Source organism: Strongylocentrotus purpuratus, unplaced genomic scaffold (assembly GCF_000002235.5).
Source record: "Strongylocentrotus purpuratus isolate Spur 01 unplaced genomic scaffold, Spur_5.0 spur5_scaffold_13, whole genome shotgun sequence".
In the NCBI taxonomy this organism is placed as follows: domain Eukaryota; kingdom Metazoa; phylum Echinodermata; class Echinoidea; order Camarodonta; family Strongylocentrotidae; genus Strongylocentrotus; species Strongylocentrotus purpuratus.
In genome coordinates, this window is record NW_022145598.1 from 11,265,911 (window position 1) to 11,337,999 (window position 72,089).

General features: G+C 37.6%; 2 protein-coding genes across 2 annotated transcripts; one reads left to right on the top strand and one right to left on the bottom strand.

Moving 5' to 3' along the window:
* The first annotated feature begins 5,398 nt into the window (after positions 1 to 5,398).
* On the top strand, positions 5,399 to 12,909 carry LOC590297 (actin CyI, cytoplasmic). Its single transcript, XM_030982903.1, has 5 exons — positions 5,399 to 5,667; positions 8,311 to 8,494; positions 9,713 to 9,952; positions 10,391 to 10,637; positions 11,156 to 12,909. The coding sequence occupies exons 2-5, from the start codon at positions 8,363 to 8,365 to the stop codon at positions 11,671 to 11,673; spliced, it is 1,137 nt and encodes a 378-aa protein (XP_030838763.1). The 5' UTR covers positions 5,399 to 5,667; positions 8,311 to 8,362; the 3' UTR covers positions 11,674 to 12,909.
* Positions 12,910 to 18,658: 5,749 nt separating this feature from the next.
* On the bottom strand, positions 18,659 to 53,558 carry LOC584046 (sodium-coupled monocarboxylate transporter 1). Its single transcript, XM_030982904.1, has 14 exons — positions 52,467 to 53,558; positions 40,722 to 40,787; positions 36,228 to 36,279; positions 35,706 to 35,773; positions 33,846 to 34,000; positions 26,173 to 26,313; positions 25,410 to 25,628; positions 24,593 to 24,705; positions 22,538 to 22,605; positions 22,050 to 22,136; positions 21,367 to 21,593; positions 20,623 to 20,723; positions 19,848 to 19,975; positions 18,659 to 19,210 (listed from the first exon to the last, which is right to left on the bottom strand). Exons 1-14 carry the CDS (start codon positions 52,815 to 52,817, stop codon positions 19,070 to 19,072), a joined length of 1,917 nt encoding a protein of 638 aa, XP_030838764.1. The 5' UTR covers positions 52,818 to 53,558; the 3' UTR covers positions 18,659 to 19,069.
* Between the last annotated feature and the right edge of the window lie 18,531 nt (positions 53,559 to 72,089).

The following is a 72,089-nucleotide window of genomic DNA, read 5'->3' on the forward strand; positions in this document are numbered from 1 at the left end:
TCACAAGCTTGTTATTTATTGAACTGTACATAAAAAAGAAATATTATTGACCATTTTTTAAACATAATTTACCAATAAGACATATTTTAGTGATCGTTTATGATTTGTCAAGTGTTGGCCGCCTGGAATAGTCGAAATAGGCGACTATGTGGTGTTTGGTTTGCAGTAGAATTTTGTTAGTTTGTGTATACGGTGATTTCGTCCGTCAACAGATGCTGCATAATGAACATTTTAGAACGATTTTGTGCTTGGTTGTCTCGAAGTAAATCGTTATTATCACAACTCAATTTAGACTACGATGTTTTATCCTGGTAATGAGCGTTTGAAGTTGGTATACTAGTACAACCCTTACATGGATGTATATAATTTAGTATAATTTATATTTGTCACTTTCTACTCCCCCCCCCCCCCCCGCGCCTGCCTTCGATTGGTTTCATTTATCTTCATCTATCTCAGCCCCCCTCCATCTCTCTCTCTCTTTCTTTCTCTCTCTCTATCTTTCTCTCTCTCCCTTCTCCCTCTCTTTCTCTCTCTCTCTCTCTCTCTCTCTCGCTCTCTCTTTCTCTCTCTCGTGCGTGTTTACACTCTCCGTCCTGCTTCCTCACTTTCTCCCATGATGCTCACTCTCTCTATTATGTCTTTCATTTTGCTTTAATTCATTTTTAATGCCATTAAAGGTAGTGTATCCCTTTTGCAGCCAACATCAAAGTATGTAGAACTTAGCAGGAGTCATGATTATTTCGCGTAAAAAGGCTATGTCCTTTCTGTCAAAAGTAAACGTTGGCAGTGTCCATTTACTTTCTAGGCTTAAATGTCAGACACTATTGAGTGACTGACTGAATTCTTTTGTTTTCTTTGGTAATAAAATACATGTACATAAAATGAGAAGTTAAGGTTACATGGGCATTTGTCTATATCAATAACTTAATTCTTGACATGGCCAGATTCAACTGATTGAATCTTTGCGCGGCACAAAACGTGCGACCATTCGGTACAAGGGTCTGAAAATCAGACTATTTGATTAAACGATCGCGCTCGCTAAATTCAATTGAACAACTAACGGTCGTTATTTTCCCACAAAAAGACATTTTCAAGCCCTTTTCTTTTGATGGAAGTTCTAAATTAGTATTATTTTTCATATGCCGTTGGAAATTAACCTTTTCATTTGTAGGGCCTGCAAATGGGACATAGTATACCCCCAATAATATCCTACACAAGAAAAGATATACAAATAATAACTATTAATACAGAAGAAGATCAACAAGAATTGATGCGACATATTATATTCACCCAGGTGGAAATTAAGTAACAATTTTAAAGAAAATAAAATATAAACGAAAAGTTTGAAAATATGAGTTGAAGGAATATATTATGAAAACATCATAGAATCGATGAATTCGACCTAAGGCAGACATGCCAGAGGAATAGACCAACTGGGAATATTGCGAGTCACAAAAGTAAGCCAAAGTTGAGTTGGTATAAGAAAAAAGCCGGAAGCTTTGTTCTTTATTATTTTGATAAGAAATTCATTTCCGGCTGATAACTCTACCTTACCCCAAAATAAATAAATAAATGAATGTATAAACAAATTCACTAATAGTTTTAAAAGATTCGTTCTAGATGACAATCGATGTATCATTTACTTTAATCTAATCATTTTGTTTGTTAAAAGATTTATTTGCTTAATAGGGTAAGTCATTCTGTATCTCGTAAGTTTATATTTAAAAAAAAAAATTGTTCAATAGCCGTATTGTACTTTTCGGTTTGACCTAGACTATTGTTGAAAAAACAAAGTTTAAATGACTCACTAAACGTGATTAAGAGAAGTCTACCAAAAGTCAAACCTCGAACCTCATTAGCATATGGTAAACCCCCTTTTATGATGATTAACTGTCTTACAAACCCTTGTCATGCGCGTTGTGGGCCTACTAAGTGTTAGGCAGTACGCGTATTATGAGTCATCATGAAAACGGGGAATACCCCTATACCAGTATGGAGCGCGTTACGTAAAAATAGGAAGAGTGAAGAGATAGTTCTAATTTACAGACCCCTTGTACTTACGACGTAACCCCTTTTTCCTGCTAAAGATTCCGATAAAGATAATTCGGGAGTGTTTTCCGGTAAACCTTGTACTAAACAGTAAACATAGATATATTAATATTGAAATGAAAGATCTCTGAACATTAGAATCAATATTTTCATCAGTTTTCAAGAATTTTTTATAAAAATGGTCAGAAGCTTTATAACACATCCGATTTATTCCAAAAATGAATGAAGTTGATAGATGCTTTGATCAGTACTTCCGTATTGTTACATTATAAATACACCAAATTAATTGTATATTATAACAAGAAAATGTTTAGTTTCATGTCTTTTTGATGGGAACAATTTATTTCCCCACATTTATTGCAAATACCATTGATTTCTAAAGACTATTTATATAACGATTATTGAAACAGATAACTTTAGCAAAAACATCGGACTTTTAATGTTATACATGTACCTCCGAGACCAAATTGAATATAACAACAGCATTTTGCGATAACAATTAAAATAACACTAATAAGCTTCACTATTTTAGGGTATGATAAACGCAGACTTCAATAATAAATTTATGCAGGCTTTGGCTAAGACTATTCTCTGTCTAGTGTTTACATTGGGGTTGTACATTGTCATCGTTGTGTACATTGTTCGCTGTGCAATGGGGCGATCAACATATTCATCAATTTTGCTTATTTTGCCAGTCGTTTCTACATGTAGGGCTTCTTATCTATTATCTATATCTGATTCAGCGTTTGTCAACCTTTTTGTAGTCTTAGTGCCGGTACTTTGAGATATAAAAAGTTTCACCTCACAAATCCTAAGTTCATCGCAGAATAGTAAGTTCGCATTACACTGGCCCTCTACGTGGTGGCCGACTGGAACAGTCGATAAACACAAAACGATTTGCATAATAAACAGTGTATATTGCACTGGTCAGTGGTATATTGCCCTACTACCCTCCGCTATTGTAATATCCCCCGCAACGAACAAGAATAAGTAGTCTTAGAAACAGACTTTAAATAGCAAATGAGTTTATTTTATGCGCTCACACATTTCATCTAAGACTCTAAGTCGCATTAGTTTCAACGATTTCATACAGTGAGACGAGAGAGAGAGAGAGAGAGAGAGAGAGAGAGAGAGCGAGAGAGTATGTATGTTTTTTATTTGGTGATGTCGTTAATTATAATGACGAAAAAATAATGCTACGTGTCATCATGCTACTGTCGTTGTTTGTTATGCCTTCAGATTGGGAGGAGATTTAATAAAGCCCTACGATATTTCGCTTACGTTTACTATTTCAAGTGTTTCACGTTGATTCAAGTTGATTCATTCAAGATAAGTTGTCCCCAATAATATATCCGAAAATAAATCTACCTTTGAATTTACATTTGCACTGTTAATTTAATTTAAAAATCAGTATCTTCAAAATATTGTGGAGATATTGATGGATAATTTTGGGACTTTCATAAGTGCAAATAGGTCTGTAAATTGAGACTAAATTCTTCAACGGGTAATGCACTGCATTTGCTGGTTTAGGGTATTCCCCCGATTCTAAAGATGACTAATTACGCATACAGCACTCGCGTGAGCACAGGACGGGTCTATTATATAAGACAGCAACTGTTGACCATCAACAAGGGGAATACCCATATGGTAATGAGGTGCAAGTGTTTACTTTTGGTGGACCTTATTTTGTTAACTCTTAATGACTCATTTAAACTTTTTTGTTCAACAGTAGCCTAGGTAAAACTTGACAGTATGGTACGCTTTTTGAACAAGATATAATCTATATATATTTTTGCGATTTCTTTGAACTTACAAAATGACTACCCTACCATACAATTAAATCTGTTATCAAACAAACTGACGCATCGTGTGCCATGTAAAACAAAAACATCAACAAATCTTCAAACCATGGCCTTTTTTTTAAGGATAGGGTTCAGATATTAGCTGAAATAGCATTTGTTATCGATAGAGTAAAGAACAAAACTTCCGGCCTTTTTTTTTCTTACTTTAACGTTTAAACTTTTGCCTACTTTTGTGAGTCGTACTATTCACAGTTTTCTATTCCTCTGGAGTATGTCTAAATCATCCTTGCCATGATTTAAAAAAAAAAAATCTGTTCCCCATCATTTTCAAACTCTCAATACTTTTCTTTCCAATATTTCATTTTACCCATTCTAAATTTAATTTGTGCCGTATTTACCTTCGTTATCTTCTGCTTTCATTTTTTTTTAATTTTTCATCTTCGAGATCTTTTGGAGTCAAAAGAAAAAGAGTCAGAGAGGAAAATGAGAAAAGCGAAAGAGTGGGGCGAATAGCGTGGAGAGAACCAGAAAATAGGGAAAAGAAGAGAGATGAGAGGATAAAGAAAGAGAGAAGGGGAGACGGATGAAAGAGAGAAGGGGAGAAGGGAAAGAAATTGAGAGACAAAGAGATAGAGATATAGATAAAGATTAAAAAAAAAAGAGAGGGAGAAGGAGAGAGAAAGGGAGGGGGTAATTGGAGAGAGAGAGAGAGAGAGAGAGAGAGAGAGAGAGAGAGAGAGGAGAAAAGTGAGAGAGAGAGAGAGGGAGAAAGTGAGAGAGAGAGAGAGAGAGAGAGAGAGGAAGGGAGAGAAGAAAGAAAGGGCGATATAGAGAAATATTGGGGAGAGGGATAAGGAGAGGCACGCAACTTTGATAAGGGGAGGGAGCGGGTAATTAGAGAGAAAGAGAGAGGGAGAGAGAGTGAGAGAGAGAGAGAAAATAAAACATAAAAATAAACAAGTAAATAATAAGTTATCCATATAGGCGATTTATGAATGCGAGGTCTAAACATGGGATTCTCACTCCCATTCGCTACAACAATACTCTCCTAGTGTTATTATTCCCACATATAGAAGTCAAGTTCTCCGAAAATTTGCACAATATAATACACTGATAACCACCCGACTAATTATATTTGTCCAATCGTCATTGCCAATTTTCGCCGTAAATAGCTTCTAACGTTTAACTATTCGACTTGCTGCGTGCGAATATGCGCATTTTTAATATGGACATATTATAAGAGTGTGCTGATATTTGAAACCCATAATTCATGAGAATTACATAATAAATATCACTGAATTTGCATACACGAAGAGACGTGCTTCATGCAAGTATTGTCTATACCCCTTTTTATCTTTGGACTTTGTACAATCGCGATGTGTCATACAAATTTAGTTCGCAGTCCGAACTTTATGCATGCGCGCGCATCACCTCATGTTTATTTAACAGCCCGTGCTGTTATTTATATACTATACAAAGTGACCGCCCAGTGAGTAATACATTATCCCTTTTTCGGACTATTAGCTAATATCTCAGAGGGGAGTGGGATTGTTCCTAAATGTATAAAAGGGCTCAGCAAGTCTCCCATTTTCATCAGAACTCGACGGTTCAACCCCTCACAGAAACTTACAGGTGCATCTGCATTCTTCTAACAATCTTGACAAGCCGAGAAGAATTATTACCAACAAACTCACAAAATTTGCTATCTACTTCGGTTTGCAAGAAACCTACATGTACATCATATTTCGCATATCAATATTCGTCTTGAATTTTTGATAACCCTAAAGGTATTAAATATACTACGAGCTACTGGCAGGTAAGATCATTAATTTTCTCTAAAGATAAAGACCAGTTCTGGTCATGCGATTTCATTGTGAAAGAAACGTTGTGGAATCAATTAGTTAAGAACAGGTTGATCATCTAGCATATAAGTATTGGTGTGTACTGCAAGGTTCTGGAATCATCAAAATAAGAAGAAATTTGGCCCAGTCTTGGTAAAGTTACAAGCACTGTACACAGAAAGATGTATATAGGAATACGCGACACGTGCACGAAACGGGCGCGATATCTATCAGGTCCAAATAGATATAATAATTTACCAAATATATCAATTAGTAGGCGGTTTCTCGGCAAATCTTGTATTATCACGTATTAGTCAAAACATATTCTTTCACATGATTGGTAATAAGAGCTTTCATTTTATTTTTTGAGAGGGGGGCGTTTCCAAAACTGTTTTTTACCTTTAATCCCATTTATAATTCTCCTTAATTGATTGTTTCATATTTAATTGGTTCTTTATAATTCTAAAACTATTCAAGCAAGTTTGTGTTATCAGTTATTCAAAATTACTTTCTATTGCATGAGTCGGAAACTATGAATCACTTTGTTGTTTTGTAATCCTATTTAAACACCCTGATTGGGCTGAGCGCACGAGCATTTACATGTACATGCTTATGCTGCTCCCCAGGAAGGAGCTCTTAGTTACTTGATTTTGCTGTATTTGATCTTTTGTACTATTACTATAATATGATTGTGTTACATGGCATCAGCTGGTCAAATTGTAAGTTTTAGGCCAAATTAAAAAAAAAATGTTTAGCGTCCTGTTTTTTCGAAAAATAGGAAGGAGGAGGTCCTTTTTTTTCTTTTTTTTCTCTCTCAAAATGGCCGCCCAAAATGGCCGCTCGGTACATTTTCCCTGACAGTCGGGCTATTTTTCAAGATGGCCGCCGACATTATTTAAATTTTGTTTTAAAAATCAGAAATAGATCCATTTTAGCAGTGTTTTTCATGTTTTTTTTTCTTTAAAAAAAAAAAAAAAAAAAAATCAACAAATTTCAACAAATTTCAAAAAAAGAAAAAGAAAAATAGGAGGCGGCCCCAAAAAAGGAAGCGGGCGGGGACGCTAAACATGTATATTTCTTTTTTACATGGCCTTATATGTGATGATTTCATATGTTTTTAAATGTTACTTTTTTTTTATTGCTGTCGGTAACTAGTACAATTTATAAGAATCCATGCATGTTCCCTGTACACATCTGTGCATTACTGTACATGTATGCATGGAGATATAAGAAGAGATCTCCATGATGTATGTACCTCACTGTGTAGCTTTTGTGTACTGTTTGCCTCAATGAACATTTGGGTCAACAGGATTACTCCAACTCAAAGTCCAGTCCCATAGTCGTAGTCTGCGCAGTTCCATAGACAATAAGGCCAAAAAAAAAACAATAATTTGGTTGTCCTCGACTGCTTTTTTAGACTAGGAGCGGGCGGGCGAATTTTCTTTAACCTATTTTTGTGTGTCTTTTTTTGAATTCCCCCCCCCCCATTTTAATTTTTTTTTGTAATAATTTTTTTTTCCATGAAAAAAAAAACATTGGGATGTCAAGCAATTAAACAAACAAAGTCTATAAAACACTTTAATATGGTAAAAGAATAGTTTAATGTACAATGAATATCAAGACCAACACAGAAAGTATTTTTGGCTTTGAAATACAGCACCTTTTAAATCTCCATTGTACTACTTATAGCTACTTGCGCCCTCTAATCGGTGACCATTGCTCCCCCATGATCCTCTTTATCTTATGTTAACTGAGAGCTGATTATATGAGATAACCACCTGTTAAGTGACCTTGCAGGGTGGTCTAATCCCTCCTATAAACTAGTACAGATGGGCTTTAAAATGAGTTTAAGAATGCTCAGAACCTGATTTGAATTAACGGCATTTTGAAATAGAAAAATAAAAATGGCAAGTTTAATAAATAATACAGAATTGCGTACTGAAAAGACCAAACTGGCATCGGGACGCATTTTGATCCTTGCAAATGCATAAAATGGTATTTTAGGCATTTAAAATGTTGCTCCCCCCAACAACAAAAAATAGATTTAAAGAAAAAAAAAAAAAATACGAGCGGCCCGAAAATGACGAGCGGGCGGTCGAGGACAACCAAATGATTTTTTGTTTGGCCTTATTGTTCCAGATTCCCCATGGTAAACTAAAATAACTCTCGGGGATCGTGCTTTTGCTATTGCTGCCCCCACACTATGGAATAGCTTGCCCATAGACATACAAAGCAATCCATCTCTTAATGTCTTCAAATCCAAATTAAAAACATACTTGTTCAATTGAGAGATCCTATTTTGTAGAATTTACTAAAAAAAAAAGGAGCTCTTAACCAGCGCAGCTGAATGCATCTTGTATAAAAGCTGCGCTATATAAATTTATTATTATTATTATTTTATTTTTCTACATAATATGTAATACATGGTGAACATATATAGATATATATGACACTAGGGGCAAAAATCAAAACATTATATGTTCCATACGCAGATTTGCTGTACGACTCTCAAAGTTGAACCCAACAACAAATAACATTATCTGTTCCAAACGCAGATTTGACGTACGACTCTCAAAGTTGAACCCAACAACAAACAACATTATCTGTTCCAAACGCAGATTTTACGTACGACTCTCAAAGTTGAACCCAACAACAACACCAAAAACCAAGATGGCCACCTACGAAGATGACGTTGCAGCCCTGGTCGTTGACAACGGATCGGGTATGTGTAAGGCTGGCTTCGCAGGCGACGATGCACCACGAGCTGTCTTCTCATCTGTCGTCGGTAGACCTAAACATCAGGTAAGACTAGGAATGATAAAAATTGTTTTATTTCTTTGAATCACTTTTTTTAAAGGGTGAAATATTGCCTTTCCAATAAAGTGAAGAAAAAGAATTTGTCCTTCTTCTAACCATTTCAATAATTTTCAAGGAGAACTGTACTTTTCGCCAGGGGGTTGCAGATCTTGCCCGAATTGTCTTGTTTCTAAATGTTACGCACGAGCGAAGCGAGTAATCCAATATTCCTGTAAAAAAATACTGTTTTAATCCTTAAAATACACTAGAAAGGGTATGCATTTCTCAATGTTAACTACAAATTGTAGCACATTGGTGCCCAAATATAAGATACCGATTTCCCGAATATTTATATTTTCAACGTTTTCATGGGGTGGGGACGCGGGATGGTTGAAGCCTTAAAGGTAATACAAAGTTTTGGTATAAGGTCATGAATTTGGTTCAAATGAACATATTGGAAGCATATGCGATCCGACAATATTAAGTGATCGTTGTCGCCGTTGAAATCGAGTCTAAAGTTATACAATTGTAAATAATATACTCTTTAAGATGTATAGCTCCCTCTCAAGGTCGAGATATTAATTAAGCCATAAAACAATGTTTCTTGACTAAAATCGACCGATTGGCTATTCCCGTTGGAAATTATATATCACAACTACATATTCTGAGATTTTCATGGTCGCAGCTACCATTGTATGGCTGTAAGCGCTATTTCAAATTTATCAAAATTTACCGGGAGCACCGGTAAATTTTGATATTCAATTTGTCTCAAAAGCAGAAGTGTTTTAGAGGCTAAATTTTCTAGTGCTTATAATACATCCACAGGGGCATCAAAATATATCAAAATTGTAAAGAATCACTATTCAGCCAATTTTCAAAATTTCCCAAAACTTTGTATTACCTTTAAGCCCCATATCCTGGTTTTGAACGCATATGCCTGGTATATCCTTATGTTATACTTGTATCCTCTATTTTTTAATCACAATAAATAATTTACACTAGGGCCCCGTCTTACGAAGAGTTACGATTGATCCAAATCAATCGCAAGTCCCCCAATCAATCGCCAGTTTGCAGTCTCCTATCTCTTATGTACTTACATGGTTGCGATTGATATCAATTGTGTATAAGACGGGGCCCAGAGCTTAATAATGGAACTAAATGAAATTCAAATTAAAAAGTAAAAAAGAATGTGACAGTCATTTTTCTTTCTCATATTTCCCCCAGATGGTCATGGTTGGCATGGGTTCGAAAGACAGCTACGTCGGCGACGAGGCCCAAAGCAAGAGAGGAATTCTAAAGCTCAACTACCCGATCGAACACGGTATCGTCACAAACTGGGACGATATGGAGAAGATCTGGCATCACACCTTCTACAACGAGCTCCGTGTCGCCCCCGAAGAACACCCGATACTCTGCACTGAGGCTCCGATGAATCCCAAGGCAAACAGAGAAAAGATGACACAGGTAATGATCCATTTCCCCTCTCTCTCTCTCTCGGTCTCTGTTATGTCTTTTTTTCTCGGTCACATGCTGTAGCTGATTAATTTTTAATTAAGACGAACTCCTCTTTATCTATAAAGGAAAACTTTCCGAGGAATCTCTTTCTCTTGTTCACACTCGATTAAACTTTCAAATTGTATTATGATTATTTTCTATGACCGTTTACACCTCATCTTTATTGTTGTTGTTGTTGTTGTTGTACCTCATGCAGTTCCCACCCCCCCCTCTTTTCTCTCTCATTTTCTCTCTCGTTTTCTGTTATGACTTGCTTTCTCGGTCATATGATTAAAAAAAAAATATGTCATCACGAAAGCTGCTATATCTATCTGGAAAGATCTCATGTGGAAAAAAAATGAAATGAAAACTTTTTTTTCAATGAGCTTCATTTCTTTCCACCTACAGATAATGTTTGAGACCTTCAATACTCCAGCTTTCTACGTAGCTATCCAAGCTGTCATGTCCCTCTACGCCTCAGGTCGGACAACCGGAACCGTCTTTGATGCTGGTGATGGCGTCTCCCATGTAGTGCCGATCTATGAAGGATACGCCCTCCCGCATGCCATTCATCGTCTTGATCTTGCTGGGCGTGATCTTACGCATTCTTTGATGGGGGTTCTCGCTGAACGAGGAACTCGAATGGTCACTTCCGGTAAGTTACACAAAAATGTCTTTGTATTAGTTATTTGGAAGAGGTTTTAGCAATTGCAAAGCGTAGAGGAATGACGGGCAAAATACACCCCTCCCCTAAAAGGGATCTTACTTGCAATTACATTATTTAATGAACTGTAAATTTAAGACAATTCGATGAACTGATTAGTGGCACCGAACAACTGGCTACAACTGGCCACCCCCTTGAAAACCAATCGGATTTGCCCTTCCATTTTCTAAAATCTCGGAAATAGATTCGCCTATGAAATTCAGTATGATAATTCGTACTTGATTAGCTTATTAGCATCATTAATTTTTACGAATAATTTTGTCATAAAAAAAAAAATAAAAAAAATTATGCATCGTGTTTGTAGTATAGTTGTATGTTGTGTCATTTTGTATAGGCACTTGACAATCATTCACGAGCTATTCGAGTATGAAGATGACCATGATAACCTCATAATAACAATTTTGCCTCGGTTCTAAACGTGTTCGTCTTTTTCACCTCTCAACCAACAGCCGAACGAGAAATAGTCCGCGACATCAAAGAGAAGCTGTGCTACGTCGCTCTCGACTTCGACCAGGAGATGAAAACCGCTGCGTCGTCATCGTCACTCGAGAAGAGCTACGAGCTCCCCGACGGTCAGGTCATCACCGTCGGCAACGAGCGATTCCGTGCTCCAGAGTGTCTTTTCCAACCGTCTTTCCTAGGCCACGAGATGGCCGGAATTCATGAGACAGTCTACAACAGTGTCAATAAATGCGATATAGATATCCGCAAGGACCTTTACGCCAATACGGTGTTGTCTGGTGGCTCCACCATGTTTCCGGGATTCGCGGACAGGATGCACAAGGAGCTCTCCGCCCTGACTCCACCCTCCATGAAGATCAAGATTATAGCTCCTCCTGAAAGGAAGTACTCCGTGTGGATCGGGGGCTCCATCTTGGCTTCTCTCTCCACCTTTCAGGACATGTGGATCAGCAAGCAGGAGTACGACGAATGTGGACCAGGGATCGTTCATAGAAAATGCTTCTAAACAGATGATTAGGAAAATATTTTGAACAGGATTTCACTCCAAGATGCCCAATGTAGAAGTTTTTGGTCGAGTGGATACGTCGCCGGACTGTCGATCACAAGGTCCGTGGTTCAAGTCCCGCCGCGGCACTAATGTCCTTTGGCAAGACATTGATCTACCTTCGCCACACTCAACCCAGGTGAAGTAAATGGGTACCTAGCAGGGTTAATTCCTTGAAAGCTGGAGCGCTGTAATGGCAGCTATGCTAAAGCGGGGGTTATAATAGCCTCGGAATAGAATTTTTTAGATAGATGGCGCTATAGAAATGCCTATTATTATTATCATTATTAATGTGAGCCAGGGTCATTCACTGAAAATTATTTTAATACGATTTTCCGAACTTTGCCGAAATAATGATGCGATGTTTTGGGAGTTTTGGAATACAATATCTTGACAATTCTAAAAGTGCCCAGAACCTAGTAAGTGCTTTTATAATGTATTTCAGGAACTCAGCGAAACGATGGTTTATTCTGAAACTTCCGTAAAAATAAGCAATATACTCTTTTGATTTCGAAAAGGCTGTACATATAACATTGGTTTTTAACATTGTTAGCCGCACCCCCCCCCCCCATTCAGAGGGTTTTGTGAATGGCTAGTACCAGGCCATAAGGTACAGGAACATAAGAGTTACAAGCAGCGTACTTACAAAATATTCAGTCAATATGATGGCTGAATTTGCTTCACTTAACTGTGATAATTGTTTATTCCTCATACCCCGATGACTTTTTAATGTACAAACTAAATAGTTGTGCATTAAAAGTGTCAATACCGTGTAAAGTATTATTTTCATTTATTTTATTCTACTTTAAAAGTTAAATAATTTATGGTTGAAATATCTGATAGTACCAGCAGACAATATTATAAATTGTTTTGAATGTTTCATATATATTTCACTTATTTATAAATACTTTATAATCGTATTGGATTTGTCTGTTTATTTGATTAATTGTATCGAAAGGTTTTTAGGAATAATTAATATGTATTAATACCACTTTATCCTAATACACAACATATGCAACGGGTATATACCATTAACGGCATGAACGCGCTTGTTTGTCGATATACGTTTACTGTACATCATTACATGTATTTGTTTTTTAAAAGATTGCTGGCGGTCACGTTGACTTTTTGTAAATAAATAAATTATTTTCATTTTTTCACTATTGATTACCTCGAAAGCTATAGAATATTGTATATACATATGAAATAAATATATATATATATATAGATATATATATATATATATATATTTGAAATAAATATCTACAATTTTAATCCAAATTCTGCAAAGACTACATATTAATAATTGCAGAGAGAGAGAAAGAGGAAGGGAGAGAGAGAGAGAGAGAGAGAGAGAGAGAGGGGGGGGGGGGAAGAGAGAGATAGAGAGAAGTGAGAAAACAAAGGTTGTAGACGACTGGAATAAGTATGCAAGAGGTAAAGAAAGAGTGAGGGAGACTTGGGGGGGGGGGCTGAGATAGGGGAAATAAAAGAGCGATAGATAGATAGTTAGATAGACGGATAGAGAGAGAGAGAGAGAGAGAGAGAGAGAGAGAGAGAGAGAGAGAGAGAGAGAGAGAGAGAAAAAAAAAATAGAAAAAAGAGAGAGATACTTTATAAAAAGTCAATGTTTGTTTTCGTTATCTAATATCTATAGGAGTTCCTGAAACGAACCGTATTGTCCTCCCCTTTAAAAACAAAAATACTGACCCGCTAAGTGTTCATTGGTTGTATGGCCTGTATATATTTGTTTGTTTGTTTGTTTACGAATACATTGCTCTTCTATGCAATTAAGATATGTTTCGCTCTCAGTTTGGTTAATTTGAAACGAAATGAAGCAGACAAGGCAAGCTAAAACGTAGAAAATGAAGAAAGAGCACTCCTTTATTTGTCATTATCGTCATCATCGTTATTCATAAATCCAATATCAAATATGAAACATGCACATGTTTTAATTAAACCACAGATAAGAGTTTCTTGTTTATGTCTCACTGCAAAAGTAAACGATATGTTGAATTAATAAAAGAATAAAGTGACATAATGACATCATAAAATTATATACATTCTTTTTAAGGGTTGTACTATTACCAACTTCAAAGTAACGCTCATTATCAGGATAAAACTTTATAGTATAAATTGACTTGTGATAATAACAATGTACTTCGAAACAACCTAGCTCAAAATCGTTCTAAATTATTTTCATAATGAGGCATCGGTTGACGGACGAAATCACCGTATGCACAAACTAACAAAAACGTACTGCAAATCACAAACCACATTGTCTATATCAGTGTTTTTCAACCCTTTTTTTAGTCACGGCACCTTTCTAAGATATGAATAGTTTCGCGTCACCCCAATAAGCAATCCCAAACTTATACATTTTGCATCACTCTAGCTGGCTCTGGGCAATATACTTAACAGACTATTTTGTTTCTAGATTTTGCGAGCGAGCAAAAAGAAAACTTGAATATGGTAGAAATGTAATCAAAGCACACTACATGTAAGATGTAAAATTATGTATTTTGGCATCTTGCTGCCGAATACACCAATACAAATTCATATATTCAATCACCTTGATTCACGCATATGAAAATATTGAAACATGTCGTTGCCCGGAATTATCCTGTTTCTAAATGTTGCGAGAGAGTGAAACGAACGAGGGTGGTATAATTGTAATTTCTATAACTAAAGGTGTATATAATATAAGATATATTCGGACACCCCGAATATGACGATATTCGGGCACCTCACTGTCGAATAAAGGAATATTCGGGCACCTCCAAATATGAACGTATTCAGACATGTTGCTCCCTTAAACCATGCTGCTTCTAAATGTTTTGTGCTAGCGAAGCGAGCGAGGAAGAAAAACAATTTATTATCTTTAAAATGTTATCTCCTCATGAAAATCCATAAAGGTGTATAAAATGTCGCTTTCATGAAAATGACGCTATTCCAAAATATATATATTTGTAATATATAACTTATTTCTCTCGCGGCACCCTTACAAAGATTTTTTGCGGCACCCCGGTTGAAAAACGCTGGTCTATAGTGACACGCAGCTAGTTTGGAAGATTTGGAGTTAATTATGCATGGTTCGTAGGCAGTGATATTTCCTGAGTCATTCGGTTTCATACCCTGTCTGGCAAAAACATTGCAAGTGCTTAGTATAAGCTCGAATGCAGCACTTTAGAAACCAATACAATACATCAGTTGAACATCACTTGTATCTAAGAATATCGGCAGCCCCGGTCGGCAGCTCAGTAGGCCTGTAAAAGGGGCATCGATTTGCGGTTGATGTATTTGATCGTAAGTCATCCAATCAATCGCAAATGACAATCTCATATTTCCCCCCTTCATATTGGCGATTGATATCAAACTTAAATTGAGTTGTGACCAATACCGATCAATTGCAACTTCTTATACTTACATCATAGCGGGCCTGGAAGTGCCATTCAGTTTGTTCCATTATATGGATTGTATTGGCTAAGTGGTTACTTGAAATGATGAGGCCTTAACGAGTGGAGCAGTGTGAGTAGTATTTTTCATGCAACTGCAAGAAAATTTCGACACAATGAATATTCCATGGGTTGTATTAGATTAACTTGGTCACGAAGAAGAGTCAACTAAATGAATTAGGAGCGAGACGTACACTACCACCAACTAACTACCTTGTTGAAATGATATACAGCATCATGATACAATATTTACAGAATACAATACGATGACATGTCCAAACTTCAAATTAAATTCCATTTCTTATACATCATATCTACAAAGTAATATTTATTACCATTTTGCTGTAAAGTACCATCAATTGGTTTGTGCAATTCACAGTATATCATGAGTTTAATATTGTCCGTATTGTCTCCCGCACAATGAATCTCTAAACGAATACCAGAAAATATTCTAATATCACAAGGATTACATATCCATCGTCGCATTGTATTGCTTTATGAAATGGGAGGACAAACATAATCGAATTCATAAGGAAGAGTACATGATCATCGATACAGGCCTGGCACAGTCGCCCTGAGAGAGATTCGCCACTACCAGAAGAGCACTGAGCTTCTCAGAGCTTCTCAGTTGCAATGAATGTAATCTTATTCATATTCTACTTGCGATACATTTTCAATAACTTGTTATTTCATCAATCAATAAGATGAGAAGTCCAATGTGCGTTTTTCTTACTGTGATAATAACAAAAGAAAATAAAATGAAAAATATCTCCTTTCGATTTGTGATATGCAATGACCGCATAATTATGTCGTTATATTTTTGTTACTTATTGTTTGGTGTAATTGAAAGGGAGGGGGCGATTACCAATTTTTATATTCTGCATCAATATCACCTTCAAAATTCTTTCATCACCAGTTCAAAGGGATGTTTTCTTGCAAGTTTATGCGCTTTCCAAAGCGGCGAACACGTTTCAATCGTACGAAGAATGTATAACATGCACAACATTTACTTACTTCAAGAAGCTCATGATTTTTTTTTATATAAAATAAAGAACCCTTGATTTCGATAAACTGTACTTCTTATAAATTCGATAAAAATCTTCATAAAATCTCCATAAAACTGCACGATCACAAAAGTGAGGTAGTTTGTTTCTGGGCGGACACTCGAAACGACTACATAGGAGCAAAATAATAATGATAATAATAATTAATCAAAATCATAAATAGATTATTTACTTGTTAACATTTAAGGAGCTGTGCGTTTCATGTCCTTGATAAGAACGTATTGTATTGTGCGGTGCTAGAATATTTAGTACGCTGTACATCAAAAATATCAAAGGCAGGGGCGTACGCAGGATTTTTTGAAGGGGGGGGGGGGGGGGTTTAAAATCTGGCCCAAAATATTTTGCTCCCAAAAATTTAAAAATCGCGCCGGCCGGAAAGTCGCTCAGGGGGGGGGGGGGGGGGTAAGAGGACATTTTTTTTTTTTTTTTTTTTTTTGGTATCGAAATTTGCAAATTTGACATTTTGCTCCGTTGGGGGGGGGGGGTAAGGTCATCTATTTGAGGTCGGCCATGGGAATTTTTCTTTTCTTTTTTTTTTTATTTTTTATTTTTTTAATTTAAAAAAAACAACAAAAAAAAAAAAAAAAAAAAAAAAACAATCCAAAAGGGGGGGGGGGGGGGGGGTTAGGGAAATTTAGGGGGGGTTTACACACAAAAAATTACCAAAGGGGGGGTTTAACCCCCCCCCCCCCCCCCCCTGTGTACGCGCCTGATCAAAGGTATAACCCTCCTCTCAAGTTGTTCAAAACTGACCCTGTTTCATATAAGAAGTCCTATATACGATACTCATTTCATTTCTGTTAGAGAATACCCATACATGATTTTTTTTTAAAGCCATACTAATTTTTGTGCGACAGAAGTTTCCTGTAATATATTGACAAATCTATTGAAAATAAAGACATAAAAACAGAAGCTATTATACATTAATTTGGCAAAGGTTTGCTACAATATACATAAATATGTACTGCCATGAGGGGCTCTGGCCTGAATCCTAGGTATCAGAGGTGAAACGGATTATTTTCCTGAGGGGGGACAACCCGGAAGGCCAGAGTGAATTATATCTTGTCACATGACGTGTAATGAACCAATCAATAAAGTTCTTTATTGTGCAGTTGCTCTGTTCGACTGCCATGAGTAATAGGGTCACTATTCAAAGTATATATACTTGTGTCTGCTTTAAAGGTACTTTGTCCCATTTGCAGGCCAAACAGATGAAGAGGTTAAATTAGAACTTCCCTAACAACGAAAGGGCTTGAAAATGTCTTTTAATAAGATAGTAACAAGCATTAATTGTCAAATCGACTTTGATGATTGCAATCCATTTAGTAAAAGTCTGATTTTCAGACCCTCGTTCTACATAATTTGATGTTGGCAGCAATTGGGACAAAGTACCTTTAAGTTATAATAACATAATTATAACGCATACTTCTTTTTCCCTCTACTTTGAAAATATTTCTGCACACTGGGGAAGTGCCTGACACGTCCATACAACTGTACATATGGAATGTGAGTGGTGTGAAATAACTTATCGCCTACAGTCACACACGCAAACAATTGCAAAGATATCTTGCTTTCTTCTTAAATGACATTTCTCTTACATCCAATCCTCCTTTAAATGATCAATACACTGCAATTTTGTTCATGTTTCACTTCATTTCCAAACATAATAGGTACATGGTAGATAATAACACATCAATTATTACAACTAGGCGTAATAATGATAATTTTCTATATGATTTGTGCAAACATTTAATGTCTAATACTGGACTTTTAACGGAATATGTTAAAATTCTTCTGGTAGAATTGAACGAACATGATAAAAAGAGGGTCATCAAAACGCTAAAGTAGCAAAATATATTTACGAAAGAATTTATCAACTGCGGAAACTGAGACCAAATATCCTCTGAAATTTTAGTAGAATAGTTTTAAAAAATGTGCGCTAAAGGTCATGAAAAATAATGCCTACATTTCAGAATACTCCATTGACTAATATGCAATTTCATCATAAACACAATGTTACGATTGTAAAATCAGTTTTAATGACGGCTTAAAAACGAGTTGAAAAGAGCCGTAATTCAAACTCTTTTGAACAGCAACTAATATCTACTTTGCTCTTTCCCAAACAGTATTGTATACATTTGTTGTTACTCGAGGATTGCGAAAACTTTCGAGAAATTGACCTAAAGCAATTTCAATAACTTTGCCCATCACAATGTGTGTGTTAGGTAAACCAAACATGATTTTAAAATGGAATATACAATACGTTATACAAACATTTCCCTTGAGTTACCGTTACCTGACTGAAAATTGACAGTGAAGCAAAAATGAAACCTCTTGCTAGATAAACAGATCAATTATCAAAACTAGACATAATGATTATATTTCGCTATCATTTGTGCAATATAATACTGGACTTTTATCAATTTTGTTAAAATTCTTATCGTAGAATTGGAGGAACATTGTAAAGTGTCATGAAAACGCCAACGTAGTAATTATATTTACAACAGCATTTATCAACTTTGCAAACAGAGACCAAATATCCTAAAAAATATTAGTAAAATTGTTTTCAAAATTGTGCGACGAAGGTCATGATGAATAATTCGTTAGTTGATTTCTCAAAAGTTATGGGTTACAGTAAAATATTACACACCGTTACCTGACTGCAAAATGACATCGAAAAAAAATGAAACCTCTTGATATCTAACTCGTTTCTACATACGACCCTGAAAATGTTGTATATATACAAAGGCATTATACATTTTCAATCTCATTTTGTACGACCAACCAAATACACTGATGGCTCCGAATCATTATGCTAATGAGACGCGATGTCAAAGGTTAAAGTTTGGTGTCGTCATCATCACTGACAACAGGGGGTTTACCGTTGGCTGCGGGCTCTTCGTTCTCGACTTCGACGCCGTTATCTCCTTGGACTGGGGCATACTTTTGCTCGTCCTTCTCCTCGTCGCCCTCGATATCCTGCACGGTGAAGAGAAATGCAAACAAATCAGAATCACCATAGCAACTACTTAAACAAATCAACCTAACGCAATTTCAAGAGCCTTATGCCTCACCAGTTGAAACTTGAAACGTGTGCAGACGACAGTGGTGTATAACAAATATGATTTATTTGGGACATACAAAATAGAAGTGATATGATTGAAATTGCAAAGTTATTTTTTTTCGACTTGCGGTCGTGTTCAGGATGAATAAAATAAACAATCAATAAAATTTATATAATTCAATAAAATTATTATTTGTTAGAGATAAAGAGAAAGGGGAGAAAGAGACAGTGATTGGCTGAATCGCAACGACTCAGCCAGCCGGAAAGTCGGAAAGTGGGGGGGGGGGGGGGGGGGGGGGGGGGGGGGGTAGTGAGCACAATTTTTTTTTTGGTCCTCGAAAATTTTAAAATTTGCACCCCCCCTTGAGCGCCAGGGGGGGGGGGGGGCCCAACCCCCAAAAGAGGTAAAAATCGCGTGATTTTGCATGATTTTTTTCTCAAGGGGGGGGGGGGCCGGGCCCCCCTGGATCCGCCACTGTAGGGGGCTACAGAGCAAGAGAAAACAAACTAAAGGAGAGGGGAATGAATTGAACCTTGTTTAACTCTACATACCACTGGGGCTTGATAATGTTCCATCCCGCACCTGAAGAATTTCTTAACCCTCTCTGGTAGACAACAGTACATGGTATCTATGACGCTACAGAACAACATGGGGTCCAAGTCCTCGGCCTTTGTTGGACCTAAAAAATTACAACATCAGTCAATGTTTGTTGAAAATAGTCTAGTGCTCTAGTTATGTAAACGTAATAGCAAGCACAGATGTCCTCTGGTATTGCTAGCCGTCACTTTAATTATAGCATCATGAAACAGTTCTTCCTATATAAAGCATGTGTTGTGTTTGTAAGGTCTCTAGATGATCCATATTTTAATTAAATAAGTAAAGACAAATCTGTGATTTCAGAAAATTTGATTCAAAGTTTTGCTCAGCCTTTTTTCGTTGAATTCACGTCTGCGTCATACCTATCCCCGCATATAGCCGATGCGTTATGATTGCGAGTATTGTAACATGTTCAGGTGACATTTTTCGCTTCTCTTGGCTTAGTTAACATTTTCGAACGAACGTTTGGAAATTCAAACTAAAAGTTAATACTCAATCCATGCAAAATCTAAACATATTGTTTAACTAGTTAGGGCGACAAGGTTTCCATTGGTATAGAAGAAGGTATTCCTCAAGTTATGTTTTCATGCATTCTTTAATACGAAACCACAATTTGAACCAAACTTGAACTTTGATAATTTTTGGAAATTCACTTTTCATCTTTGCCCTATTCTCAACTTGTTGACAGATTTATTCTCTTCCCAATATCTGGGTCAATCGCAAAAGTACCTGTCATGAAGCTGACGATGAGGGCGACAGAAACTGTTACCAACCAAGCAACGGCGCTGTACCAAGAATACGAGAGGGCGTAGAAATCCGCAATGGCAGGTCTGAAAATAAAAATTAAAAGAAGGTGGTATAAGGTAGAATGATAGTCATGTCTTCAAACTTTCATTATTTCTTTCCGAATTGAAATGTGATCTCACCATATTTTGGTCCAAGACTTTGACCACTTAACAAGCTTACATTACAAACAAAGAAACAAAATTGTTATCACTAATCTCACACTAAGATTTTGAACATGATTCAAATGAAATGCTTCAAAATCAAAGACACCACTGACAGATTTAGAGGAGGGAAACAGCTGACCTACCGCCCCCTTTAAAACAAAATGTCAAGTAGGTCTCCCCAAATGTCAACTGTGCCATAACTGTGTCAACTGTGCACTATGTATTTTTCATGTTACACTGTAATGTAAAACAATATGATTATTCATTAAATTTTCTGCAGAGAAAAGTAATGCATATTTTGTAAATCATTGTGTTTTCTGACCAATAAAACTTATCAAGATGTGAACAGAACTGTGCCCTAAATCTTTGACCCAAAGGCACCTAAATAAATGTTTTCAAAATTTAATTTGCTTTCTGTTTTTTTTTTGTATTTGCAGTCTAGATCCCCCTCCCCCTCTTCTTCATAATTATGCCACTCATCACAAAATAATGGAATCGCCTCCTGCCGTGGCGTCATGCATACCTGTCAGGGTCATCCATCATGGGCGTGGTCGCGTTGAGCAATGTGTACGTCACCATTTCGCTGGTCTCCATCACGTCTGTGGTATAATTATTGTACATGGTGAAGTTGTCGACGGGGCAGCCGGCGGTGGAGAGGGGCGGCTTGGAGACCGGTGGAGGGTAGAACTGGGAGCCAATCTTGATCCAGAAGGTCACGAAGAGACCGGTGAAAAGCCCACTTAAAGCACCCTGAAAAATGAGATTAATAATAATAATAATACTACTACTTATAATTATAATAATAATAATAATAATATTCAGTACTTGTATAGCGCATAATGCGTTATGAAATAACATCTCTATGCGCTTCCCAAAAGCTTTGGAAACTATTACCCTAGCTTTAGCTCCGGCAGCCGTTATCAGCGCACAGTGCATTTCAAGGAATAATCCTACCAGGTACCCATTTACCTCACCTGGGTGGAGTGTGGTAAATGAAGATTAATGTCTTGCCAAAGGATAATCCACCTAGTGTATCATTATCTCGGAATATCCCACAGTATAGACCCAGATTTGGATTTGTCTTGTTTTATTGCTCCACATACATGTATTCCACATTCCAGAGAAATATAGGGGAGGGTTGGCACAAATGATGTCCACTTTAATATTTCATCATCCTAACGATCATAAAAGTGACTCTATACTTACGATCGAGTTAGTCCAAGGGAAAAACATTCCAGAGCTAAACAGTCCCAGTAAAGGTCCTCCAATCATGCCAAATATACTGAGAGCAGCCTGAAAAAACAAAACATATGAATAATAGTTTGAAATAAAATACTTAAGATTGCCATTATGTGAATATAGTTCTGCACAAACAACACTGGTGTACAGTGCTGAAATCTTATACCAATACAGATTAATCCCACACCACCACCACCACCACCACCACCACCACCACCACCACCTCCTCCTCCTCCTCCTCCTCCTCCTCCTCTTCTCCTCCTCCTCCTCCTTCCCCCCCCGCCTCCTCCTCCTTCTTCTTCTTTAACACACACAGCTCCCGATTACAAAAATCAAATCATTTTTACCGTTATCTATTCAATTTCTTCCAGTGACAGATTAATAAAACAACACGAACTGACGGATGCCAATAATGTACTTATACAAAATGACAATAAGGAAACATAGTAACGTACTTGCAAAACGTCTCCCATAACGGAGGCTAGGAAGGCCATGGCGATACACAGAACACCATAAAATGCAGCTGAAAATAGAAGGAAAAAAATATATAAATTGATTATCCAAAAAATAAGAAGGAAATTAATTTACAAGGAATTATCAACGGGGTCACACTGCCTGAATTTTCTCACGCACATTGAATTCTAAGTCGGAGCTTAGAGACAAAACTCTCATGACTTTCCGTATTTCACAATGGGATTACTAATTAATTGAGTACAAAACTCGCACGCTGCGAAAGTCATGGCTCACTTTGAAATTGATAGGAACATGCTGCGGCAGATCGAAACCATCCAGTCATGATTCGGGTGAAGAATTGAGGATAATGGATTTCACTCTCATCAATTTCCAGCAACATAACATTAGGGGCTTCTAGATTTGCACGACGAGAACGTGGACTGCCACGTGTGACGTCCTCTTAAGGCACTGGCAGTGCTCGGCAGTGCCTTAAAAGGACGTCACATTGCCTTAAAAGGATGTCGCACGTCGAAGTCCAGGTTCTCGTCGTGCAAATCTAAAAGTCTCTATTATCGCAAAAACTGTGCTCTTTCAATATCCTTTTTCATCACCCACTGAAACATGCGCACACTACAGTGTAGTGCTGCATTAGGGTAATCCGAACATGAATGAGATAAACAATGGGGTATTAAAATAGCCCTTGTGATCTACAATTTTTGTTGTGATCTTGTAGTATAATACTAATAATAATTCCGCTTTTATATAATAATAATAATAATAATAATGGTGGCTTCTCTTAACCCTATTTAGCCCGGGCTATTTTGAAACTGCATAGCCCGGGGGGGGGGGGGGGGCTTCTCAGGCCCCCCCCTATGATCTCGGCCGTGAAAAGCCCGATCGCCGCGAAAATTTGCATACATGTCAAGTGAAGTGTATAGAATACTATGGTAATTTCAATTTTTTGAAAAATTCACTCATTTGCATATTTATGGTAATTTATGCAAATAAGGTCATTAAATTCACATTTTTGCCCATAAATCAGACATTATTCATATTTAAGCATTCTTTCTCACTACATATATTTGTTAGACCATTTGGAATAATAATACAGCACAAAAATTTGAAAAACCAGGGTTATTCCTTATGTTATCTATTGTTTTGATAATTTCTTATGTATTTCTTTGTTTTTTTAACTTATGTATTTTATTGTTTTTGTTGTTTTATTTCATTTCCAACTATAATTCAACTATTTTGACCCCAAAATAAACACCTAAAATCTAAACAAGACCAAATAACCAATGTTTTACCTCTTTATTTGAAAAATGAGATTTCCATATGTTTTGTACACAAATCACAAAAATGAGCGATTTTCGGGCTGACATGCGAAGACAAAAGGACACGTGACTTTGTAATGGTAGGTCCGATTTTCGAAAAATTTCTTTCAAAAGTTGCGCAAGACTCGAAAGAAAAAAGTCACAAAATTTCAGTGCAAGATTTTCTTGCGTTAAAAAATTATCGCGAAAAATGTCGAGGGGGGGGGGGGCTTCTCAAGCCCCCCCCCCCGGGCTAAATAGGGTTAAAGCGCACATGTCCGTCACGTTGTGACACTCCTGGCGCTGCCCCGATTATTACCCTGGCTTTAGCAAGGCAGCCACTGCGGCGCTTAATTCATCTATGAAGTATCTATGAAGTCTCTATAAAGTGCTTTACAGATATACTATTAATATTTTATAAATATTTTATAAATATTTTATAACAGGTTCTCATCATGAATGTATGAATATAGCTTATACTAATTTTTTTTTATCGTTTCAACCCCTGATAGATGACAATAATCGTATTTTCCTTTTTTTGTTTTTAAGCCTGTCTGTACTAGTTTGGCCAGGGGGGATTATACCTTCATGCAAGGTCACTGACAGGTGGTTTTCTCATAAAATCAGCTCTCAACTAACATAAGAAAAAGGGGATCATGGGGGACAAACAGGCACCGATTAGGCATTGTTTGCTATATAGAGGGCGCAAGTAGCTATAAGAAGTGCAACGGGGCTTTAACTTACCCAGTAATTTTGTGATCTTGGTGTATTTTTCTTCGGGCATATTTGGATAGATTGACTTGACGATGTCCTCTCCGGTCACAGCAGCTAACGAGTTCAGACCGGACGATACAGTACTATGGACGAGATGACAACAGAGTCACGGTTTGAACTTTGAACTATTATCATGAGGCCTTATATCTATACATGTATATTCCCATCGAAAATGGGGGAAGACAAACCAAATCTGTCGGTCCCTCAATATTTAATTTCCCGGTAAAGGATTATAAAGCTGTTGTGCAGACATAACAGAGGTTCTAAAATAACATTCAACGATAATTTCAAAAAGTTAATATTAATTTTCACGAATTGCCGAAAAATGGCACAATTATTTTGAAGGAGTGTCAGGATAATTTCCATCCCACATCTAGTTAAGCGCACATAAAGTTATGTGAAATATTTATTTTTTATTTCATTTTATTTTATTGATTCTATTCTATTAAAACCAAAATATTTCTAATAATATTTCTACTATCATGATAACACTTTTTGGTGCTAATATCAGTGTCATACCAGCACTTTCCTTACTACTTCCTTTCCTTACCAGCAAAGTAACATTATTTTATTTTATTGATTCTATTATATTAAAAAAAAATATTTCTAATAATATTTCTACTATCATGATAACGTTTCTTTGGTGCTAATAACAGTGTCATATTCATACCAGCACTTTCGCAAAGCAAAGTAACATTGGCGACACCCCCCCCCCCCCCCCTCCCCCGGCGCTTGTAAAATGAAATAAAATGGCTACGCCACTGCATTTGACATAAAATTCGTATACCTGAGGGCGGCACTAAAAGCTGCCGATACAAGGAGACCTGGTAACCCCGGCCGGTTGCCGAAGATGTCCATGACGAGGTAGGGTACGAGCTGGTCAGTCTGGCTGACCTTTCCCGAGGTAAACGGGTCGCAGTCGGCGTAGTAAGCGTACATGACGATGCCGGAGAGACAGGCGAAACAGACGACGAACAGCATGCCGATGATGGCGTAGAGAACAGCTCTAAAAAGTGACGGAAAGCAAGCAATCGAAAACGAGGGTTTTTATTGGGGTAGTATGCATTGCAAAGAAATGCAATACAGAAGTTACTTGTAATTAACTAGCACTACTTGTTAATGCGCTGTTGCTGTAAAAGTGATTCCACCATAATTTGAATTTTGCAAACTCATTTTATAATTAGAAAATGGCATTATTTTCATATCCTCATACAAGAGGGATAAAAAAAAAAAAAACAAGACCAGAAAATGAAGACGAAAGGAGGGAGAGAGAGAGAGAGAGAGAGAGAGTTCGTGTGAGAAAGAAGTAGAGAGAGAGATAGAGAGAGAGAGAGAGAGAGAGAGGTTGGGGGGGGGGGGGGGGGAGGGGAGTGAAAGAGGGGTGAAATTGCTATGTTTGAAAAGGGCAATTTTTGGATGTCCATTATTCATGCGGAACATAACATGCAGCGCCATTTCGGGGAGTACTAGGGGTAACTGTTTTTCCCGATGTGGATCCCCTATAGCCTACGTATGGGAATTTCATAGGGTAGGGGGGGCGGGGCACTTACCGTTGGGCCACCTTCACGTTCCCACAGGTGAGGTACCTCTGAACCTGACTCTGGTTGACAGCGTAAACAGCTGTCCATGTGAACGTCCCTCCTATGATCACGGACCAGAACGTGTGACGGACCTTAGGGTCGGGGTTGAAGCTGGAAGGAAAGAATGAATAATTGGCTAAGTTGATACAGCTACATGCAGCTACACTGTATTAAATAAGCGGTTTCAGGAGCTAAAATATACAATGAATTACCCTATCATATTAAAAATTGTAAGTCGCTGCAAAGTTTTAAAAAGAATATCAAAACCTTTCAGTTTCCCTTGTAAACATATTTTCACGTTAATTTGACCTTTATTTATTGCATTTCATTCATCTAGTTTTCTCAATTTGATAATTGTATTTTTTGTCCTTATAATTGTTAATGCGTGTTTTTCGTTACCTATGTTTAATTATTGTATATACCATGTATATTTTACCTTTGTATGTATGTTTTGAATTCATGTTATTATTGTACATGTTTTTATGTGATGCAGGGCTCTCTGGGAGAGCAGGTTCAGAAATGAACTTGAATGAGACCACCCTGTTAAAATAAAACTATAATAAATAAAAAAATAAAATATCTTCGAAACAATCTGCTTCGCAAGAATGAAAAGAAGATAGAAATAAGAATTTGATAAGATACATTTTGAATGGTTTATTGACTTATTAAATGCTTACTAGATTGATGGTCTGACTGACTGACTGACTGAATGACCTACTGACCTACTGACCTACTAATCGAATGCTTTTCATATAAATTATTATTATCAAACCTTGTTGATACCACAAAGAGCGGCCCATGTCAATGTTCCCCTATGACTATATTATGAGTTATGAAATGCTCAATTGAATGATTTGTTGAATGACTGATTAACAAACAAAAAATGAATGAATGAATGGATTCAATTAATGTTTGATAATAATTAATATGAGTAAGGACAGAATGAGTAACTTTGGTTGACACTAGAAACAATTGTCCATGTGAATATTCCCTCTATGACTACGGACAAGAACGTGTGACATTATTTTGTCGGGTATGAAGCTCGCAGACAGAAATATGACGAAAGATAAATAATGAGTATCTGATTAACTTGCTTAATTGATTGACTAATTAATTGACTGATTGATTGTGATCTATTAAGTAAGTGATCGATTGAATGACAGATTGAATATTTTGTTGATTTATTAGCTACAGTACTAGTTGGCTGGCCGATTCACAGATGGGTTATTTGTTGATTAACAATGATTGATTTCTGAGTTGGAATTTCATAGTGGGAGGCGCGATGGCTCATTTGGTAGAGCAGTGGTCTCGTAATCCGGCGACCCGGGTTCGAAACCAAGTCGATGCGCTAGTGCCCTTTGATAAAGCATTCATCCTCATTACCAGTTCCAAAGGAGAGAACCAAAGGAGAGGACCTAAGGCCGTCCGTCCTATATATTTGTTTTATACTAACAAGCGTTTATGCTTTATACTTAGCAGTCAGGTAAAAAATAATCACCACTACTACGTCTAGCTTTTGGTCATTATCTTAAATTTACTTATAAATGATTCATTGATCCTTTGGCAAGACATTAATCTACACTTGCCGCTCTTCATCCAGGTGACTTATAATTATGGCTAACCATATAAAGAAGATTGTTCAAGAGCCTTAAATCATGTAATAGCTCGTCTAAAGGTTGGGGTGATACTCGACATGCACTAAGAAGACCTGTAGTGTAGAGTATAGTAGCTGTGCTATTTAAATGTATTTCCGCATGCACAGCCTATAGAACTGGGGGAACAATAAGCCAATATGCTTCCATATTGTAGTAAAGACACGTTTTAATGTTGTTTAGTTAACCATTGTCTGCATGTCTCCATGTCTTTTATGCACCCGCCTTTTCAATTACTCCGGCAGCACTCCCGCCGTCTCATATCATGTAACCATCCCAAACATGACGTCATCAAATATAAAACCTTTTCATATTTTATTTCCATTCAGCTGCTCACTGGGTGACCTTTGACCTCCGCTATGTTGCTACGGGAAGAGGGTTGTTGACAAACGCGAAGGAATTCGTAGTAATTCGTATTCGACGGGGGCAAATCTCTTACATCTCAGAAATGGTTTCGTACATGCATCCGTAGTACATGTAACTCGAGTCAGATTCATTTTCGTGCTTGTCTAATATTCGATCTCATTTTGCGTGTTTTTTAGTCAACCGGTATGATGTACCGTTGTGGAGCCCCGGCGTGGAACATTTAGGCCTAGAAAAATATGAAATCCAAAGTTGTGTTGTTTAATATACAGCCTTGATCAATAATATGTCATGATTTTTGATCCCCGGGCATCTTACCATACTGTGTGAAAATTCCCTCCCCTACAAGTACATCGCCAGACTTGCTCAAATCGAAGTACCATAGCAAACACTCTCATTTTCTCACACTCTCTGAAGAATCGATAATACAAATACACATCATAAAACATTAAACATTTGCATTTACATTTTCTAATAAGAGTTACGCTTTTCATGTCGTGTGTGGGTTTAAAGGGTGTAGCGATATTTGCCTTTCACCATGAACAGGTATACAAACTACGGTTTGTTTACATACTTTTTTTGGTTCTGAGTCGATCAAATCTAAACTGAACCTGACACGAGTATCTTTAAGGTAATGTTTCCCTTTTGCAGCCAACATCAAATTCTGTAGAATTTTGCAGGAATTATGAATATGTCACGTTATGTTCTACCTGTGAAATTTTAACGTTAGCAGTGTCCTATTATTATTTAAATTATGCAAGGAAACCGTTTACTTTCTAGACTTCACTGCCAGACACTATTGAGTGACTGACTGACTGAGATCTTGTTTTCTTTGGTAATAACATAGGCCTATATAAAATGAGCTGTAAAGGGTACATGCGCATTTGTCTACATCAATAACCCACTTCTTGTAATGGCCAAAATTGAACTGATTGAATCTTTTTCGCAGCACAAAACGTACGACCATTCGATACGATGGTCTAAAACTGAGACTAGATATTTAAATGACCGAGATCGCTATATTCGATTCGACAACTAACGGTCGTTATTTTCCCCCGAAAAAGATATTTTAAAGCCCTTTTGTTTAGAGGGAAGTTCTAAATCAGTGCTATCTTTCAATTGCCGTTGGAATGTAACCTTTTCATTTGGGGGGGGGGGGGGGGGCCTGCAAATCGGACATACTTAGTAGGCCTACCTTTAAACATAAAGTTGATTTTTAGTTGTGAACAAAAAAAAAATGTCTGGAAGCCCTATTAAAAAGGGTTGATTATGCGGCACATAATAGGCGTATACCGCGTGTGGTATTGGAATGATCAAAAGGAAAATATATTGACTCAGTCTAGCCGAAGATCACATGCTCTGCACATTATTATAATGGGACTACAGACACGAATGGCATGCACGTTTGGTCTCGGGAGCGGGGGGGGGGGGGGGGAGGAGGTACTCAGACTTGGTTTGGACAGGGGTGTACCACCCAAGTCTTGAAATCCCTACCCATTTTTAAAGGGATCCGGTAACTTTGTCTCAGATTCTGAAAACATATTCTGGATTTAGCTCATGATGCAATGATAATTATAAACCTTTAGGTCAGTCAGGAACCCCGTGACTTTTACAAGCCGATCGCCTGTCTGATTATCAAGATATTTATGATTGGAATTACAAATTTTGAAAACCGTTCGCCTGACGGTTTTCATAACACTACAGTCTATTGGGGAAAACGAGTATGGTAAAACCGGTCACTCAAAGATTTTTACTTTTTTGAGGCACTTCTTGATCATTTTGAAGCGCAATTTTTGTAGGGCTTCAATATTACATCATATCACAGACACTGATAACACGTAGGGCCGTGTATCTCAGATTTAACATTGTTAAACGATCCCTTTAAGAGTCATTTTGGCAGATTTTTCTCGATTTTGATTTTTTTTGTTGAAAAACGGTCCCATGTTTAGTGGTATGTTTGTAAATATGTCTAAATATGTGAGTAGTACTCCTCCCCCCCCCCGATCGGGAGTTTAGCCCGATATTTTCATACTATTCTCAAATATGAGGAAATTTGAAGAGCAATACTTCTAAGGGCACATTTCTTTCCAAGATATTCTTCAGAACAAATTATCATTAACAGAATAAGAATAATATGTGAGTACTCCTCCCTCCCCCTCCAGGAGTTTGGCCCGATCTTTTCCTACTATTTCCAAATATGAGGAAATTTGAAGAGCAATACTTCTAAGGGCACATTTCTTTCAGAACAAAATTAACATTAACAGAATAAGAACTGGCACAAAAAATAAATATATATATTTTCATTTTTCATATACTCGAACTCAATCTCATCTTTAAGGGTACTATGTCCCATTTGCAGGCCCACGAAATGAAAAGGTTAACGGCATTTGAAATACAATAATAATTAAGAACTTCCCTAAAAAAGGTGGGGCTTAAAAATGTCTTCAAGTGGGAAAATAACGACTATTAGTTGTCAAATCGACTTAGGAGTTATAAAGCCAATAAGTAATGGTCTTGATTTTCAGACCATTGCACCGAATGGGCATACGTTTTATGCTGCGCAAAGATTCAATGAGTTTAATTTTGGCCATCATAAGAAGAGGGTTATTGATGTAGACAAATGCTCATGTACCCTTTACAGCTCATTTTATGTATGTTATTACCAAAGAAGAAAAGAAGCCAGTCAGTCACTCAATAGTGTCTGACAGTGAAGTCTAGCAAGTAAAACGGGTTTCTTTGCATAATTTGAATATTAGAACACTGCTAACGTTTAAATTTCACAGATAGGACATACATGACATGTTCATAACTCCTGCAAGGTTCTACAGAATTTGAGGTTGGCTGCAAAAGGGAACATAGTACCTTTAAATGAAACACATGCAGCGATGTCTGCGTATGCAGAACATGCGGGTAGGGAACATAACAGATGCACATTCAGGATGTTTATAATACTGTATAGTATACAGTCGTGACGTAGCCTTGGCATTGGGCCAGCTCTTTGCGACAGAAGGTCCGGGGGGGGGGGGGGGGGGGCTTGTTAGGTTTTACGATACACGCTAGCTTCTACGATAATTGCTCCACGGCCAATAAATCCTACTCAAACCGAATCCTTATACTCAGTTCCAACCCTGGATCTCTAAGCCTGACCGTAACCATAACCCCAACCAATTACGCAATCGCAACCCTAACCCTAACCCCAACGAAAAACGCAATCGCAAGCCTGGTTATAACCCAATATCTTGGACGATTAAAGTCCACTGCATCGCTTTTGATGTCACTCGTAAGTGGGATGTTAGCAATACATGAATCGGATTTGCAGCAAACAGGGAGTGATGTAGCATATTATCTTGTTCTTATATTCGTAATAGTATACCCTCATTCCTTTCCAATTCGATATTTTCCCTACCTTTCAAACTTGTTCTCGTTTCTAGTTTCATTTTGTGTAGCCACTTGATGAGGCAAAGTGCCCCTCCCTATCACTACGTCACTGTTCATATAGTTATCTCTTTTCCTCCGACCTCCTTCCTCTTGTCTTGCTTCATTTTTAGGCATTTGATAGGGGAAGTGCCCTCCCTGACGCTGGCTACGCCACTGTAGTCCTCTTTTTTCTTTCCATTTCTTTCTTGCTTTTGTTTGATTTATAGCCCCTTTACGGAGGCAAAGTGCCCATCCCGACGACGCTACGCCACTGTTTACACTCCTCGGCAGCATCGCGCGTGGCATACCGGCTTTAGACCGTCGTATTTCAGCCTAGCATCTGTCAGGGATAATCCGATAAAATTCAGTGACGTCTTTACAAGACGATGACGGTCGTAAATAATCACATTTTAATGATTCTTCTCTAAAGTTCATTGCGAATGTGAGCAGTCTGGTATACCCCGCGAGTACATGTAGTAAATGGCCGACTTTTAATATGCAGATTTTTCTAGAGAGTTGCAAAGGAACTAATTAAGCTTTAAGCGCTCCACATATCAGTCAATAGTGTTATCATTCAACAATTTGTTTAAATATTGGTGGACAGATTTTCAAAGATTTCTTTTTAAAGAATAAAAAATGTTTAAACAGACAGTGCCCTTACGCCCAATATTTGTTTTCATTTTTGGTTGTTCATTTCGTCTCAATTAATTTATATCCCTGGAACGTATGTTCTCCTTTGGCATAATAACCTACATATTTTGGCACTCTCCATACATGAGTAGTAATAGGAACTTATTTATTGATGGTTTATATGAGGACGTCGTAGCTATTGGAATAACGTTTGTTTGTAGGCGCCTTGAGCATCCCCATTAATTGATTGAGATTTGCACAACAGGTATTATTATCATTAATAAATATCATTATTCATTTAACTTTTTTCCCCTCGCAAATCCGGAGCGTATTACTGTCGTTTCCAACATTGCTAAAACGGTTTTTTATTTTTATAGTGGTGGTTATTTTACCTGACTGCTAAGAAATCATGTATGATTGTTAGTAAGCAACCATGGGACCGACGGCTTTAGATCCTCTCCGAGGGACCCGGTAATGAGGATCAATGCCTCGACTTTGTTTCGAACCCGGGTCGCCGGATTACGAGACCACTTGCTCTACCAACTAAGCTATAGTGCCTCCTTAGTGCAGCACATTTTCTAAATGTAGTTTGAACTTGATTATTCTCTTTAAACTATAATTGCATTCCGTCATGCTCTGGAAACCTGAATCGTATAAGTTAGAAGTAATGAAATTGTCACCTCAAGTTATCGTGACATTTAGAATATAAATGAGACAGCCGCTGTGACTCAAGAGTAGCGAGTACAGTATCGGGATGACGGCTAAACATGCTCAAGTTGGGTTAAAGACCCTTTCGGAAGTGAACAAAACGAAATAAATGAATTATATATCAACGGAAAGCTTATACGCCATAAGATTACAATATAACATCAATTATATTCCATTTTAGTGTTTGTCAGAGGAGAAGCAGGCAGCTCTCTGCAAACTCGAAATCTAAAGCTTTGAAAAAATTGGAAGTTGTCGACCTAGAAACTAGCTATCGACTTGTCTAGAACACATGAATTATGTGGAGTACGCATATTCACAATGGCTTTGCATTAATTAATCATGGCTCATCGCCTCAGCTATATATAGGCAAGAAGATTGGTTAAAATGGAAATGGCAACGTTATGTGCAAACAGAAATAAAAACAACATAACAAATATTAAATAAAATGAAATAAATCATATGTAGTACTACATAAATATTTTTAATTGACGATAATATTACGAACATCAATCATATCTATATCCATGCTCATGCTGCAATTATAATTATAAACCTCAGTCAGTCCGGAACCCCATGACTTTTACAAGCCGATTGCCAGTCTGATTATCAAGATATTTATGATTGAAAATCGAAACCGAATTTTGCGTTTGCCAAACGGTTTTCATAACACTACAGTCTATTGGGGAAAACGAATGGGGAAAAACCGATCACTTAAAGGTTATTTTGAAGCACTTCTTGATCATTTTGAAGCGCGACTTTTTTTAGGGCTTCAATATTACACCATAGCACAGACACTGACGACACGTAGGGCCGTGTATCTCAGATTAAACATTGTTAAACGATGCCTTTAAAAGAATAATAAAATATCCTTACTCGATGAAATCAATTCTTCCTCCTTCATCAGCTATTCTCCACGCCTCTTTGATACCACCGAGTCGTCTGCTTGTCTCGATCACGATAGCCAGGAAACCAATCATCATTACGATGACCTGGAAAACATCGGTCCACAATACTGCCTTCATGCCTCCCTGCGAATGAGATGGTGAAGCTTTTCATTAGGAAGTGTCTTGTATTTCTTTATTTCTTGTTTTGTATTTCTTTATTTGTTTTCTTGAACAAAAGATAATCATAGCATGATTCAAGCAAATACGTATCGAGACATGAGTGATTTTTCAGCGTTTTTTCACGTCACACCATATATCTTATCGCGGAACATCACACTGTATCACCCAACACCATCACATATCATTTCACACCACATCGCATCGCATTTCATATCGCATCGCATCGCGTCGCATCTCTTCGCACCGCACATCATCGCATTGCATCATGGGCGCGTTTATCGGGGCTTGCCACTAGATATGTACATATCGTACCCCACTATCATACCCCACTATCGAACCCCACTATACGATCGTAATATGCGGGATGTCGCGTTTATCGACTCTTCACGATTCACAATAAAGGCCTTGTCTCTTCGCAGCTGCTAAGCGCTATTTCTCCGAACCGGAAACTAGCCTGGGAATTCCTATTTGTATGTGAGGTTCAAAACAGCTTTGCGTTTATCGATCTCTCAGAAACGTGATTCTGGCTGTATGTCACATTCAAAACACACCTTTTTGCGTTTTTAGATATGCCCATATCTAAAGCCCTTTAAAAAAGGGCTTTGCGTTTATCACCTTCTAAATTTGCCTGAAAGACGTTTGAGAAACCTGATTCTAGCCAAAAATTTGGTCGATAAACGCAACCCATGTCGCACATCACATCGCATCACATCGCATCGCATCGCATCACATCGCATATCGCATCACATCGCATCGCATCGCATCGCATCGCATCGCATCTCATCATGTCGCATATCACATCGTATCGCATCGTATCGCATCGTATCGTATCGCATCGTATCGCATCGCATCGCATCTCATCGCATCGCATCAGGTCGCACATCACATCGTACTGCATCGCATCGCACGGCATCACATAATTTCACATCACACCACATCACATCATATCAATTCACATGTGAGTTTATGACAGTACACGGTTTGCAACTGTGCGCTGTGATTCATAAGCTGGCTTCGGGATTATAATCTAGCTACAGTTAAAACATTTTCATCATACGATACAGTGTACTCATGTGTGAAAGTGGTTAATCCGGGTGCCCCATGACCCAAAGCCTAAGTGTGAAAGGCTTCGGGTAGCCTGGGGGTAAACCATGGTCGAGTTCAACCCTAGGATAGGCCTAGTTATCACTCGGGTAGACTGGGGGATAACACCCTGGTAATATTTTGGTCAAACTATTTTCAGGAAATCGACCATATCGATACAAATCAAGTTCGGATTACGTAATCATTTACAATCATGTTTTGATTTGATTTGATTTGATTTATTGGTTTATGTATCTTTTCCCTTTTTCATCATACATTTTCATGAACATAATATGGTTTGATACAATATTTTAAGTGTTTATAATTTTATACAGATAATAAACGAATTTAAACAAAATTGAATGCATAATTAACATAATATGCAAGAGGGCTACAGAAATAGGCAAAGTAGCTTGACGTGCCCGCAGCCCTCAACTTAGATACAACAATACAAATAAAAAGAGTGACTTGCAGAGAAGAAAAGGAAAGGGGAGAGAAGGAGCGTATACAATGTAATATTTGAATAACTCTTTGCGATCACGTTCATAGCTGTTATTAAAGATGGTGTTAACAAAAAGATACTTACGATGGTTGTGTAGAAGGTACACACTATTCCAATGGCGAGCACAGACCCCCATAGATTGAGACCAGTTACTGCAAGCAAGACATATTAACAGTTAAATATTAACTTCAGTTCTGGTAAATATAGAAAATAAATTATCACAGAATCAAACGAAACTTACACTGAATGTTCAAGATAACAAATAAATGACAAGTGCCATAGGATTATCATGGTAGAAATGTATAGGGGCTGAGTAATGAGCATAGAAAGTTAAGGAAATCCAGGTAAGTAGGCCCGACACCATGTGCTTAACACAGGTCCTTATGTGCAAATGAGAGTTGTGGTTTGTATTGAAGATGATTTCCAGCAAGATTGTGTGTGGTTCTTTTTATTTTACTGGTTCAAACAATCAATCTACTGCAGGATAAACAATCCAGAATGAATTATAGCCATGTTATCATGACATTACTTGTAAATAATCGAACTTTCATTGATTTTGTTGAATTTATTTATTGATTCATATTTCAATCTTTTTCAGCATCTCACCTGCGCTCAGGGCCAGGGCCGGTGCATAGATCACAATGCCCATGTAGATAACCTGTAAACGAGCAAAACAATTATGAAGAGGAAAAGTTATGATAATGTAATAGATAAATAGGCCATAGTAGGCCTTCACTGGTGCCCATAAAGCTGGAATACTAATTTCTTACCACTTTTTATGTAATGAATGTGATAATATGGTTTATTCTTAATATATAAGGTTTATATCTTCTCAGAAATGTTTTTCCATTAATCTCTATGACTCTTTAGATTGGTCAATGCGTTATGATAATATATAAACTCTATTCAACAGGATAGCGCAAAAGAGGGACAGGGATCGTTAATCCAACATGATATCATTATCTTCCCTCTTTTGTTATTGTTTTTTTTTAAGAAGAAAAAAATATATACATATATATGCAAACGCATATTATGAGAATGTTTATACATTCAATTTTTTGTTAGTATTCAGCAATAATGGTCATAAACTGACTAACTTGCCCAATTCAAACAACAACGACAACAATAAAACGTATTGTCACATTCACTTCATGAAAAGAGGTATGACAAAAAAATATCAACTTTATGGGCAACTGTGTACTTGTCGTCCAGTTCGGATCATGATGAAGAAGGTAATGATAAATGGCAATAATTGTATCTACTGGTGTGAGAATTAGGGGCAGATTGTCGAGACCATATATAGCATGATACATATAAAGCATGAGACATATTTATATAAATTACTTTATTACCTGCTCCGCGACAGTTGTTTCAGAAGTCGGGACCAATTTCATCAACCAAATATCAACGGAATTCTCCCGCCTCCCAGCTTAACCCTAAACCCAAACCCAACTCCTAACCCTAACCCTAAACTTAGCCTAAGATAAAACCACAGCTGCCATCACCCTGATCCTAAATCTCCGACGACATTTTTATGTTGTTACATGCCATATTTGGAATATGAAAGCATTTGAAGAGCCATGTTTTTCAGGGAACATTGTTTATCTGATGTTCTTCCACACTTGCATTATAACAATGATAACGCTTACAAATTATTTTTCAACTCTTCCCAGAACTCAACCTTCTCGTTAAGGTTTTCCCTGACATGATCCGATTAGAAAAGAAAGAAAATTGAGGCATCGAGATAATAGTTTAATGCTATAAATAAGTAGTAATCGCAACACTCGGTGATAACTCCAGACCTATTCATGATTGTAGAACATAAAAACTGTATTTGCTTTGTAGAGTTCAACCAAAGGACTAAAGTCTAAAAGTTCACACCATATCAAACCATGGACTGATCAAACGCTCTAACAATGTAAGGATGATTTTATAAATGCGACCTGCCACCACGTGTATCTACGTCCTTACAATTATAGAATGATGTACTGAAATAATTCTAAAGGGCATAATGCTACCTTTTTTTCCAGAGAACATAATTTTGCAACATTTCCTCAAAAAATTATTTGGCGACGATTTATTTAAAAATGACAATAATTTATGTCCACGCTTTGTTTGATTCTGAAGCATAAAAGATGAGAAACTTCTTGCTCTGTCAGCTCAACATAACAAAAAATAATAGAAATAAAAGTAATTCAATTGTATGTAAGGGTTTGTAACAGTTGAAACATTTTCTCGTCGACATTCATGAAATTATGATTACACTGCAGGTTTATAATATGTATTATCTCCTACTGCTGTCAACATCATATTGATCCATAGCGATTTATGTTCAGATACTTCCAAATAATGTTTCGCAGGTCTGCAAAAAAAAAAAAAAAGATAAATCATTCAAAAAGCTAGGGAATCACGGTCATACACACTTTATCTCTTTTATTTAGGAGTGGTGTTTCAATACGTCTAAGGCAAGTTTGCGATTGTATAGCAAAATACGAAAACAAAATGCATTAAAAAAAGAATTAATATAACAACTTTTATCTTTGCGAAGTAACTTTACACTTTTCCCGGTGTTAACCCAGCAATCAACCACACCTTGACACAACCTTTGTCCTGGACTGATCCATATAAGGGCATGAAACAAATTATACAGCGGAAATTCGGCCAAGGCTGCCATTTGGGCCACTTGGCCGCTTGGCAGCTGCGCATAGTTCCGATTATACCTGTTACACGGTTCGTGGCCAAACTAATAGCAAACAAATCATGAATGTGTGACGATATGGTGCAATTACCACTTTAAATGTTCAAGAGCTTGGCTAAAGACATCTGGAAGTACCAAGATAAGAGGCGGCATTGGGACATAGCGTGACATTGGGCGGGGCCGGGGGTGGGGGGGGGGGGGGGGGGAGGGTGGTGAAATTGGGAGGGGTAGCCTAATCAACATCATTATCAAACAAATAATGAAAGGAGATGACAAGATAGCTCCACTGTTATGATCGCAACCTCGCTATAGCCATACGTCAAGGGCGATCCAACCATTGAAGTAAGTTCATATGAATGAAAACAGAAAGTAAGAGAAACAGAATGGCGAAAGTCTGAAATCGTTCGGACCAATGATGAGAAAGTTCTGAATATTTGAAATATGAGATCACTACAGATATGCGAATCTCATTTATCTCATTATCTTTTGGCAGTATGGGCGGTGGATTGTGACGCAGTAACGGATAACTCACTGATTTCTTTCTATTCTTGCAAGTGCCTACACCCTGGCCTTCGGGCATTACTCAAATTATGTTATGTAAATTAAGTTATTAAACATCGTCTAAAAAGAAAAGATTATCCCGAGTCATACAAATACAAAAAAAATACAATTATAGTTTATTTGTGTGAGTTGTAAAAATGGGAAAGTTGTCCACCAATTTTAAAAGCACTTACCTATTGTGATTGCAACTTTCAAAAATCATAATTTTCTCATTTTGGGGGTCCGATTTCATACAAACTTTCACCAAGCAATATGCTTCTCTGATTTGTTTCTGTTGTCTTCTAGAGTAGTTTGCGATCAATGTTAGACCCCCCTTTAAGTACTAAATATAGCCATGTGTTAAGCACAGTTGGATGTCGTGGATCCATCTATTGAGGGGGGGGGGGGATACTTGCGTTGTGTGTGTTGAGGTGGGGAGAGGGTGAGGTAATAATCAATATAAACAAATAATAAACAAGATATGAAAAGATAGTGCCACTTTTATGTTCGCAATCTGCCTAGCTATTACCACACTTTAAATACCAAAGAAGGCGATTAACACATGTTAACGACAATGGCATATAGCGTACTTTTGTTGGGCCACTGAGGGGGCACTCGTGTCATTGGAGGAGGGGGGGGGGGGGAGCAAGATGTTGCACAGGTCTTGACAAAGGATGAAAGAATGCGGCTACCCAGTGACGGGAGGAGGCCTTTCCCCTCCCCCTTTCTCCCCCTTCTTTATACTTGTTGTCTTTTTTCATAATTTGACGGAGGGGGGGGGGGGGGGTACATGCCCATATACTCCCGTGCCCCAAGTATGCAGCTACGCCACTGGTTCAAGAGCTATGCAAACACGCGGGCGAGTAATCTTTATCTCGGATTGTAAAAGTTTTGAAAAGTCGATGGCCATGTAAATACCTATACAAAAGCAGGAACTTCAATGAACTGTTGTAAACTCCGCGGCTTTTCACTCGTTTTACTTCCACTATAACCATAGTTGAAGTTCAGTGATCCAAAATATAGTTCAATGATCCAAAGTACTCATGAGCGTTTGGCAAGCATGTTTCTGTTCGTGATGTAGGCAGGAAATCATTAAAATACCAAACGGTTCATGGGGAATACCAATAATAACATGACAGTATAGCGTGTCCAGCAAGAGGATTGCTGGCATAGCCTCTCCTCATACACTTCATACGTCCCATATAAATTATAGTCAATTAAAATGCAAGCGGGACGTGTTTGAACTCTGAACATTCCGCCCCCTCCCCCACCCTCATGGTAACAATTTCTGGACACGCCACTGGGTGTTGGCCAAATTTTGACCCCTGAACATTAATGCGAACATTCAGGTGAACGATATCAAGTGCAAAGCTAATTAGTTCTATAATTGGTCTTTCAATATTGACAATCTAATAGGTCTATGCTAAGACTCGTGGACTGATCTTTATATTTGAAGGCAACCTACAGAGTAGCGAGATTCCTCTTACTTTATTTAGAAGGCGGGGGAGGAGGAGGAGGGTCCGCCGGCGTTTCTAAAATGTTGATCTTCTTCTTCTTATTATTATTATTCACCCCCTCCCCCTTCTTTCTCTCTCTTTCTTTCTCTCTCTCTCTCTCTCTCTCTCTCTTTCTCTCTCTCTACATGTATCCATCCAACCTTATATTATCTCTCATCCAGTCACTCACTGTCTCACTCACCCATTCTCGCTCAACAGAGATCGGTCCCTTGCCCCCCCCCCCCCCCCCCCCCCCCCCCCCCCCCCCCCCCGCAACCCTCTCCAACTGAAGATGCTGGATAATACAAATGATAAGAGAATAGACTACGGTGTTCGTAAATCACCAGAAACAAAAAGAAATCTTACCGTCTGAAGCACGAACGTTAGCATCCCACATATTCTCACAACCTTGTTAAACCGTCTCTCCAAGTACTATAAGAAAAGAAAAAACAAGAAGATAAATCATTGTCAAAATCAACTATAGGTGCAAGCTATATCAAATCTGACAACTCACTTGTCGTAACAATAAACACAATGACAGACGGATGAAAATGATTTACAATATATAACGACGAAGAGTCATATATTTCTTTACTAAGTTTAGCCTCTGATCTATCGTTTGATGTCTTACATTAAAGAATGCATCGTGGTCAGCAAAACGCACAACATTTTTCACCATTAAATGTATTTTTTTCTAGATAAGGGTAGCGAAAACTGATTTAATTGTATAACTTGACTTATCACGTTTGAAACTTGGTTTATTCCGATTAAATTATGAAATGCGCTTGCGTGGTGTGAGCGTGTTGTTCATAAATACATTATAATTCATACATGCATACGTAAAGACACCCTCCCTTATGTAGGTCAACGTTTACATATGCCCTTTACGTACTCACATATATAAATAAATAAGTTAATAAACAAATAAATGAATAAACAAATAAAATGAATAAATCGATGAATAAAAAAAAATGAACAGTTAGATAAATAAATGAACAAATAAATAATTACATAAATAATAGATAATACAAACATAATCAAACAACACCAAACACACAAAAACAATAAAACTGTGGCTTCTAATCTGTTCCTCGCTTCCCTTCGCCTCGGTCCTTGGTCGAATTTAAGTAATAATACAACTGTGTATTCTTAAACTTTAACTTGAAGACGCGAGCCCTCCAATTGTCTAAACCCACGCCAAAAATCAAGACCTTACGTGACCTAATCCGGAAGTACAATCTGCTATTCTAGTCAATGATTTCGTACCTCGGAAGTGGAAAGCCACGATGAATGGGATGGGAAACGTGGGAAAACTTGAATAAGGATTTTGGTCAATGATTGGTTTAATGGTTTCCTATGTTTCATCTTGGTGAAGAACGTGACACAAGGTCATGATGGAAACAGATCACAATACAAAAGAGGTATTATTCTTATGGGTCCGATCGTATTCTAGTCGTTAGGAGAGGTTCGACTTCGAGGGCCAAGGCAATAAAGTGGAACCTTGTTATAGCGAGTACCGCCATAACGAACTAGAAATGATGTGAACAAGAATTACTAATAAACAGACAGCTGTTGGTCAGCCGAGTTTTTAATTCTCATTATTAGATTTGGATGTTGTCATTGCTGATTCGTTGAACCTTGATATGATATTTACTTGATCTCTTCCATGCATCAAAATAACTAAATTACGGATGATGGGTCGAGGTCACCTTTTACCTCAGAAAATAAGATTATAGAACGGGCCAAAACGCATGCAGCTGTCCAAAACCTTATTTACAGGTGTGTTATTTTTCCTGGATAACAGTCAATCTTTTGGAGGATAAATCATGAGAGCCATGACAACAAAACAGAAGAAAAAAAAATTGGAGACCGTCAGCCAATTAGACCTACAACCCATGAGACGAAGGAAGCTCCTTGATGAGACCGACAGGCCACGAGGTCGACAATCAACGAGACCAAGAGACCAGCAGTTTATGAGACCGACAGTTTACGAGACCAAGAGACCGAAAGTTTACGAGACCAAGAGGCCGACAGTTTACGAGACCAAGAGACCGACAGTTTACGAGACCGAAAGACCGACAGATTACGAAACCAAAAGACCGACAGCCCATGAGTCCGTTGGCATTCCGACAGCTTTTTAACAATTTTGAGGGCCGGCTAGACCGACCGGCGAGACTGACAACCGATGACCGGTCTTCTGGGGTGACCCCAACTCAAAAACAGCGGATGAGCTGCAAATGGCTAGAATAATCCCAATCATAAAACATATGTAAATTTATAATATTTGTGTGACAAAATGCACTTGAACTTCACGAACTTGGTTACATGTTTTTGTTTTTCTTCTAAAACCTACAAAATGTAAGTTCGCTGGAACAGTAAAGAACGTTGGGCTCACAAACCTTCGCACGATGGGTGCGGGGAGTACGGAGGGAGGAGAGGGGATGGATGTTCATCATAATACTACTACTACTACTAATAATAATAATAATATCCCGCTTTTATATAGCGCCCAATATATCGATGCAACGATGTGTCTATAAGCGCTTTACAGATATATTATTACCCATGTCATCGGATTCAGGCTTACCCGCACATCCTTCACTCTCTGGTGAGCATTCCAACCAGTCGCCATTTTACATTTTACATTTTACATTTTACAAGCGCACATTTGCTCATCTAAACACATTAACGTTCGCATCCTACCGGGATCATGATAGTGCACAGTACACACCACAGTTCATTCTGATTTTTCCTTAATCTTCTTTTTTATTTTGTCCTAATTGGAGACAAAAAGTCGTCACGTTGCTAGACTGGAAATTAACCCATATTCTTTGTTAAAAAAACCCCGTTGTCTCAAATTAAATGGGGCATAAAGCCACACAATTACAATGACCGAGAATCAAGATCAAACGATTTGAAATGACGATTCTGTGGCTTTTTGGCCAGCAACCATGGAGATAGACACTACTGTAATACAATTCGTATTGCAATGCAATTTAAATTGCCATCCTCTTCGATACTGATCATACTTCATGCAAACTTTATGGGACGCTGTTCGTGCATGAAATCTGGCAAACAATTTAACTTCATCACGATCCTGATCATGCTGGGATGGTACGTGCATGTAGTTTAAAGACCCTTGCTTCCTGATAGTGTCTTTGTTCGTTCGTTCGTTTATTCAGACACATCCCTTGTTCATTTATGAAATTATTCATTCATTCAGACATTCACTCATTCAAATATTCACTACTTCATTAACACTATGAACATGACGGACAAAGACAGAGGACAAAATATTCAGTTCCTCACTCTACCCTCAACAATTGCTAAGGTAGACCAAGAACTTAAAAGGAACATCCCTTCACTGCTATTATGTAAAACTGTGTAGAACAGGTGAATATGCATGTGACACCTGTTCTACACAGTTTTGTTTTGTCCCCTTTCTTTGTCCGCCATGTTAAAAAGCGGGACTGCACTACTTGTAGCTATATACTTGGGCCCTCGATATATCCGACAATGGGCCGTATGCATAAAAAGTAGCAATTGCTTGCAAGCAATTGCTTCAAGCACAAGCAATTGCTTGTCAAGCAAAAGATCAAGCTCAAGCAACTGCTTAAATCCGTATGCATAACATTTTGCTTGTGCTCAAACCTTTTGCTTGCCTCCAGCAAGCAATTGCTTACGATCTCAACAATAGCGACGTCACGCCGGTGCGAACATCATTCATGGGAGAACAAAGGCGGGTTTCGCATACTAGTAGTGTATTCAAATGTAATGCGTGTGGGGTAGCCTTTCCTGACATGGCAGTATAACATGCTCTCCACCGTTGTCAGACATCCTCCCCGTTTTTCATCATGTTCAGGTATGAACCTGTGTGCTAACCACTCAACGTTCTCTTTGTCGAAACGGAATAGTTTCCGATAGGTCTCGGGAGCAATTTCTTCTCGATTTATTCTACTCCTGTACAACTTTGGTTTTTCTCTAACGAGCATAAACATGATGCTTAACCGCGAACGTCCCGATTAAGCAAGAGCTCAAGCTGCTATGACGGAGCTTGAAAAAACGTAAGCAATTGCTTATAAGAACAAGCAAAAGGTTCGTTTTATGCATACGTTTTTAAGCAATTGCTTGATCTTTAAGCAATTGCTTGCGGACATCAAGCAATTGCTTGTGCTTGCTAGCAAAAGCATTTGCTTGCAAGCAATTGCTTATGTTTATGCATACGGATTCAAGTAAAAGGCTAGCACAAGCAATTGCTACTTTTTATGCATACGGCCCAATGCCTACGCGTTACCCGTTGATCCCCTATGGTCCCCTTTTTCTTATGTTAAATGAGAGATGATGTTATGAGATAACCACCTGCCAGTGACCACACAGGGAGGTCTAGTCCCTTCTGGCCGAACAAGCGCAGATAGGCATTAATTCATTATTTCACTAATTATTAAATTAAGAAATTTACTCATTCATTCATTCATTCAGCCATTAACTCGTTCATTCAATCAGACATTCACTCACTCATTCATTCAAACATTCACTTATTCAATCTTTCTGACATATCACTTGTTCATTCATTTATTCATTCAGAGAATCACTCATTAATTCTTTCAGACATTCACTCATTTATTCATTCACTCACTGATTTATTGATTCATACATGTACATTAATTTACTCATTCATTCATTCATTGAGACATTCACTCAATCATTCATTCATTCATTGAGACATTCACTCAATCATTCATTCATTCATTGAGACATTCACTCAATCATTCATTCATCCATTCACTCATTCGTTTATTCATTCATTAACTCAATATTCATTCACTTTTCCTCTTAAAGGGCAATCCTATCTTTGTACTGAGAAGTTAATATATACGAAAGCAGAAATAAATTATGAGAGAAACAAAAGGGCGAAAATTTGAATTAAATCCGACCTATAATGATGATAAAATCTCAAATCGGCAATTTGATCAGTGAATTATGATATATAGACGGACTACAGACTATCCCGTTTGTCCTGTAAAAAAATACCATCAATTTCTGTTTTTCTATCCTGACCTAAGCGCGTTCTCCCTTCGAGCACGGCCCGACATATAATACAGGTCATATTATTACAGGTCATATTATTACAAGTCCTCTAAAAAGAAAAGACACTCTAAAGGTTTACATTATATGAAGAAAAAAAACTGTATTTATTGATTGTGTTTGTTGAAGCAAATGGGAAAGTTGTCACGACTACGTAACAGTGACATTACCGATTGAGGCAATTTAAAATCCCTCAAACCATTACAAATTTTTAAAATTCTCATCTTGTTTCAGATTTCGTTCAAACTTTCACCTGTGTGATTCTCTGATTATTCTGTTTTCTCATAGAGTATCTCTTTGGTTTTCTATTAGATTAATATTCTATTAAGGTAGGATTTCCCTTTAAGGGGTGAAACTATCACCATGGCAGCAGAAGTTGATTTCCATAGGCAGGGACTAGGGGGTCCATGAATATGTGCATTGATACAACATGGATAAAGCCTAAAGGTCGGGTGATGTCCTGATGTGCAGGGCTGCATACAAATCATATTATGTTAAATTGGTAGTTGATATGTCACGCGAAGGTCGAGGAAAGCCTATGACTGTTCATACAGTAGTCAATCAAGAACCATTCTTGTTAGAAAGAAAAAGAAGGGAAAGGTTAATATTGATCGTTGTCTAGCGAAAGGAACAATCAATTCAAACCCTGCCGGGTGGTGCCTGGTAGTACAAACAAACGTAGGCGATACAAAGGAAAACCAAAACACTGAACCACACAGTCATCGCAAGGAGCGTGGTAAATACGGATACGACAGAAGTGCATTTAACTTGATTCCAAAGAATCATTGGCACTGTCCCCAAATCTCTCTCATAAAAAAAGTCCTTTTAAAAATGTCCTTTTTTTTTTGTCTCCTGAGATACATCACAGTAAGTGGGAGGATGACCTCTCAATAAATCTCATTTTCATATGGATGCCAAATTGAAGTATGGAAGTATTAGGGAGCGGGTCCAATTCTATGAAATTTCGTCCTCGTTTCGCAGAAGATTGGAATTGATCATCAAAAATCAAAGCATTATTCGTCGAAATTGAGAGCGGGCATATCGTGGGCTTTAAAATGACGTGTTCGACGCATGACCTCGAATCAGTTTCTGTTTCTCAAGCCATTTTTTCCTAAAGTAGGGAAGCCAATTGAGGAGGGGTAATACAAGTCAGTGTATCACTATCAAAAACTAAGAATTGTGCGAGGAAAATTAAACAAACAAAATAAAGAAAGAAAGAAACAGACACACATACAAACAAACCAACCAATAAATCGAACAGACAAAGAAGCATGCATCGACAAAATTATTTAAGGCCGAAGCTAAAAAGATAGCAAGAGCTTTAGTAATACAGACATCTTGAAGTTGTATTTGTTTCGCAAATAGTCTGGTCGAGCAGATAACGCTGATACCAATAACACGTCATCTCAAATGCAGCTATATAGAGACGTAGATAACTATTTGTGGGGATTGATAACTGCAATATAATGACGTAACTAATGTTACCTGTAAATACATGTAAAACTGCGAAACAAGCAGGAATTAGCCTACTATTATTACCTCCATTGGGGTTTGATTGCCTTTGGATATGACAATTGCACCTGTAATGTCTATAAAATTGTACATTGGACGGGTTGTTCCCGAATTTTCATTGTCTAAAAATCGTTCGTACGGCGTTCGTACGGCGTTCGTAGATGTTCGTAATGGAATTTGTGACCGAGGCTTAACTTTAATAATACTCCCGTCCCTCATTCTCAGTGGGATATGAGCCTATGTTTACTTTTAGATTAATTATCTGACACTCATTTAATGTTATTCGTCAGTCATTCGTAATAAAATGTTAGTCAATATAATCAGGGACCTATCATACCGACATGTACTGTCTTTGATATAAGTTTGTCACAAAGTGATAAGAGTGTCATGAGAGAATCACCGTGGTATATTGGTATACAAATAATGCACTGCAGTGAGGGCATTATAGTAAGAATTACCCACACAAGGTACCTTTGGAACAGTCTAACACGCCCAAGGCGATAGCCGAGTGTGTTTGGACCGTTTCAAAGGTACCGAGTGTGGGTAATTTTACTAATGCTTGAACAAAATGCTGTGTATTATTTGTTTTATAAAATTATGACGTGGATCCTTGTTATTTGATAAATCACCCTCATCTCAGTCAAAGTCCGTACATCACTACTTCTAGGTCCACATCGATGACTGATCTAGGCGTAGATACTATGCCTTTTAAATTCCGCGGCAGCCATTTTCGTGAGTAAAAGTAAAACGATAAATCTCAATGATTGCGATCGCAAAAACATGATCGCTCATGACCGGTCATTATTACGCGTTAGGCAAAATAAATGCCCGGTCACGTGTACGTTTTCAACCAATCATTTGATTAGGATCTACGTCATTATCTTATAATAAAGGCTACTGACTATCATCCTTACTATACTTACTTACTTTACTTTAATCATGGACCTTCTTAGCAGGTCCATGCTTTAATACACGATGTCGTAGGTTTTGGCCTGTTCATCGATCCATTATTTTTCCATGGTTACTGCTATTTGTGATTGGAGGAGATTGTTTGCTAACATGAGACAACAGACAACACCTAGACCGGCTCATACAGAAGGCGTGGATTATTTGACCATATGTTGTTGTTGTTGTTGTTGTTGTTGTTTGTGACTAACTGATTATCAAGTCTATTCTTAAACGAGTTCACCGACCCAGCTGCCATGATTCTGGAAGACCGTTCCACAGCTACACAAAAAGTATTTTTCAATATCTAGCCTTGAATATTTGTTCACAGTTTTTAACAGTGACCTCGAGTTCTATCTTCTGTACTAATCTTAAAGGGATTATCCTTGAACAAAGTGTGTACTGCCCACAATGGCCCTGTAATGGGTACCCGACCATGCTTGGGTAATCAATAATAACAGGTCCGCATGAACAGCACTGATGTGACTACCTGGTTAAATCCTCTTTTTATTTATTTTTTATTATAACGCATTATTTGAAGGCCTATACATGAATATTTTGTACGCTCGCTATAATTGAAACTGAATCTATTTCGAGACCGAATTAAATGACGGGGAAAAAATCAATCTCAACACCAACCACTAAAATTCGACAAAATTTTGTCCGAATTGGTTTCCCTTTTAAAATGTTGATATCTTCTTTTGAAGGGATTGGGTACCTTTGCCTCAGATTCTAAACAAAATTCCTGGATTTAGCTCATGATGCAATGATACTTATAAACCTTTAGGTCAGTCAGGAACCCCATGACTTTTACAAGCCGATCGCCTGTCTGATTATCAAGATATATATGATTGGAATTCGAAATGTCAAAAACCGTTTTCCCAACGTTTTTTATAACACTACAGGCTATTGGGGAAATGAGTATGCTAAAAATCGGTCACTCAAAGATGCTTACCTTTTTTTCAGGCACTTCGTGATCATTTTGAAGCACAAATTTGTTAGGGATTCAATATTACACTATATCACAAACACTGATAACACGTAGGGCCATGCTTCTCAGATTTGTAAAACTGAAAACATTGTTAAAAATAAAGGTGAGTTCTGCAGATTGCATTGTGAAAGAAAAGGTGTGGAATGGATCAGAAAAAAGTTGATCATGCAGCATGTAAGTATTGGTGTGTACTACAAGGTTCTGGAGTCATCAAGATCATAATAAATCTGGCCCAGTCTTGGTAAAGTAACAAGCACTGTACACGGAAAGATGTATATGGGACTACACAAATGGTGTTGGGGCTTCTAACCTTGATTTCCTAATCGTTCTATGCTCATTACTCAGCCAGTATACATTTTTTTACCAAAATTGTTTGGCAAATGACATTTATTTGTAATCTTGAACATTCAGTGTAAGTTTCGTTTGATTCTGTGAGAATTCTTTTTCTTTCTTTTTTATCAGAACTCACCTTTATCTAAACAATGCCTTTAAAAAACATTCGCCTAGTTGCGTGCACAAGGTAATAGGCATCGGATACTGAACAAATGAATGACACATGAGTGTTTAACAAGGGATAGAGAACGGGAAGAACATATGGCAGCCATAGTCAGCTTTCTCATGAATTCATGGACAAAATGATTGTGAACATTGAAAAACCACACAACGCTGAAGAAAGACATTACCACAAATAAGTAAAGAAAAATTCATTAACATTATGATAGCGGAAGTTAATTTCTGAACACCATGTGCGGAGGCGGCTCGTGGTTTTGTGTGGTATCTCTTTTCTTTTTCCTAGCCAGTTTCCTTTTCTTTTGTATCTAAACCGAAGACTACAAAAGTATTTTAAAGGAAATTAAAGGTACTAAGTCCCATTTCAAATCCCACATCAAATTTTGTAGAACTTTGCAGGAGTTATGAACACGTCACGTATGTCCTATCTGTAAAATATAAACGTTAGCAGTTTCCTAATATTCAGATTATGTAAGGAAACCCGTTTACTTTCTAGACTGAAAATCAGACTATTACTTAAAAGGATTGCAATCACTAAAGTAGATTCGACAACTAATGGTCGTTATTTTCCCGCTTAAAGACATTTTCAAGCCCTTTCATTTCAGGGAAGTTCTAAATTCGTATTATCTTTCAGATTCCGTTAGAATTTAATCTTTTCATTTTTTGAGGGCCCGCAAATGGGACATAGTTTTGTACCTTTGAGGGTCAACCATAGTGAATTCATAACTCCAAAATGGGCAATATAGGCTTGAATATTGCTGAACGGTGAGGGAATGTCATCATCATTATACATGTGATATAATTCTTATCAATTAGTTTCCCTGCTTTCTCTACATCAGCTTACATAGGAAGCAAGTATTTATCGGCCCAGGGGCCCGTTTCATATCACTTTTTATCTATAACAAATGCTTAATTTCTACGATAAATTCGCTCTCAGCCAATCAGATGCCTTGATTTCAGAAGTTATAACAGTAGCTTGTAACTTGTTATTGAAATCAAGTTTTGTGAAACAGGGCCCAGATCTATATGAAATTTAGTTGAGTATTCAGTGTGGCCGTCTCTATATTCTAGCTCACCCCTTCTCTCCCCCCCCCCTTTTTGTGTGGGGGGGGGGGGTCGGGGCCGTCTGTCGAACTCTAGGTACCTCCTACACAAATTTAAAAAAAGCTCAGATAGTTTCGAAGTCGAAAATGGAGGTGATTAAACTGACGGCGAGGTTAATTTGGTGTTTGTCAAAAGTGAATAAAAAGTCACTGCTTTACAAGTGCATCCAAGCATCATCTTCCGAAAAAATATTGACATCAATTTATACCATCCAATCTTTCAATAAAATGATACCTCAATCACACCGCCTATGGCGGGCTAAACAGGTCAATATTCGTACAACTATACAGTGCGTCCCAGAAAAAATGAAACCGAGAATTATCGATGTATTATCATAACTTAATCTCAATTATAATTTCAAAATGACACATATTTGTGAAGCGTAGATCCTCCTCTTTCACTTGATCCAACTCACATGATGCATATTTTACGCATCAGTGATTTAAATCAATTTGAAGAAAAGGTTCCAAAAAGTCATTTGGCGGACGGTATCTGAATTATAAAGGGAAAATCACATTTCTAGAAAGCTCATTTTCTGCCCTGCCATATGACACTTCGATCAGAAAAAAATGAACTAGGATTAACAAAGTTTTGTTTGTTTAAAGTAATGCTTGCATTTCCATAATTTTAATGATTACCTGCCGTAGCAACACATAATTGACAAAAGACTTAAATCCGTTTCTATGACAATCAGCCGGTCTTTCGTCCAGACAGAGCAAGACAATCATAAAGATGGGGGGGGGGGGCAGAAATATAAGATAGTTACGATTGGAAATCAAAATTTCAAAAACCGTTTTCATAACGGTTTTTATAACACTACAGTCTATTGGGGAAAATCAATATGGTAAAACCGGTCACTCTAAGATGTTTACTTTTTTAAGGCACCTCTTGATCATTTTGAAGCGCAATTTGTTTAGGGCTTCAACACCATATCACAGACACTGATAACACGTAGGGCCATGCATCTAAGATTTAACATCGGTTAAACGATGCCTTTAAGTAGCTCCTTGAGACTTCGTAGTAAAGATTTACCAAGCACTATGTTGGCAAAGCCATGAAGCTAATAGAAGCACGTGCTATGGGTGAACCAGGTCAAGGGTAATGGTGGGGACATCAAGGAGTGAATGAGGAACAAAAATGCTGACGGAGAAAAAATAAAAATAAAAACCGACCAGAAAATGTGGGAGACATGCGGGTAGACATGATTGAATTTGTACTTGAAAATGGTACATTGCACAGTACATGTACATCCTGGAAGTCAAGTGAAGCGAATAGAAGCTATAAAATACATTATTGAAACAATAGCCCACTGATTACTGACATGAATTACAGGATAAGGCAATAATTATGAGACCTTTTGGGCTTAGAGATTGCATGCGGAGAGGGAGAGGGGAGGGGAGGGGGGGGGGGGTAATGAATGGACGACTCATCAATAGAAATGTACATCCATCTGAATCTACATTCATAATAACAGGGGGTCGGGGGTAAGGGCATTATTAATCAATATCCTTGCATTTGTAAAGGAGGGGAGGAAAAAGGCGGTGGCATCGATTTGTAAGGATCGTCGAGAGTCATAGGGCGAAAGGACAATCGGCGAGGTGTTAACCATGAACTTGAAGAGGAATGGGGGGGGGGGGGGGGGGGGGGGGGTAAGACTAAGAGGCAGCAGCAAAGGGAATTGAAATAACTTAGAATGGACATTATAATGTTGGCAAAACGTCAACTTGGCAAAGGTAAGGTTATTTACCGGCAAATGTAAAGGTTATACCGGCAAATGCCAAGGTTATACCGGCAAATGCCAAGGTTATTTACCGGCGAAATAAACGTCATCACTGTCTACATTCGTTTTTTCACCCTCCCACCATGGATGAGCATGGCATTAACTAAAAAAAAAATGAAATTAATGATAAATAAACAAAAATAAATAACAATTTATAATTTTATAATAATGAACTTTCGTGTACCTCATTTGCACTGGTAAGATTGAGCCTATAGAACATGGGCATATAAAGGAAAGCCGTGGCGAGCCCGACCCCGATGTAGGCGAAGGCGAACATCCAGTACATGCAGCCATAAACGTAGTTCTCCGCCGGAGTCCCCAGAAAGGTGATTGCGGAGATGAAACTGGCGACGAGCGAGAAGGCGACGGGGATGGGGTTCATGTCGCGGTCGGCCATCAGGAACTCCCTGGTCGTCCGCTGTCGACCCCCGGTGCAAGCGTGGTAGACCCCGATGCCGGCGGAGATGAGGAGCATGCCAGAGAAGATGACATAGTCGGCAGCCGAGAAGGTCATATCCGATCTCGCCGACGACATGGTGCCCGTGGTCAACGACTACGACGCTCGAAAATAAAGGCAAATTCACTCAGAGACGACAGAGGCGAGTGGAGAATGGGGTCGATGAAGCTGTGCGATGAAACGACGTCAATGTCCAGGACTAATTTCGAGTTCGACGATCGAGGAAAGGCGAATATACCGATCGACGACTGATCCGAACGTTAGAATGGTGTGGGTCTAAATGATGTTGGTGTAACGACGTCGAGTGTCCACGACCATGGACCTATACGAACTGGCAACGATTGGACAATGTTCGCGTTCTGAAAAAGATCACAACCAACACAACGCACTATAGAGTGATCTCACGACCACAGACAAATAAATATTGACTCACTGGAAATCCAGGGGTACGTGTACGCAACACAACTTGACACTGACAGCTGTGGTGTTTTGGGCCCTGGTTTAGGCTTTCGAGCATCACCCAGCTGACCAACCTAAAAAGAGGCACTTGTCAAAGGGTACACTCGTAATGGTATATACAGCAGTGCCACGGACAGCCACTCTAATCCTCTCTGCTAGAAAGATGACAGCAAGATAATAGATTTTACAATAAAGGCTTCCTTCTCCACAGCTAGATTTGAAAACAAATAAAACCGTTCATAAGTACACCAATTTGAACCACTTTTTCCACCTATTGATCTCACGGACGCGGTAGCCTTTTCAGGGTAAGGTTGCCTTTTCATGGACTCTAGCTGCTACTGAAGCTGGCAAAGTCGGTTTGTTTTGTATGGCACGCCACAGCCGTCATAATTGGTCGAGTTTACAAAAAAGCAGTCGACTTTACAAAAAAGCAATCGAGTTTACAAAAAAGCAATCGAGTTAACAAAAAAAGCAATCGAGTTTACAAAAAAGCAAACGAGTTGACAAAAAAGCAGTCGAGTTTACAAAAAAGCAATCGAGTTTCCAAAAAAGCAGACAAGAAAAAAAAAAAGCAGTCGAGAAAAAAAAAAAAGCAGTCGAGAAAGAAAAAAAAAGCAGTCGAGAAAAAAAAAAAAGCAGTCGAGAAAAAAAAAAAAAAGCAGTCGAGAAAAAAAAAAAGCAGTCGAGAAAAAAAAAAAAAGCAGTCGAGAAAAAAAAAAAGCAGTCGAGAAAAAAAAAAAAGCAGTCGAGAAAAAAAAAAAAGCAGTCGAGAATAAAAAAAAAAAAAAGCCGTCGAGAATACATACATTCACGGTTGTTTCATCGCAAAGCATGCCGGGACATTTTTACTTTCGCCGTGATCAGCTGTCCCGTTGCAAACAACGGGATTCTTATCGAAGCAACATCTTAATCTTGTACATAATCCGCTATTCTGCAGTGATTTTCTTGCACTCCAGTATCATTTGTACGGTAAGAAACCAAAGTTTGTGTTTATTCATTTTTATGACGAATAAAGCTGATAATACGACGTAATGAGAGTGGGCCGGGGTCCAACTTTAGTAAATGTAGGCCTAGATCTAGTCCCGTATGTTTAAATGTGTGTGCATTTTAAGTAGACTGATTGCCTTGTGTTTTAGGTTAACGAAGTTAACCAAATTTACAGTAAAATGAGACTTATGTCTCAGGAAATATGAATAGGTCTAGATCCTATAGACTATACATAATTGATATTGGAATAGGATCTACTAGAATGGCTGACAGTTAGATAGTGATGGCAATATCTAGTAAATGTAAACAAGTAAAAGAGGCCATGAAAACGATAGATTTGTCGATCTTGATCTGAATATAATAGTCTATGTATTGATGAGCTCTACTTGAGGATCTACATGACGGGGGCGTATGAAGGATTTTTTCGAGGGGGGGGGGGGTTAAAATTTGAAAATCGTGCCGAAAATTTCACATCGACTCAGCCAGCCGGTGAATGAGAGGGGGGGGGGGGGGTCGGTTAGAGCACCTATTTTTTCCCGAAAATATGAACATTTGGCAGACCGATATTTCGTTCAGCTGATGGCAAGGTCACCTTGTTGGGGTCACCCTTTAGCACAAAAATGTTTCCCCATGATCTAGTGCGATAAGGGTTCTTTTGTTACCGTTATTCTTGAGGTTACAAACTTAAATTTGATTGTCTTTTTCCTTTTATTTATCAGTTGCAGCATCATCAAACACTATGGCCGATGAATCAGAAGATGACGTAGATGCTACGAGAGAGCTCATTTCACAATGGACAACAGAAGTGATACGTGACTTTCTACAAGGAGGGGACTCAAGCTTGGAAATTGAGGAGTCATTATTTTATGAGTGTTCTCTGCCCTGACGCTGGGGGTACTGTTCAGCCATCCGAGGTAGAGAGGTAGAGAGGGACTGGACGATGGATGGATGGGGGGGGGGGGGGGGGGAAGAAAGGCATGCAGAGATGGCCGTCTACTATGTATAAAGACATTTGTGTGCTACTGGATAAGGACCCTCCATCACTAGAGGGAAGAATAATGAGAGACTACAAATAGGGGAAGGCATTTAGTTATTTTGCCAGTTTCTGGTTAGGGAGACATTTGTTTCATCTCCTGGGAGAAAGCTGTCTGAAATTCAAGATGTATTTGATACTTGAATAAATTTAGTTCATTTTCTAGACTGGTTCATGTCAAACCCGCCCATTGATTCTACTTTCTTGTGAGTATACACTGTAGTCAGAGAGATAGAGAAGTAACACGAGTAAAGAATGAAAAAGAAGCCAATATTTGAACGAGGAGGAGAAAATGGAGATTACGTTGTTGCCCATCAAGTTGGAATAATTGTTCTTACCACTGTTTATTAAATGATTGTGACCATATGGTTTATTGTTTGTACATAATGGTCTTATATTATAAGAACTGTATTGATCAATCTCAGGAGTCTTATACATGTAGATTGATTAATACAGTTTTGAGATGATGATGATCGTGATGATGAACGAGAAGGAGAAGAGGAGGAATATATCAAGAGTTGATGAAGAAAAGATTGATAGAGGGGTTATCATTACAGAGAGAGAGAAAGAGAGATAGACTAACATAAGGAAGGGAGAGCAAGAACAAGGCTATGACATAGGGGAAGAGATAGAAATCAAAATTATATTTATACAACATTTACTAAATTAAAATAATAAATTAGAATACAAGGCTAGAGGAAAGAAAGCAAACTAAAATTAAGCAAAGACCATCACTATATCGTTCACATTATAATATAAATTAAGAAAAGGTACATGGAAACATGTAAATTTGTAAAATTTAATCTCTCATTCTCTTGATCTTCCTTTTCACACCTAACTCTTGCTCTCCCTGTCTATCTCTCCCACCCCTCTCCATCTCTCTCTCTTTCTCTCCCCCTCTCTCTCTCTCCTTATTATCACTCTTTTTCATTAAGCGTCGACATCTCTCTCAATGCCTCTCTCTGTTTCTATGAATTTTCTCTTGTTAAATATTTTAAACGTCAGGTCTGTCTGACCTTCCTCTCTTGAATAAATCATGAATAACTTCAACTCAGCGTCCTACATACAGTAATGATTGCTTAGTAGTCATCTACAACCCTCACTGTGTTGTTTGATTTTATTTATAAAATAAATATAACCATGAGATCAATATCAACAGGGAACGGAGGTACCGCATGCGTGTTCCCAAAATCTCTGGCTCGTAACAAAATTTAAAAAATTAAAATAAAAAAAACGCTACTTTTAAAGCGCTTACCACCAAAATCTCTAAGCGCTATAACAAACAAAAATAGACTGATAAACAATTACTTATTAAACAAAACAAAAAAGTGTGAATAAACCTACAAATTACAATACATATACCGTACATGTACATCAAAGTGAACAGAGCCTGGCAGCAGAGTTTTGGATTCTCTGGAGTTTTGCAATGAAAAAGATCTGCCCGTATTGACTTTACACACTGGACTTTTGCTGAGAAGGGGGGGGGGGGGGGTGCTGAAAAGGCTTGTATAACAAAGAAACAAAATCTACCCGTATTGACTTAACACAGGGGACTTATGCTAAAAAAAAGGGGGGTGCTGGGAACACGCATGTGGGTACCCTAAATAACACTGAGTTGGGGGGGGGGGGTACCACCTTTAATGCAAACGCATTTAAAGGGATCCGGTAACATTATCTCAGATTCTGAAACAAAATCCTGGATTTAGCTCATGCTGCAATGATAATTTTAGGTCAGTCAAGAACTCAATGACTTTTACAATCCGATCGCCTGTCCGATTATCAAGATATTTACGATTGGAAATCGAAACCAAATTTTGTGTTTGTCAAACGCTTTTCATAACACTACAAGTCTATTGAGGAAAACGAGTATGGTAAAAGGGGTCAATCAAAGATTTTTATTTTTTTGAGGCACTTCTTGATCATTTTGAAGCGCGATTTTGTTAGGGCTTCAGTATTAATACACCATATCGCAGACACTGGTAGCGCGTAGGGCCATACGTCAATCTCGAATTAAACATGGTTAAACCCCGCCCCCCCCCCCCCCACTCAGTGTTATTTAGGGTACGCATATGCTTGTTCCCTCTTTTTGAAAGCACCCCCTATCTGAGGACTCCCCTTTCGCGGGCTTTTCCTGCCTTGGAGACTCCCCTAAATCATGAAAAATGCTCAATGTACCCCCTAAATTCAGAATAATTTCTCAGGAGTCCAAAGAGATAAGAGAAAAAAAGAAAAAATACCCCCTTTTTAAAGAAATCTCCGGGTGAAAACTTAATACACCCCTTTTTGTACAATTCTCGGGCCGGACTTTGTCACACGAAAAGTACCCCTTTACCGGACATTTTGGTAACACGCATGGGGTCCGTCTGTTCTCGGAGTGGAGGGGGGGGGGGGGCCTGGTGTTAAACAATGCCTTTTACAATACCTTTACAACATACACCATTGGCTGTCACATGGTTTGGAAATCACATTACAGATAATAATTCTACAATTGTGAGGTTTCACCTGTCATCATTTGATACCCGAAGGAACGCTTTTTTAGGGGCTAAATCTATTTTTTTTCACAAGGCAAAATAACTATATGCCTTCCCCTCTTTGAAGTCTCTCATTATTTTTCCCTCTAGTGATGGAGGGTCCTTATCCAGTAGGTACATAATACATAGTAGGCCAGTTCTGCATTCCTACCCCCCCCCCCCCGTCCTCCCCTATCCATCCATTGTCCAGTTCCTCTCAGTCTTAAACTCGGATGGCTCAAAAGCTACCCCCAGCGTCAAGGCAGCCGGCAGAGAACACCCATAAAATAATGACTCCTCGGTTTACAAGCTTGAGTCTCCTCCTTGTAGAAAGTCACGTAGCACTTCTGTTGTCCATTGTGAAATGAGCTTTCTAGTAACATCTACGTCATCTTCTGATTCATTGGTCATCGTGTTCGATGATGCTGCAACTAAAAGGAGAAAGGCAATCAAATTTAAGTTTGTGACCACAAGAATAATTGTAACAAAAGAATCGTCATCGATATCAGACTATTATATCCAGATCCAGATCGACAAATCTATCGTTTTCATGGCCTCTTTTTTGACTTTTTTGACATTTAGGGCCAAGACTAATTCATTTGCCATCACCACAGCGTAAATATTCATAATTGAACAACAACAAAAAACCATATCTAACTGTCGTGTCGGCCATTCTAGTAGATCCTATTCCAATATCAATTATGTATAGTTTATAGGATCTAGACCTATTCATATTTCCTGAGACATAAGTCTCATTTTACTGTAAATTTGGTTAACTTCTACCTAAAACACGAGTGTTTAGGAGCTTATAAGGCAATCAGTCTACTTAAAATGCACACACATTTAAACATACGGGACAAGATCTAGGCCTACATTTACTAAAGTTGGACCCCGGCCCACTCTCATGCATTACGTCGTATTATCAGCTTTATTCGTCATAAAAATGAATAAACACAAACTTTGGTTTCTTACCGTACAAATGATACTGGAGTGAAAGAAAATCACTGCAGAATAGCGGATTATGTACAAGATTAAGATGTTGCTTCGATAAGAATCCCGTTGTTTGCAACGGGACAGCTGATCACGGCGAAGGTAAAAATGTACTAGAATTATGTCCCGGCATGCTTTGCGATGAAACAACCGTGAAGACACGTATTCTCGACGGCTTTTTTTATTTTTATTCTCGACTGCTTTTTTTTTTTTCTCGACTGCTTTTTTTTTTTTCTCGACTGCTTTTTTTTTTTTTCTCGACTGCTTTTTTTTTTTTCTCGACTGCTTTTTTTTTTTTTCTCGACTGCTTTTTTTTTCTTTTCTCGACTGCTTTTTTTTTTTTCTCGACTGCTTTTTTGGAAACTCGATTGCTTTTTTGTAAACTCGACTGCTTTTTTGTAAACTCGTTTGCTTTTTTGTAAACTCGACTGCTTTTTTGTAAACTCGACCAATTATGACGGCTGTGGCGTGCCATAGTTTTGGGTCGCCTACAAATCAACTCTGAACTGACCAATCCCGAACGAGGACGCTCTTTCACCCAAGCCCGAGGCAAGGCCCACTTTCGTCATTATACGGAGAACTGCCTGCTGACGAACTGACTGCTTTATTATGCCTTTGACATATGTACACACAATCCATTCACAAATATCACTATTCTCTCGGCATAACAGTCCTACTGATTATATCTCTGAATTGAACTTTTTGCAAACTGGAACCAATCTAGATGATATTGATGACACTGGGTCGATACGCTATTAACAGGACGCTATATTGACATAAAAAAAGGGTCGTTATATATATTATAATCATTTTTTTAAATAGAGAGACGGAGTTCATGATAGTGCACTATCCTTAATAATCGTATTTTTCCTTTTTTGAAACCAAAGCCCGAGGCAAAATTCAGTGATTAACCTGGCAATGCATGATCAGAGGTGACAGCCTATCAAACAATGAACCATAGGCTATTAAAGAGGTGAAAATCGATTTTTGAATGGTTTCTTCATTATTTATAGTTGTGTTTTTTGTTCAAGAAGTTGGAAGGTCTATACAATCATTTATATTCATAATGGCAGTTTATCATCATCGATTCAATACAGATGCATGGGGTTAGTAGACGTTTATAGCTAGTATAAAAACGGTGGCATCCCTCAACTTACAAATAACGTCGAGCGAGAATGCACGGTAATAAATGGTGTATAGTCTCAGAACATGCCATACAATAATACAGGCCTATATGATACCTATGACTATGACGATTATAACTTATTTCAATTGTTTATCTTTAGGCCTATCAATAATGTCTTAATTAACTTAAGTGTTTTTAGCTTATTTTCTATATATTGTTGTGTTATGGTTGTAAATTTGTCAGTGTTATATTACTTTTGTTTATATGTCATGATTATGTTGCTTTTTATCAACACGGCCCTGATTGAAACCAGTCTGCGAACTGTTTCGGGCTTTTACCGTGTATAAATAAAATAAACTCAACTCAATAATTATTGGTTTGCACCAAGTTGAACGAAGAAAAAATGTTAAGTCCCCACTTATTCTAGCGAGTGATCCCTAGTTTACACAGAGAGGTGGGACTTTTACCTATGCATGATACAATAGCAGGCTCTTTTGTTGATGCCAGGTAGCTTAAAAACAACAATGAGTCGCTAACGAAATTCAAAGAGGGAAGGATTCTTTTACCAGGGACCAAAAATCAATAAAGGGTCCGCAAGCAGTTTTTGTTGTTATATCTTTTCAGAGAAAATAGATAAACCGGACAGGGCTTAGTCTATGTTGTGCCGTTGAATCCAATTTAAAGCCTGTATGCACTAGTTTGGCCAGGGGGGATTAGACCTCCAAGCGTGGTCACTGGCAAGTGGTTATCTCATCAAATCAGCTCTCAATTAACATAAAAGGGGGGTCATGGGGGATCAACGGGTACCGCTTAGGCATTGTATTTTATGATCGAGGGCGCAAGAAGATACAAGAAGTGCAGTCCCGCTTAAAAGCAATTATTATTTAAGTGAAAGTAAATTTAAGTCCAGAAACATTTCAGAATTAGAAAGGCCCGATGATTTTCCGGATCTTTATTATAAATTTAGTACAAACATCAAATCTCTACATCTAGATTGTAAGGATAAAAACAAAATGAATACCATATAACATAATATTCAAGATATACCGACTGTAGAAAATCATGTTTGGATTACACAAAATTTACGTTTTTGTAATGTTCATAAAAATTTAAATTAACAAAAAAGGTATAATGTACTCGGCTAACAAGATTGTCTTAGGTTGATTTGTGAAAGTATTTGAGAAGGGAAACGAGACAAAAATTAGTTCACTAAACAACAAATATAACTGTTTGTTGCCATGATAATATGTTATGTGCAAATGGTTTTTAAAAAAAACGACCCCAAATTACAAATAAATCGAGCAATTTTTATGGTTGCACGCACCACTTCTTATACTTATCAATTAATCAAACTATTTCGGTGAATTTATGCAACAAGCCAAAAGATATGACTTTATTCATCACATCACGTTATACAAAAGTATAAAACACAAACAGTTTCTTAAAATGAACAAAGTCAAAGAAAACATTAAGGAAGAAGAAGCAGTAAATCAAAATGGGCCAATTTTGTTCACTTTCACGAAAAATTCGTTATGTGGGTTAGCACAAGAAGTCAGTCAGAAAGCCGATCTAGTTGTAGAGTGCCATTCCATAAAATTCGTGATAAAGTAGTTCAAGTTTATTTGGTCCACGGTTCTGGAATTCGGAATGAATTGACCGTCTGCATGTCAGCGACTTTGACCTGTGACCTTTTTGACCTAGTTTGGGACAGACGTCAATCGCCCAAGGGAATGTAATTTCGGGTACACAACCAAAAAGTGGCATATTGACAGCTGACCGATTTTTGGTATTGACCTCGACTGTAGGTTCGGAAGTATACCACTTACTTAAAATCAAACAATATCAACTGAAAGAAAACAAACGCAAAGAAACATAAACACTTTAGGGGAAATAATAAACAGTTTGGCAAGGGCTTTTGTTTTTAAGGAAAAGTACATTTAATTAAATAAATAGGGCAGGCGAGTGAATGAGGACAAATTGGTTATTTTGTTCATTATTATTGTATTACTCGTTTGATGATAAGTGTCGACTAACTGGTCGGTATTTCATCCCGTTACACATGCCCCCACCCCTCCCCCTCCTCCGATGGGCAGAGGGTCTGGGGCCCGGCCCGCCCTAGAAAATAAAAAGAGTTGCCACTGCTTCGATTAAACAGATGGTCGAACCAGTTTGAAGAGAATGTTGATTTCTAAGAAAGGAGAAAGATAAATTGTGAACTTTCTCATCACTTTTGTCAATTTTGAAGAACATGACCCTAAAAAGTGATTTCTCTCCAATCGCCCCCATTATTCGAAAAAATATGACGAGGAAAAGATGAAGTGTTTTGGACGAAACTTTGTTGAAGAGATGCGAGTCCCATTATATCCATTCGTGTGTGCTTTCGATTTATTATTCAAATATCCCCATGTGTTTGTTTATATTGGTTAAATTTATTTCCCAGACACTCGTAATGACCATTACCTCAAATTTACCACGCTCTTTAAAATCGTGTTTACATGGGTAAAGAGAAACTTTGATTTTATTTGATAACTATTTTCTGCGAAATTGTTTGGACCAAACATTCATTGCACATATATATGTGTACGGGCTCGTACACAGATATATGTGTGCAGATTGTGTAGACTTCAGAAAGAGAGTCAGCCAGTAAGAAGTTCCGAAACCCCGCAACTACAACCAAAGATCTTCCACCGAATTCTTTCACAATGCCTCTTTAGAAATACGACAGAGATTATCGACACACATATATACAGCTGGAGATTTGCGACTCTGTTTAGTGCAGTTTTAATCCGACGTTACTAATCTGCATGGCGATATTGCATCTTGCCTCTTTTCCCCTTATATTTCGTTTAAAGGTAATACAAAGTTTTGGTATGGGGTCATGAATTTGGTTCAAATGAACATATTGGAAGCATATGCGATCCTACAATATTTAGTGATCATTGTCGCGGTTGAAATCGAGTCTTAAGTTATAAAATTGTAAATAATAAACTCTTTTTGTTGTATAGCTCCCTCTCAAGGTCAAGATATTAATTAAGCCATAAAACAATGTTTCCTGATTAAAATTGACCAATCGGCTATTCCCGTTTGGAAATGACATATCACAACTACATATTCTGAGATTTTCATGGTCGCAGCTACCATTGTATGGCCGTAAGCGCTATTTGAAATTTATCAACATTTACCGGGAGTACCGGTAATTTTTTATATTCAATTTTTCTCGAAAGTAAAAATGTTTCAGGGGCTAAATTTTTTAGTGGTTATAATACATCCACAGGGGCATCCAAATATATCAACATTGTTAAGAATTACTATCCTGCCTATTTTCAAAATTTCCCAAAACTTTGTATTACCTTTGAGTTATCTTTTTAATTTATCTTTGAATTAGTGCATTGTACAACAATGTTACGAACAACGAATAAGCATAATGCGATTTGATCGATCTGATATTGAAAACCAGTCAGAAGAAATCTTGGCCTGGTGGTAGTGTCGCTGCCTAGCAACCAGTAGATTTGAAGTTCCAGTCCCGCTGGTTTCAAGATTCTATCAGACCAGGGTGTGGGGGGGGGGGGGGGGTGTGTTCACAAAGATCATAAGTCAGACTTCAGTTGGACTTAACAATCATGGAGAGCCATTAGTAGCCTAAAATAAAATATATTCAAAAGAGAAAATTCAACTATTTTAGACTTTTTATAAATTCCACATCAAGAACATGGAATCTTTCATGATAATGGAAAATATGAATAATTTGAATCAACATGATTGTATGCCTTCTAAAATAACTGTTATAAAATATTTGTAAATATGCTAAAAACCACATTATGTTAAAACAAAAAATAGTTAAAGGTAAAGACCAGTTATGGTCATGCGATTGCATTGTGAAAGAAACGTTGTGGAATCGATCAGAAAAGGTTGATCATCTAGCATCTGCAAGGTTCTGGAATCATCAAAATGATAAGAAATTTGGCCCATTCTTCGTAAAGTTACAAGCACTATACACAGACAGATGTATATGGGACTACCCTATATCTCTCACAGACCATGAGAGAAACAAATTTACCAAATATATGAATTAGTAGGCGGTTTCCCGGCAAATTTTTTATCATCATGTATTAGTCAAAACATATTCTTTCACATGATTGGTAATGAGAGCTTCCATTTCATTTCTTGAAATTGGGGCGTTTCCAATACTGGTCTTTACCTTTAACCTAAAAAAGATATAAAGTTAACATAAAGGATGAGGATAGAAAGAAAATGAATTTGCGGCGTTTCGGTGCCATGGTATGGAGGTCTAATTCTACAGTCACCAGTGGTCACATGTTTTCAATGACGATGACAGAAACTCAAGACAAGTATCATTAAAGTTGGACACTGTTATTTGATATTTTGTAGGTCCTTTTCAGCGTAAGATTGTAAATTCATGAACTCATAAATTCCAACGGCACTCGAAAGGTGATACTAATTGAGAACTTCTCTCAAAACGAAATGGCTTGAAAATTTCTTTAAGTGGGAAAATAACGACCATTAGTTGTCGAATCGACTTTAGTGATTGCAATCCTTTAAGTAATAGTCTGATTTTCAGACCCTTGTACCGAATGGTCGTACGCTTTGTGCTGCGCAAAGATTCAGTTTAATTTTTTCTATTACAAGAAGTGGGTTATTGATGTAGACAAATGGTCATGTACCCTTTACAGCTCATTTTATGTATGTTATTACCATAGAAAAAAGCCAGTCAGTCACTCAATAGTGTCTGACAGTGAAATCTAGCAAGTAAACAGGCTTCCTTGCATAATTTGAATATTAGGGCACTGCTAACGTTTAAATTTCACAGATAGGACATACATGACATGTTCATAATTCCTGCAAAGTTGTACAGAAATTGATGTTGGCTGCAAAAGGGACATAGTATCTTTAAAGGCGGGTCAACATAACACTTATCCTTTCCTGAACTCATAGTCGATGAAGGTTTTTAAAACATGGCTTTGTCATCACCTGTCTAGGAGTGCAGGAAGATACTCGAATAGTACGTGAACCCCGTTAAAGTCATTGAAAAGCAATTTCCCTTTCTTAAGGGGGCGGATCCAAGGTACCGAATTCGAATGTGTGTGTGTGTGTGTGGGGGGGGGGGGGGGGGGTCGGTGCCTTCCTTTTCCTAGTCATTTCCTCGCACGTACGTGTTAAGTGGTCTTAAATTTCCTTTTAAAAATAATCCTAGAGTAACGTACGACTGCTGTTACTCGAATAGTACACGAACCGCAATAAAATCACAGGAAAGCATTTTCCCATTTTTGCAATCGTGAATTTATGATACCGTATGGGATGTGCTTTCTGTTTCTTAGCCGATTCTTATTGCGCGAACGTGTACATTTATTTAAACAGTCCTCTTCGATTAAAAAAAAAGAAAGAAGTAAAATACCCCGAATTCGCCATGACCACTTTAACAAAAATAAATCTCAAAAGCCGCTAGGCGGTATATAGGACCATCAATGCACAAAAACGTGTTTGTTAAAAGTTACCTTTTATAAAAAATCCTAGCTAAATCATTACTTCTTGCCCTCTTCTTTCTTTCTTTTTAGTGTTGCCTGTAAAAGAATGATTGCACACAAAACAACCTAAACCATTAAATAAAAAAGATTCAAACTGCTAACTTTGTGATCATAATCTGCGTTTTATATAGCGCCACAGGCTGATAGCGCGACCTTCCATTTTTATTTTCATACATCTTTTCTTTTTGCTTGCTTGATTGTTAGAGATGTGGGGATATGAATCACCATCTTTTTTTTGTATGTGTTCCCTTTTTTTTTTGGAAGGCGGCGGGGGGGGGGGGGACTTTCCCCTAATACGACATCCTGAGCTGCCCCTGATTAGCGGTTACTCATGTGTCCCATAAGTATTTAACATTGGAAAATCTAAAGGAAAAACACAAGTGCAAATTTTATCTCAGTGACTTACTTCCCGAACGGAAATGGTGTTTTCACATTTTCGTAAAGATAAATATTGCAAAGAGTAAAACCAGTGGGGGTTAGTCATTCTGGTAGCGGTAATGACATGAGATGAACTTGAAAGACAACACAGTCATGTACAAAAATGAAGAAAGCGAACACAGTGAATGAGGTGTTTATCGTCTTTTGCTCATTATGCTACAGTAAGTTTAAATCCCCACTGCACTAGTTATAGCTACTTGCGCCCTCTATATAGCAAATAATGCCTAATCGGTGTCTGTTGGTCCCCCATGATCCCTTTTTAATGTTTATTGAGAGCTGATTTAATGAGATAACCACCTGTCAGTGACCTTGCAGGGAGGTCTAATCCCCCTGGCCAAACTAGGGCAGACGGGCTTTGAAGTTATAGACCAGTAGTGGTAAAATTGCGGTTTAGGGGTTTTGGGTGCAAAATATCCATTCAATATTGTGTAAATATTGCCTCCAGAGGTTTAGATGGCAATACTTCAACCCAAATTCGCAAAAAAACAGAAATTATGCCCAAATGTTCAATGTTGAAGTGCATTCGCGATATCTGTCCAGGCCGGATCAATATGATAATTTACCAAATATATCAATGAGTAGGCGGTTTCCGGGCAAAATTTGTATAATCACGTATAGGTCAAAACATCTACTTTCACATGCTTGGAAATTAATAAGAGCTTCCATTTCATTTTTTTGACAGGAGGGGTGTTTCCAAAACTGGTCTTTACCTTTAAGGTATATGTGGCCACGCCCTAAGCGCCACGTAAGGCCAGTTAAAAACGGGAAGTCTACCAGGATATTATCTTGGTTTAAGTAAAAGCACAAAAAATGAGAAAATAAATTAGTGAAAGTTTGAGCAATAACCGATGAAAATAGAAAAGTTATGAATTTTGGAATTGTCATCGGTGTATAAACACAAAATGTCAACACTGTGACGTATTTTGGGAGCTCCTCTCCAAATCGCTCTGTACATTTAATAAAATTTCAGCTTTTTACTTGATATCGATGACAGAATGTATTTGTTTCGTGGCATTTGTCATGGAATTACACGGTAGAAACGGCCAATGTTTGGGATGATCTAATGTTGTCGAGTTCGTAGCTCAATGCCAGTATAGCAGCCCCTATTGGGTGTTTACGGTCTCGTAGTGAAACGAATAACGAAACAACCAAAGAAATTTGTCGTGTATACGCGGGGTCATGGTTGGGCTTTGCATTGCTGCAGTTAGATAAACATATGATTGAATATTTCGATTGAATATTTCATGATCTATTAACAAAATGGCAAAATGATTGACGAGAGTTTAGTAATTAGATCCAACCGAGAGTCATACAAATACAAAGTTTCGTGCTAAACATGTTGGATTATTATTTTTTCTGTCCGTTTTATGATGTATTTTTAAAGGGGAAGTCCACCCTGAAATTAAGTTAGTTTTAATAGGAGTAGAAAAATGAGAGAAACAATTCAGTGAAAGTTTGAGCAAATTCCCATTAAAAATAAGGAAGTTAGGATTTTTGAAGTTGTGATCAATCAAACACAAATTGGCAACTCTATGACGTATCATGCGAGCTCAACTTCCATTATTTTGCTCAGTACTAAAAAAATCTAAAAATTTCATTTTCCCTCAAGAAAAATTTCAACCATACATGCACCCTAAATATAATAATTGCAAATATGTTTCTATACTCCCCCTGCAAGGAACAAATATATATTCCGTCATCAATAACGAAGAAAACATGATTTTATGGAATATTATGCACAAAGCAAATGAAGGAGAGCTCGTATAATAAGTCACAGAGTTGCCAATTTGTATTTGATTGATCACAACTTCAATAATTCATAACTTTCTTATTTTCATTCAGAATTTGCTCAAAATTTCACTCACCTGATTTTCTTATTATTCTGCCTCTATCGAAACAAACTTATTTTGGGGGTGGACTTTCCCTTTAACAACCTTAAACCAAGTAGGTTATTTTCCTGACACTGTCTTAAAGCTGACCCTTAATCTTTTAACGTGATAAAAGAATAGAGAGTGAAACATTTTATTCTAATATTGTAAGAACATGAACGAAACGGTCGCTGTTGCCATTCTAGGAACTATTTTTTCATGGTCGTAGATGGGGCTATTACATAATTATGGAGATTCCGTCGCGGTCGACAGGCCAGTCATTAGGGACTTTTAGATTTGCGTGGACTGATACGTGTGACGTCAAGGCAGTGCATTAAAGGTAATACAAAGTTTTGGTATGGGGTCATGAATTTGGTTCAAATGAACATATTCGACGCATATGCGGTCTTACAATATTCAGTGATCGTTGTCTAATCGAGTCTAAAGTTATGAAATTGTAAATAATAAACTCTTCATGTTGTATAGCTCCCTCTCAAGGTCAAGTTGTAAATTAAGCTATAAAACAATGTTTCTTGACTAAAATCTACCGATTAGTTGTTCCCGTTCGGAAATTATATATTTTGAGATTATCATGGTCGCAGCTTGTATGGCCGTGGCGCTACTTGGAATTTATCAATATTTACCGGGAGCACCGGTAAATTTTTATATTCAATTTTTCTCGAAAGCAGTAGTAGTTTAGGGGCTAAATTTTCTAGTGCTTATAAAACATCCACAGGGGCATCCAAATATATCAAAATTGTAAAGAATCACTATCCACCCAATTTTCAAAATTTCCCAAAACTTTGTATTACCTTTAAAAGGACGTCGATCGTAGCAATCCCCATTGTCTTCGTGCTAATCTAAAAGTCCCTATTCATTGGTCTCTGGCATTTTCTTTTATACAAAATACTAATATCTTCTTCTTCTTCTTCTTCTTCTTCTTCTTCTCATCCTCCTACTTCTTATTCTCCTTCTCCTCCTCCATCTTCTCCTTCTCCTTCTTATTCTCCTTCTTCTTCTTCTTCTTCTTCTTCTTCTTCTTCTTTTTCTTCTTCTTTTTCTTCTTCTTCTTCTTCTTCTTCTTCTTCTTCTTTTTCTTCTTATTCTCCTTCTCCTTCTTCTTCTCCTTCTTCTTCTTCTTCTTCTTCTTCTTCTTCTTCTTTTTCTTCTTCTTTTCTTCTTCTTCTTCTTCTTCTTCTTTTTCTTCTTTTTTCTTCTTCTTCTTCTTATTCTACTTCTTCTTCTTCTTCTTCTTCTTCTTCTTCTTTTTCTTCTTCTTCTTCTTCTTCTTCTTCTTTTTTTTTCTTTTTCTTCTTCTTCTTCTTCTTCTTCTTCTTTTCCTTCTTTTTCTTCTTCTTCTTCTCCTTCTTATTCTCCTTCTTCTTCTTCTTCTTCTTCTTCTTCTTCTTCTTCTTCTTCTTTCTTCTTCTTCTTCTTTTTCTTCTTTTTCTTCTTTTTCTTCTTCTTCTTCTTCTTCTTATTCTCCTTCTTCTTCTCCTTCTTCTTCTTCTTCTTCTTCTTTTTTTTTTTTTTTCTTCTTCTTCTTCTTCTTCTTCTTATTCTCCTTCTTCTTCTTCTTCTTCTTCTTCTTATTATTTTTCTTTTTTTTCTTCTTCTTCTTCTTCTTCTTCTTATTATTATTCTCCTTCTTCTTCTTCTTTTTCTTCCTTTTCTTCTTTTTCTTCTTCTTCTTCTTCTTCTTCTTCTTCTTCTTCTTCTTCTTTTTTTTTCCCGCCAAATTATGATCCAGTCCCCTTTGTATGTCTTTCTGTCAGTCTCTCTCCTGACTCCTCTCTATCTCTCCGCGGCCCCCCCCCTTTCTCTCTCTCTATATCTCCTCGAACACCCGTCCTCTCTGCCTCTTTCAGTATTCATCTCTCTCTCTCTCTCTCTCTCTCTCCCTCTATCTCTGTCCCTCTCCCTACCCTCTATCTCTCTCCTCTCTCTCTCTCTCTCTCTCTACTCCCCTATCACATTCTAAAAAAACGAAGTCCCTCGTTCACCAGCCCCTCAGAAATGTCATCCTTGGTCTTTGAATTTCCGTGACCTTGTCTGACCTTTAACCTATTACCCCATATTCAGCTCGAGTGGAATGAAAACAAAACTAACCTCGAACGTAATTTTTGGTTTAAAAAACCGACCAAAAAAAAAGGTATGGGAGCTTTCTCACTCTATTCTTTCCAGTGGACTGCGAGAAAAATGGGTGCATTCGTATTCCCGTTGAATTTGTATTTCTCGAAAAGGATAATTCGAACACTTCGTAACTCCAAACGTTCGTAATTCTGAAGATTCGTAATTTCAAAGTTCACAATTCCGAAGGTTCTTACCTTTGATAGTTCGTGGCAAAGCAAGTTCATATATCATACGCTCGTAATTCTGACGGTTCCTAATTCTGAGAATAGGACTTGTTATCTTTGAAGGTTCGTAATTTCGAAATTGACGTAGGATTCTATTTTGTTTGAACCTTTGCAATTATAAACTCTACTATATTCCGAAATGACGAACTCCCTTTTTGAATCCCCCACCCCCTTACCTAGCTCCCCCTCATACACCGATGTAACTCATATCCACAACTTGGAGAAAATACTATTTTCTGAGTTCGCTGTGGAAGAAACTATCGACATGATCACGAATGCATGGGTGCTGTATTCGTATACTACTACGACTACTAGTATACTACTACTCCTTCCGGACAGACGCCATGACCTCTTAACCCTGTATTACACAATGATTTTACCTTATTTATCATATTGCAATATTGTATGGGGTAACAGTGCACTGTATCTTAGAAATACAATTGGAGTACTCCAGAAGCGTGCAATACGTGTTATTTGCAATTCACAACCTCTTGCCCACACAACCCCTTTATTTCAGCAGTTGAGTATTTTAAAAGTGGATCAAATGTGTAGTTTGCAAATTGCAATTTTTATGTACTCCTATTTTAAGAACATTTTACCAGATAGTTTTAATAATTATTTCACTTTAAATTGTACAATTCATAGCCATAGTACCAGAAATTCAAATCATCCGTTATATAAATATAGTTTCTCTCAAACAACAATTTCTTACACTGGTGTAAAATCCTGGAATTCAATACCAGTAGAGATTAAGAACAGTCCGACACTTGTTGGTCAGACTTGGTCGAACTTCTTATTGACGACATTGCAAGTCAACCTCTCTGGAATAACCCCCACATTAAAATAAATGACAAAGTGGTATTTTGGGGGGGCTTGGAATTTACGAGGAATACGTTTTGTGAATGACATCCTAAAAATAGATGGTTCTTTTTGTTCATATTTTGAGTTTCAACAGAGATTTGACATACAAACAAATGTCCTCCAGTACTATGGTCTTTGTAATGCAATTCGGTCAGGTTTTAAAATGACTACACATGTAGCTCCTAGTAAGGCCTTATTCCCGAAGCCGTGCACCTTGTGGTGAAAACAAATGTTGGTTGTTCACATATTTATCAGTCTTTGCTAAAAAACGAAGTAAAAGAATGTAAAGCCCTTACAAAGTGGAAAAGTTTTTTAGATTTTCAAGATGTACTTTGGGGTTCGTACTGTCAAATTCCATTTCAGTCAACAATAGATATCAACATGAGGTGGTTTCAAATCAAGATTTTAAAAAGAATATTATATATGAAGGACAGTTTGTTAAGATTTGGTGTAGTGGCTGACAAGAAGTGTACTTTTTGTAGTAACAATGGTGAAACTATCATACATGTTTTTTGCTTTTGTAACTATTCTAATGAAGTATGGTCGAAGTTAGAGTTCTGGATATTTCGTAATACGGGGAAAAGGATCAAATTTACAAATCAAAATAAATTGTTTAGATTTTGCGGTAGCAATAATAATGCACTCAACTGTGTTCTGATGGTTGTAAGACAAGAAATATTTTCAGCTAAATTACGAAATCAACTACCATCATTTGATATAATTTTATCAGCTGTAAAACGTTATTATGAAATGGAAAAATATATATACCAAACAAATCTCAGAGAGAATAAAGTAAAAAAGAAATGGTTTCACTTTAGAAAATATTTTGAGAGTGTTGGAAATGTGCTAACATAAACATGATCATGTATTTTATGTTTGGTATTTTTTAAAAATTATATATTTAAAGTACTAATTTTGTCATAAATGTTTGTTTTTATCTGCCACAAAAGTTTTTGGCCGTGATGATTATTATCTGTGTCAAGCCATTATGTATGGAAATTATTTCTTTAATTATTTGTATATGATATATGGATGTTCTGTATATGATGAAATTTGTTTTGAAAATAAAGAACCCTGTGGAAGGGGGAAAAAAAGAAAAAAAGAAAGAAAAAAGAACAGTCCGACACTTTCCAATTTTAAACGTAAATTTAAACTGTATATTTTACATAAAAACAATT

Coding starts and splice junctions, on each gene's coding strand:
- LOC590297 (XM_030982903.1), top strand. CDS start 8,363: ATGGCCACCTACGAAGATGACGTTGCAGCCCTGGTCGTTGACAACGGA. Junction 8,495..9,712: donor TCGGTAGACCTAAACATCAG/GTAAGACTAGGA, acceptor TATTTCCCCCAG/ATGGTCATGGTTGGCATGGG. Junction 9,953..10,390: donor ACAGAGAAAAGATGACACAG/GTAATGATCCAT, acceptor TTCCACCTACAG/ATAATGTTTGAGACCTTCAA.
- LOC584046 (XM_030982904.1), bottom strand. CDS start 52,817: ATGTCGTCGGCGAGATCGGATATGACCTTCTCGGCTGCCGACTATGTC. Junction 20,724..21,366: donor ATGATGGATGACCCTGACAG/GTATGCATGACG, acceptor TTTTATTTTCAG/ACCTGCCATTGCGGATTTCT. Junction 19,211..19,847: donor AACATTATCAAGCCCCAGTG/GTATGTAGAGTT, acceptor TTCACCGTGCAG/GATATCGAGGGCGACGAGGA.